We start from the raw sequence: 72,089 nt of genomic DNA, 5'->3' as shown, positions 1-72,089 counted from the left end.
AGTACCTCTTCACAAACTTGTACAAATGAGTGTCCCTCTTCACGTACTTGTCAAAGAAGCTATTAATGCTCTCTGACCGTTGTGTGGTCTTCATTCCTGCCCAAAACAGGTGTTTCATGTATGCTGGGATCCACATATGCCTCTCCTCATACAGACCTATCACAACAATACATCAAAAAAATCTCAACATCGGTGCCTATTCAAAGGGATGAAGAACATGACTGATGCAAATAGCCAAAATTGACTACCAGCATGATTGAAAGCAAAACATTGTTCAACTTGACTACCAACAGGAAGTTGCAAATTAATAGGAGCATGATTGAAACCAAAATTGACTACCAACAGGAAGTTGCAAATTAATAAGAGCATGAACTAATACAATATATTCAATATACTTATTCAACACAAAGCATTCATTCCATATCCACCCATCAAAAAGATATTCATTCAGCATCATCTGATAACAAAAATTCATTAATCCTAGAATCTAAGTCTGTTTATAGCCTCAATGTCTTACATCAACCAAAAACTTCAAGGTCAAACCACTAAGTGGTGGTCAGACCATTAAGTACAGGCCTAGAAGCTATAAGGGTCAATGTGATAAATAAGAAAAATAATTTGATATGCAATGTGATAACTTAAAGATTAACTCTTTATAAAAAAAAAAATTTAATTTGCTCTTCAATGTCCTAACTCTAAAATGCTAAAGAGTACAGATTTAATTGATGATTTGGTGTAAGTAAAAAAATAGAGGTGTGAAACAGAATTTAAGCTATGTTATCTATTCTTTTTATTTCTAACCTGAATAAAAGTTGACAATGAGAGAACTATTCTAGTAAAGGTGACTACTTTACAAAGTTTGTATACCTTTTATAACGGTTGGAGAGATTATTATCAAAAAAGGGAATGATTTATCTTTAAATCTTTAGTATATGACCATTGCTACTTTCTGTTTTCTGGATTATGTTATAAATTAAGGCTAAAAAATTTCAAAGGGATTATCAGGGAGAAATAAATATCACCTGAAATCCACTCATCCAATCCAAGCCCGTAAGCCTCCATTGCTAATGTCCAATTCAGCTCAAACTCATCCTCGCTTAAACTGTCGTAAATAACATTCAGCAAAACATCATGAAATTCCTGGTACTTTGCATAGCTTCCAAGCTTGGTACCAAACTTATTCACAATATGCCATAAACACCACCTATGCCTGGAATTCGGCATAACATTACTCAGAGCTTTCCTCATTGCAGCACATTGATCTGTCAAGAAACCAACAGGTTCTTTCCTACCCATGCAATCAAGCCAATTGCTAAATAACCACTCAAAAGTTTCTGTGTTCTCATGGGAAACTAGAGCACACCTAAAAGAATGGTCTGTCCGTGGTGGTTTACACCCACAAAGTTTGCAAACGGCAGTTCGTATTCATTGGTAACATATGTCGAGTCAAAGCACACGACATCCCCAAACTCTTCATAAGCTACCCTACTGCGCGCATCCACCCACATCACATCAGTTAGCCGCCCCTCTTCATCTAATCTGTACTTGTGAAAAAAATTCTGATTATCTGAACACATCTTGTCAAAATAGGCAAGCATGGCATTAGCATCACCACCCAACATCTTCAGCTTCTTCTCCCGAGCCAATACATTCCTCAAGTCCCTCTCTGTAAGGGCCATATTCTCAACCCCACCCCGCTCCTTTGCTAAACTACGATGCACTTGTGTTACCTGAGTACCAGCACTACAATCATTAAACAGCCTCCTCCTAACCGCATTTGTAATTTCTTCCTGCCGGTACATTGAAATATATCGAGACTTTCTGGGAGTTGGTTTATGATTTTCATGTTCTGTGATTGCCTTCTTCACTTCCCAACAACCATCAGGTTTACACACAGCCCTCATTTCCACAGGACACCCACACTTCTTTGTCTTCCTCCTACTTAAATCCAAAGATAAGACACCACCATACACCCTTTTCCCATTTACTCTTCTACACAAGTCTGGCTTACCAGCACATTCACAGCGCCAAATGTAGCTCCTCCTCTGACTCTTGTCTGTTATCCCATTCTCTGTCTTGAAATTATCAGCAGCTTTGTATACTCCAAATCCCCTTTGTTTGCCATATTTCCTAAAAAATTTATCAGCATCCTCCCAAGTACCAAACACCATACCCACTTGAGGATGTTCCAGCAACTCTTCATAAACCCCTTCATCACTCTCAACAACACACCGAACCAGTGTTGCTACATTTGGACCATCCACAAAAACATCACACCCCAACACATCATTCAATGGGGTGTCCATCACACCAACCTGTAACAAACATATATCACAGTTATAACTATGGTGTGTAGCAAGTTTAGTTATGTACACACCCTAAACCATGGTGTAGCAACTTTAGCTATGTCCACACCCTAAGCAACTTTAGCTATGTATTATATTCAAAACACTAATCTACAACTACTACTGTTATAACTAAACCATTCAAACACATCAACATTTCAAACAAATAAGACGATAATGCATGCTTTAAAAATATAGATTCACACACATCAAAAACTAAATCAGTGGTTTAACTAAATGAAACATTCAAACAATTATACCGGTGCTTAACACTCCAAAAAAATACAACAACAGTTACATGCTTTGACCATTAATTCATTACTTCATTACCTAATAAACAAATACGCTACTTCATTAGTTCATTAACTAAGTAATACAATTAATTAATACCTCAGCAACTTCCAGATCCAACACATCAATTTCATGGTCACCGACTTCCTCGCAACTTCCACCATTTCCTTCATTCACTTCCATTTACAATTCTTCCTGTATACAACAAAAATCCAACATTATAATTATTTCCCAAACCCTAACTTTCAACTTTTAAGAAAATTGCAAAGAAAACAGCTGAAACCGAGACCTGCTTTTTAGGGGCAATTCTTCCTGCTTTTCTCGACAAATTCGACACTAATTCACCACAAATGACGCAGCAAAACCAATTTCTCTCTCTTCCCGCCGGCGCCGGACCTTGATTTCGCGCGAAAATGAAGCAAAAAGGGGGGAAAGTAACTTCTCTCTCCTCACTCCTCTTTTTTTACCCAACTTCATTTTCATTTACCCTACCTTTTTTAATTCTCCCTTTTTTATTTTTCAAATAATATTATTTTATTTGGGTATTGGGCATGGGTGTCCTATACCTGGTAGTGGTCTATACTTCCCCAAGAGGGAGTACACCCCATTTAACTTTAAAAAAAATGCAATGATCTTATCTCAAGTAATACCATGCTTTATAATGCAAGAAAACAATTTTCTTATACTTTGGCATGAATATTTGATGGGAATGGGAAATGCCAAGTTAAGAGAACGATCATGTTAGATCACTTGTTGAACTCAAAAGAAAAAGAAAAAAAAAAGTTATTGAGTCCTATTATTAAAAAAATTAGTGTTAATATATCAAAATTTATTTATACAAAATATACTATTGAATAGTATGTATTCTAATGTGTAAGATACTACTAAAACTAGGTTAGATCCCGTGTCATGCACGAAAATTTTTAATAATTAATTTTAAAGTAAATTTACATATGTAAATATCATATTGGATTATAAAATAGCCTATTTGCCAAACAGATATTTTAAAATATGCATTTGACTATAAACTGTATTGTGGAATGATACATGCATACATCAAATATTTTATTTATGTAAATAAGAAATTTTGTTTTATATTTAAGTTTATAATTAGCAATAAATATAAAAACGCATCAAATATTTTATTTATGTATAAAATCTGTTTTTTTATATGGATTTTTTATTTTTTATTTTATTTTTAAATATGAGGGACACAACAGAGTAAATTTAAATGTGAACAATTTCTATAGTAGTATGAGATTGTTACAATATGCTCTATTCTCACCACTGATTCTTTTAAACGAATATATCAATTTTGATTACTACTCCGCTATACAATAGACTTGACATCTTATGATCATAATTTAGGTTAAATCTAATAAGCTATATGAGAATGTGTAATTAATTTTTCAAACTAGAATTATTATGACGCCCTTAACCTTATTAACCAAAAACATGTAAAACCCTCGAAATTCCCAACAAACACTTGTATGTTGCATACATAAAATGAGGTGCATAAACGCACTTTCTTAGAATTTTATCCATTGAAGCATATTTATGCTACTCAGTAACAATGCAAATAGGAATCAATATCTCTTGCATGCTTTCGAATTGCGAAGTATGTTTTACTTTTAAAAAATAGTTTTATTACAGAAATAATACTGCGCAAACAGAATTACTGGAAATAATACTATCTTTAGATTAAAATAAAAAGAAACTGAGAGCATAAAACATGCTACCCTTGAACCAAAAACATTGGACCAACCTAAAACTATACATTCCATTTTTAAACCATATAACAAATAATCCTAATTAACAGAATTATAAACTAATTTCCAACGCTAACATCACCTTCCCTAATCTCACTTAATTTTCTCTCTCCTCCTTCCTTAACCTTAAACCCTTTATTCCCAAACTCAACCTTCAAATCATCCAACGCCTTCCCTAACACCGCATTCTCAGAACGCAGCGTTTCAAGCTGCCGTTTCACAGTGAAGCAAGTCTCTGCCAGCTCAGCACCACCAACACCGCCACTATACGGGCCCAGGCCCACCACTTCATTAGGCCCCACCTTCTTATCCTCCTTTGCCACGTGTTCAATCCCAATCTTATTCAGCACCAATTGCGGGACCCCACTTGGCGACATCTTAGCCGTTGGATTCTTCATCAGAGATTTGAATCCTTCGGGAATCTTTACCCCCCACCGGAGCTTCAATACGGCGCCGTTTCTGATCGGAAGTACCGTTTTCGCCCCTAACTCCATCCCATCAACGGCTCTCTCAACCGACGATTTCAAGGGTAATGTGGTAATTTTACTCCCTGAATTTGGATTTTTCACCGAGAAATAATCCCCTGTTTCCGCATCTACAATCGGCTTCTCAACCATCTCCAATGAATTATCCTCCGCCTCAAAAACGGCGTCGTTTCGGTTGATCGAATTGAACGGAGATAACGACAACGAAGAAGAAGAATGTGATTTTTTGATCGAGAAATCGCCGAAATGAGGCTTAAAATGGAGGAAAAATCTAGGGTTTGACGCCGATGAATTAGCGAGAAAATTGAATTCGGCAGTCATAGTCATTGGAGCTTCAATTGGAGACCCAAAATGCCCAATTCCAGTTTTAACGAGGAGAGAGAAAGGGTTAAACGCATCGTTTGGACGATACGAGAGGCGAAACGATGGGCCGGAATCGAAGAAGGTTCCTAAACCTAATGAAAGCTCCTTTGAATCTCCAGCTGAAAGAGATGATTGAAAGGGTACTCCTAAAATGTTGAGGGGTATTTTTGCTTTGAAAAGGGGTTTTTGCTCTTCTCTGAATTTTAGTGAAGCCTTCATTTTTATTTTCTGGGTTTTTTATGAGAGAGGAAACGAGATGAAGGTGGGTTTTTCAGGGATTTTTTTGATTAATTTATATAATAAGAGAGATTTTTGAAATGAGTTAGGGAATTATTGATGCGTTATGTTGTTTATTGTAAGGTTAGCGGAGTTTCCGGGGTTTTAAAAATTGTCTGGATTTGGTTTGCGATGGTGAGGTGAGTGGGGACTGGGGACTGGGGAGTGTCTGTTTGTAATTCAAATTTTAAATATGAGTATTGAGTAAAATCAGAAGTGGATCCACGATTTTCAGATTTGTGTTTGAAATTTTTGTCATATGTGAGATGCTATATTTATTTTACATGATCTAATTTTTTAAAAAAAATTGATTTGGTTTGGTGATTTTGGTCTGTTTAGATTTTATAAAGTTGACTAAATTTAATCAAAGATCTTGATTAGTTCACCTTATTTTTACTTATTTCAGAAAAAATAAGTTCAGATCAGATCAGAAAAAATAAGTTCAGATTAAATCATCGTTTTATGTGCAATTTTTTTATCCTTATATATCTTTAATTTCATGATGACTTTTTTTTTCGAAAATCACATATTAATAAAATACACATTTTTATGAATCTAATAAGACCCCACTTGATATATTTTTTCAATATAGATTATCGTATATTTAAGGTCCACGTTTAGTCAAATATGACATTTAGATCAGACCTAATCAGATCAAACTAGATCAGATCAGATAAGGTCAGATAAGCAAAAATAAGGTGAATCAAACAAGCCCTAATTTGTACGCTAATTGTTAGCTAAAAAATTATTAAATGGGATGTCATTAGATACATTAATATGTTCTCCCTCCGCTCAGTTTTAGAAACATGAAGAATTTCAATAAGTCTTCTTGTTAAACAAGCATGGTGAATCAATAACTATATACGAAAAGATATACCACCTATATTTATTTTTTTTGAAAAAAAAAAAATCTATTTAAGAAACAAATATACATATAATAATAATAATAATAATAATAATAATAATAATAATAATAATAATAATAATGATTACTTATAGATAGAGTATAAGAGAAGATTTGATAATGTATCTTTCCCAAGTATTCTTAACATAATTTGTGCCATACGGAGTTCTTTTTAAGAAAGACACAAGATTATATACTTTTTTTTTTAACATGTAAACAATAAAATGCGAATTTTATTTTTTATATATATATTTTTTGAAGAAACATTAGGGTTTTGTAAAATCAAAGCAAATCGGTTTCCGCCAAAGTAACGGTACGAATATCAAATCAACAAATGATACTTTTGTTATTTCCTTGAATAATTTATGACTAGATGTAAGCCCGTGCGATGCATTGTTTTTTAAAATAAATTTCACCGAAGATAATGTTTTTATAAAATTTTGATTTAAATTATATGTAATTTGTAATGCGACTTTATTAAGATATTTTGTAAAAAAAATATTTAAATCTAGTTTTTTTTTTTTAAACCGTGGTACATAAAATTATCTCTCAAATCTCACGAAAAAAAGTGTTTTTTGTAAAAATACAAAGAAAATAAAATTTGGGAAACTATATGTAGATGTTTAACCAGACTTTTTTCAAATTGTGTACACAATAAAAATAAATCACCTGATTATGCTAGTTTATAATACAAAAGTTGCATAAACTCACACCCTAATCAACTTTTAGAACGTTTCTTTGTGTGGGATTGATATTAAATGGGTTTATATAGGATTGAAATCATATTGAATTTAAAGTGACGATAAAGTTTTATCATTAGATTTGATAAACAATGCGTAATAATTTTTTATAGACGAATAAATGATAAATGATGATCATTTTTTTTCATTCAAGATAAAGAAAAAAAGGATTTTTTTTTTCGAAGATTTTTCTTATTTTTGTATCTTACCCAAATTTAATTTTTTTTTTTTTTTTTAAACATAGTTTCCTTTTTTTTTAAGCTAATTTTTATATTTTTATTTTATTATAATTCCTTCTTAAATTTCATTATTTTCTTTATCTAATCCATTTTTTTAATCTATCAATTGAACATCATTCATTTTTTATGTTTAACATTATTTTTTTATTAAATATATGTTGTATGAATATTATTATAACCAATTTTCATATGTAATTATTTTTTTTTTCAATCTAATCCAAAATTGAACAATTTTTTAATTTTAATTATATTGAACGTGGTTCTCATAATTTTCAATTTTAATTTCATAAATATAATTCTTATGGTCTCTTAATCTCTTAAATTGTGTGCTTTAAAAGCTTCTGCAGCAACTGGGTTTAATTTTGTTAAAACCTCTAATGCTTCCTTTAGTCTGCTTGATTGTAAGACTTTGCACAGGTCTAGAACATCAGCTTGAACCCATCTCCCTTGTAGCTCTTATTCCAATTAGCATAAATGTGCCTAGCACAATGCTTATGCTCAGCCTTTGGTAACACCATTGACACACTCCTTAGAATGGACTGTACACGTAGTAGATACATACAGAGAAAGACTGAAATTAAAATTCATACAAAACAAAATAAATGTAGCACTAATTCATCACAGATGCATAACTTTTTGTCAAAAAAATGATGCATAAGGAAGGTATACCTGGTGTTCATCAGACAGAATAACCAATCCTGCACCATTATCAAGGGAGAGGCTTTTCTTCAAGTTGAGCATGAACCATTCCCATGAAGCATTGTTCTCACCTTCCACCACAGCCCGTGCGATGGGGTACATTTGGTCATTGCCATCTTTACCCACTACTGTAATCAACTTCCTCCCAAGAAATGTTTTCAGGAAACATGCATCAACACAAATTACCTTCCTACAACCTGCTTTCCAACCCTTCCTCAGACCATCAAAGCAAATGTAAAGTCTTTGAAAAGTTAGGGGCCTTTTGTTGTTTTGTTTGTATGTGACCAAATCCACATCAATGCTAGGACATGTAGCTTTAAGGGCTTCAATATACCTACCCAGCTTGTCATAGTTCTCTCTCATGGAACCATGCAACTTCTTGTGAGCATACCACTTCACTTTATATGCAAAATCCTTCTTCACTATCACCCTATAGGCTCTCCTCACAGTCTTAATTATTTCCTTAGCTAGTCAATGAGGTCTGGCCTTGAATACATCCAATAGTTTCTCACCTAACCAGGTAGATTTCAGCTAGATGTTCTTCTCCATGTTTCTAAGGCAAGTGTGCTCACCCTTCACTCTCTTAACTAAAAATGATCCTCTCCTGGAATCTCAGGATGAATACAACTAATAAGGACAACCCTGCCTACACTTTACACCTATTCTTTGCCCCCTCTTTTTATTTGCAGCCACTACACACAAGTTCCTGCCTTGATAAATAGAAAACTTAGCAACAGCTTGCTTAAAGTCTTCCCTAGAAGTAAATCTTTGTCCAATTTTCCACTCAAAGTTTAAAAAATCAGTGTCTCTCCTAACTAGCAACCCTCTTATGGTTTTTCTCTATTCTACAGTGTCCTCATCAAATGGTGGTGGTGTGTGTATCTCATAATCAGTGTCTTCATACTCTGAAACAATATGCCCTTCCCTCACAGCTGACCCCTCTTTTCTTTGGGCATTCAGATTACCCACAGCAGCCTCAACTTGCAATTTATGTGCTAGTTTAATAATCCTATAGTTAAATCCCTTAACTAGATCTCTAGCTACTCTTTGCTCATCATCACTTGTATCAACATCCAAGACCTCAGGTTCCCTCAAGTCATTCAGATCTTCTTCCTCAATAGCTTCACCATTAGGCCCAAAACTAGCTTCATATATCTGATAGTCAGCTAGTCAATCATCCTCTTGAGTTTCATACTCATTGTAGTCTATATCATGAGCTGCAACATAATCTGGGTCATTTTGTTCACCACTCAAATTGTGATTCTCATAATCCTAACTGTCCCACTCATCCCCACTCAAGTCTCCATCATACAGCAATTTGTTTAAGGGAATGGGGCTTTCAGGTCTAGGATCTTCCCAATTATGATCCTCAGGAACCCTATATCTAACATAGTTATCCTCAGGGTATAAAGTGGTTGCTGGTTCTGTTTGAGTAGTTTGTGTTTGAGTAGGGTCTTTTGGGATAAAAGGGTTGGAAGGGAGTAGTTTTTAAGCCTCAAAAGATGCTTTCTGTGGTTTTGAGGTTGCTGCTTTATTTATCTTTTTTGTGGGGACCACTGTGGGGTTTGAACTTTTTGTTTGTTGGGAAAGTGAAAGCATGTTGTCTGAAAACTCATTAGATTCCTTGGTCAACCTTGGAGACTTTCTTGGAGTGAGTTTTTTAGGTCTAGAGGCCTTAACTGGTTTACACATGGGCTGGATAATACTTTAACCCAGTTTGTGATATTTTAATAAGGGTCAAAAAGTCAGGATCTTTGTCATCATGGACAACATACAAATCAAGGCATCTACTTTGCAAATCTACTTCACCCATTACTCTGACCTCATTGTCATCATACACACTCCTCAGTCCAGTCTCCAAATCAAGCCCAGACATCAAATAATACAACTTCAGTTCACCAGTATAAACACCACATTTATCGACTAACTCTTTCAAGTAAAACCAACACAATTCATCAGGGTCCACAACAAATGTTCTATACAGCTCCCCATAATACACCCACAATCCATTTTTACCTTTCTTAAAGACACCACCATGATAGAATTTCAAACTTATACAATCCATATCAATCTGAAATAAAAAAAAGGGGGTTTTATTGCAATTTAGGGTTCATGACAAAATTTGAAATGTAAAATGCATAATTCATCAATTAATTCACTTCAATTACTCACACACAATCAGTTACACATGAACTAACAACAATTTAGTCACTTAATCGGCATTTACGCAAGTTAGGGTTCAAGCATTTACCTGGAAAACAAGAGCGCAGTAATTCTTTCCCCAAATCACAATTCCATTGCAACACCGTACACCGTCGTTCAAATGTAGCCTGATTTGTGTTGAAAAATTTAAAAGTTTAACACTACTATTTTTATTCAGTAGCCATGGAAATTGAAGAGCAATTCGTTAAGGAAGATGAGAAAGAAAGGGTTGGTTGACAAAGAAGGAGGGAATTGAAATTGGTTGACATGTTGTTTAGGTAGCCTGTAAAAATGCTTATTTTAAGAAGATGAGGGTATAAGGTGGGATTATTGTGGGAATTCGAAAAGGTAGGATTGTTTTGAGAAGAAAAGGAAAAGGTGAGATTATTAGTTTCTAATTTTCCATAAATTAATTAAATAAGTTGTTTCAAAAAATTAATTAAATCTATTTTCATCACCTACATCTAGTTATGTAACCGGTTGTAGAAAGATGAATAATTACAATGTTTTTAATTGCTTTGATTAATTTGTAACCGATATGTATTCCATAAATTCATCCTTATAAATCACACCAAGGAAATGATACACGAAACGGTCAAACCTCTTGGAGTCATTTTACTAGGTGAGATTAACTTATATTTTACATGTATAATAAATCACCCCAAATTAATTATGGCCTATATATGTTTTATCCTATTATTTTCATTTTGGTTCAATGATTGTATAATGTGTAGGATTTGCTATATTTCAATATGAGATTTCATTGGTTAGTTTGCTTCATAGTCAGGTTGATATATATAAATTTCACTCAAAGCTCTAGAGGTTAGTGTTTAATTTGGTTTGATGGTTCATTTGTGCATCCTAGCTATAATTTAGAACGGGTATTACATGTATGTTTTTGAAAAAAAAAAAGATATAATGCATGCTAATTAGTTTTCACGTAATTGAATATGAAGAATGCCATGAATGGTATGTTTAACACCATTTAAAGTAAGATCAATGATTTACAAGATCAATAAATTGACGCAAATTAAATAAGGAAGTAACATTACAACAAAAAAAAAAAAAAATCATAAATTCTTAATGTAATCTTTTTATAGAAAGTTTTCAGATCAATGATTAAATATTTTAGATGTGAAAAAGTATTATACCAACATAAATCTAAATAAAATGATTAAAAAAAGAACTATTTAAGTGATATCCACAATCTTCCATTCCAAATTTTTTTTATTTATTTTTTTTTTAAAAAAAAGAGGAGAAACAAACCCGGGGCATCGCTCGGGTCACTAACTAGTTAACTATGGATACTTCAACAATACTGCCAAGGACAACACATGTTGATTATTCTTAGAGTGTTTTTGCCATTTTTGTTGTGCTTTAGTGTTATGTTCGTGTCAGGTCATCTCAAGTATCGGGTCATGTTCGAGTTTGGGTCACGATCCTAAAGTTAACTTGGGTCTCAAGTTGGTTTCAGGTCAGGTCATATCGAATTCAGATCACCAATTTCTCGAGTTCAAAAATGTCCGGACATGAACGGGTTAGGGTAAATTTTTTGGGTCAGGTTAGCTGTTAACACTTGTCAGCTCTAGATATGAATACAACATAAATTATTTAAAATATTTAATAGTATTAATTTAAAAAAATACTTATTGAAAATTACCGTGACCTAACCTAGTATTGACAAATGAGAATTCCCTAATGTTTCAGGGATTTTTGTGATTCCTCAAGGGGGGTATGGATTCACTTGGGAGACGGATGCGGAATGCTTCACTCGTACGACCTGAACACTTGCAAAACAACAGATCTCCGATTAACTGGAGATCCGCCTCCGACGATCAAGTTAGTGACCGGAAACGGAATTTTAGAGAGAGAAAGTAGAGAGAAGTGAGAGCATATTTTTGGGCAGAGTGCCTTTTTGGTATTGTGTGTTCTCTTTTTCTCATCATGAAATGATGGGGTATTTATAGGAAAGTGGGAGATCATGCTCCTAGGGTTTCATAACCTAGGAAGATCGGCTGCCCTATACGTGGTTGACACATGTATTAGGGTTTCCTTTATGCTAAGCATGTTTCCTTAATGGGCTTTGAGCCCTTCATTTTCTGACATCTCTCTTTAAGCCACGTGTCGGCTTATAATTGGGCCACCTGTTGGCCTCTCATTTGTCTATAAAGGGGTTAAAAATACCCCTAAACATAAGCCCCTCGAGAGGGGTAATTTCTCTTCTCAAGAGGGATTATACCTCTCGAAAATAAATTTATAACTTCTTTTGATTCGGCATCATGTCTACTTCAATTAAAAAGGTTTGGTTAACTTGGAAAATTTTTATACCTTGGCCGGTATGGTATTTTCTAAGTTAATCAATAATAATAATGATTGCCCTTGAACAAGACAGATGTCGATCATTATACTTTTAAGCCCCTTATTAATTGTCTCACGATAAATGGGTTACTTAAAATACCTTCTTACAAGGTTTGATTGGCTATTAAGCCTTTTCAATTCCTCTTATTCATTTGAATGAGGTTTGCCTTATTTGGTCAATCCTTTTTAAGGATTATTTTGGACCTAGGCTTGTTAAAAGACATTGCCATTTAGAAAACTCTTTCTTTAATGGAAAATTAGGCTTAGATGCTTCTTTTGCACTCATTCAGCATTTTGTCTAGTCTAGAAGGTTTTGATTAACTTCGACTAGGCAATTACGGAGACACATTTAACATGTGCCGAGGGGCTTTGCCTCGTGTCTGTGCCGAATCAATTATAGCACTTGCCAAGATTTTTAGTCTCGTCTCTATGCCACGTGGGATGACTTTTCCGTTGTCTTTTCTAAGCGTCCAACGATTTTTTAGTCGTTTGGATTAACCTTTGAGAGGTTAATTGAAACTATCTTTTTGGCCCTCTCAATAACTTCAAGTTCTTATTAACGAGAATTTTCATCCTATGCCCTTGTCACTTATGACTCAATCGGGCTCGGACTTAGTTGGGGCGAAAGATGACCATCTGTCACTTCTTGCCCTGCCTTCGGAATTCTATTTGGCGCATAGGCTTAGAATTCCTGCACTTTGGAGTACCTTTGAGATTTCTATTTGACATTTATGCCACCTAAAATCCTTGTACTTTAGGAGTTTTAAGCTATACATTGTGTTTTTCCAAGTAAATCTTCGGGATTATACTCGGTGTTTTACCATCGTATTAGAAATTATACTTATTAATGTTGTCTTATGTATCTTCCATCTTGGCTTATCATAGGAGCTCGGCACATGTGCTGTTTTACTCTTTTTTATGACAAGTCTTACTCGGACTTGGAAGGGTGATGTATGAACAACTTAACCTATTCTAGAGTTTCTTGTACTTGTTCGGATGAAGGAGCCATTCAATATACGCTTGGACCATATGAGATTTGTATATTGCCCTGTTAAGGGAGGCTTATCCGAAGGTATTAATACCTTTTAAATTTATTGGGCCGTAGCCTTGTACTAAGGGACTTTTGTCCTTAATTTTATGAAGTAGCTGCTAAATAAGGAACGTATGGACCTTAGTCTTTCCTTATTGCCCAAATGGATTGGCTTGTCTTTTTAAAGACTTGAATAAAATGTGACGGCTAGCATTTGGTTTAGTGATCTGGCCATTCAATTACTAGAAGTTGCCGCTTGCGGTCTTTAGTAATTAGTCGAGGCCTAATGGTCCTCGTCCACTTGGCTCTTCACAAGTGCCACTTATTTTCCTAAATAAAGGTTGTTTTCTCATTAGCTGGTCGGCACTTTGACTCTTCCAACTTGTCTTTTAAAAGGAGGATTATTGTTTGCTCAAGCTAGGCCTTTTGGCTCATGCATCGGCCGACCAACTCGATTAGTTGCTTTGTTGTGCGCTAAGCTTTTCTATCTTTTGTGTACTAGACCCTATTAGGACTTTACGCTTGGTTGGCTTCATGGCCATTTGATTGTTTTCGGAGTGCTCGGTTTCACTTTGTTGCTGGACGACCCTTAAGAGGCCCAATCTTCAAATATTGCATGTCGTCATACGGCTGATTGCATGATTTGGCTAGGGCCTTAAATCCTTGCCATTGATGATGCTAGATACTCAGTACTGATGCCATTCGGCTGGAGCATACTAAGTCTGAACGACTCTTTTGCTGCCCTTTGCCCTTTGTACAAGCCTTAGGACTCTACATTTTGCAGCTCAGCATGTGTGCCGCTTAGCCCCTGCCTATTCTTCAACAATCAGCTGCCTGTAACTTGGTTGGCTACTGGCCGCTTAGTCTTTTGAAGAGGGTCATCCATTAGTAGTTTTGCTCTTGGCTTAAAGTTATCTTGCATACCCATCTTCAAAAAACGACATGCAACGTCTGCTTGGACAAGATGTTGGTCGGCCTTAGCTCTTGCCTACTGGGCAATGGTTGTGCCATATGCTTGGCAATATCATTCATGTCGCCTATTTTCTCAAAGCTAGCTTCATATTATGGCCAGCTCGGCTTCATATCCATATTCGGCGAGGGAACCAGTAGCTAGCTGTTTTACCTTGGTGCTAAACTGTTTGTGCTAATGAAATGAGAGGATGGTCCTTTGCTTAATAGAAACTCGACCCCCTAGCTTGGCAAGACAATGTCCGCCTAGAAATGAGAGGGTGGTCCTTTGCTAAGTAACAGCTTGGCCACTACCACCTAACTTCATTTGGCACATTAGCCAATTCATTCCATGTACGCCTCAAAGTGGTTAGGATGTCCTTTGCTCAATAGCAGCTCGGACACCCATTCATTCGGCACATAGCCGACTCAATACTTGTTCGCCTGAAATTGGTTAGGAGGTGCCTTTCTTAATAGCAGCTCGGACATCCTTTCAGCTAAAATGCTCGGCCACGTTGCTAGCCGTCTGATAATAGGAACTTGTACTCTTGCTCTATAGCAGGTCGGACACTAAGCCAATAAAGCTGGATCCTTTTTGGTCAGGCTGCTTGTTCATACTATTGCTCGGCCAGGGTACTCGGGTAGGCCTCAACTCAGCTATCATTCAATTCATTAGTGATTTTGTTTAATGCCATCTAAAATCACGACGATGGTCCATCAATAAATGGCAGGTCGGACTCTAGCAAATTCGTACTCAGCCATGTTATTGCCGTTTTGAAGTTAAGAACTGGACCTTTGCAAAATGGAAGCCCGACCAACTTGCTTGGTTAAATTGCTCAGTCGACTAATTATTCCGTCATAAGCATTATGCACTCAAGAGAAGAGGTGGTGCTGGCCTAAAGTGCACTTCAGACTACACCCCAGTTTTTGCCCATTTATCTCGTTATTATTTAACTCGTCCTTTGTTTCCTTAGCTCGAACATGCTGCCAGACCAGCTCGGTCAGACGACAAGGCCAGGTTGATGTCCGCATGGAAGTAAAGACATGGGGAGTTGCTTGAAGGGAACTCGGCCAGATTGCAACTCGGCAAAGTAGTTGGCTGAGTGAAAGTAGGAACGTTGTGCTTTGCGTGAGGGCAGCTCAGCCTTCGGCTAATGCCGACATGCTATGATTGTGATGCCCATCATCACGTGTCTACTCGGCTAGAGGCTATGCTTGACTCAGCAAGAAATTATGGCCACACAAAATTGGAAATTTAATGCTTCTCTAATGTGCAACTCGGCCTGTTTGTTGGGTTATTGCTGCCGAGTGTTTGCTCGACCAACTATTCAGTCAGGCGTCCAGCCTGTTATGTTGTGCTGTCAAGCTTTCTATGCAGCAGCTGGCCGCATGAAAATGAGTACATAGGGGGCAGCTTGAGGGCAATTCGGCCAAGCTGCAACTCGGCCAAGTTGTTGGCCATATGAAAGCAGGAACTTGGTGCTTAGAGAGATGGCAGCTCGGTCGGGCCAAGGGCTGGTCGGCCAGGCCAAGGGCTGCTTGGGCAAGGTATTGCTGCTATTGGCCGACTTGCTATACAGAGGAGGGCATACTATGCCTTTTTACTCGGCCTCCATTCGGTTTTTTCATCTTTTTTGTCTAGAAAAAAATATTTGAAGGCCATTTTTGGGCTCTAAACGAACTCGGACAACTGTGTGTTGGACTCGTTGGCCTGTTTTCATTTCCGAAAAGGTATTTTATGAAGCATTCGGACACCGTGAGCTCGACTAGTAGAAATCATTTCCCTTATTTTTGACGATTTTCTTCGTCGTCAAGTAGATGAAGGGAGAACTTATATTTTAGTTGTCTGCTTGAAACTCATTAGATAATCCTTTGCTCAAAGGCAGGTCGGACACCCAACTCGGCTTTTGTCCGACCATCTATTCTCGCGAGGACTATCTTCAAGTTTTTACTCGGCGTCTTGGGCAGCTCGGACAGGCTGCTTGGCAAGGTTGTTGGCCGCCTATTTTTAAGAACATGGTGGTTCTTTGAATGGCAATTCGGCCATGCTGCTTGCTACTCGGCCAGACTGTAGGCAGCTCGGCCAGACTGTCTAACACCCTGCTACTATGCTCGGCCAACTATGGAAGGGCTCGGCCAGGCTGCTGTTATGCTTGGCCGAGTTGCTATGCTTACAAGGGTGTGGTCTCCAATTTCATTCGTCCAGCTCAATTTGGCTGCCCTTGGGTGCCTTGGTCGACTAATGGAACTTAGAGCTTTGCATGATGGCAACTCGAACACCTAGCTTTGGTTGGCCGACCATCTATGCTTTCAAGGGCATACATTGCGATTTTATTCGGCCATGGGTGGCCGCACAAAAATGATAACATGATGCTTCAAAGAGGGGCAGCTCGGCCAAGCACATGGCCATGCTACTCGGACTAGCTGCTTAATTGCCGATCTGCTATGTTCATAAAGGCGTGCTTCGTATTTTCATTCGGCCAGCATGCCCAGGTTGCCGAGTACCTACTCAAGCTTGCTCTCCAATGGTTTGACCGAGTGACCTTGAGTGCCGCTTGACTTGAGCTCACGGAAGAGGAAATTTATGTAGTAATTAATGCGGCTTCCGCATTTCCACTAATGATTGTAGCAAAGTGTACTTTTTTCTTCACTCTGCTTCTTCACATCAGGCATATAAAAATGGTTACATAAATCATGACAAAATATTATCATATTATTATGCTTGGACAGCTTGCCACTATTAATAATTTTTGATTAAAAATTGTTATACTTTCAATAGACCATCATTTCATCATGATAAGGATATAATCATGAATTCATGATAGCTTTTATTAGCTGATTTCATGCAATATCCTTGCCGAGCTGCTACTCTCATAAGAGTCACCTGGATAGTTTTACTCGGCAACAGGTGGCCACCTGCTTTTTAGTGATGGCTTCCTTCTTATATGACAAGCTCGGCCATTAGCTCTGCAGCCTCATATTTTTAATTGACCAACCATGCCGACAACTGGCCGACTGCTACGCTTTGGAGGGCATGCTTTGCATTTCTACTTGGCCAACAATATTACTCAACTCTCATGCCGAGTTGCTACACTCTGAACCACCAAGGTTTTCATCTTCATCCGGCTATTGAATTGTACTTGGCTTTGCATCATTTCCTTCACAAGAGTTTCTCATTACCGTTTGTAACAAGCCGATCATAGTAGAGCTTTATATTGTTGCTTACATGCTGCCACCTACAAGCAAAGCAGTGGGCTTTTTCCCAAGTGCTGCTCGGCCAACCCGTCGGGCGGCTTTGCTGCTTCTTTCGCTTAAGAGAAGCTCGACCACCAAATGCCGACCATCAATGCTTGTGGGGGGGGGGGGGGGGGGGGAGCTTTCCCTTATCACTCGACATTTGTCTTCACCTTGAGTAGCTTTGCTTGCCCTCAAATGGGGCTTGGCAACAATGTTGTATGCCCATTTCATGCCGTATGCTTTGTAATTAACACATTGGACACGACATAACACACAGCATCGGTGGCTCCTCATATTAGGGGCTTCACCCTCCTCTTATTGAGCTCGACACTTGCCGTTTAGAGTTCATAACCCATATCAACCTCGGCACTTAGTCGTTCATCAGGTTGACATTTCCAAGTGTTCCTCATGCAAAGAAAATATAAATAATGCCATACAGCTCACAAAAATATAATTATGACGATGGTGATTCATGCATGGCAAGTGCCTAATTATTCATTTTGTATGCATGGAATCTTTTCATGCTCGGCATTATTCCAAGCCATTTGGCTTTATAACATTTTTTGAAAAAATATATATGTATACATGTAAGCAATTTACTAATGCTTGCAAATTTTTTTTTTCGATAATGATTAATCAATCATAATAATGATCAATCACCATTAGTACAGCTCTTCTAGTTGCCACCTTCTTCCTAGATGTGACACCCATGCTTGAGCCTTGGCCATTCGGCTAAATCTTTTTTTTTTTTTTGCTCTGGTCAACCATCCATGCTTGGAACGGCATGCTTCGCCTTTTTGCTCGGGCAGCTGTTAAGCTACTCGGCCAATTAGCTCAATCAATTTATTTTTTTTGGCCGAGTACGCCTTTTATTTCTGTACGGACAGGTTGCTTGGTTGTCCTGTACGAGTAGCTATGCTTGTGTAAGAAAGCTTTTCAACTTTGCTCGGACAAGCTGTTTGGTTGTCCTATACGAGTAGTTATGCTTGTGTAAGTAAGCTTTTCAACTTTGCTCGGACAAGCTGTTTGGCTGTCCTATATGAGTAGCTATGCTTGGGAGGGCATGATTATTATTTTGGCGTTTAGTGCTGCCAAAATCTTGTCTTCATACCAGAGTTCGTCTCATTCTCTTAAGAATGATGACGATCCTGACGATGTGGAAGAATTACACCTTTGCCCTCACATTGGGTTACATTTGTAACAAAGAGCTCTACCTCGTGATTTGGGGTTCGGATATGGCTAAGTGCCATTCTAGATGTGTCTCCCCACAGACGGCGCCAAATGTTTCAAGGATTTTTTATGATTTTCTGAAGGGGGTATGGATTCCCCCATGAGACAGGTCCAGAACGCTTCACTCGTGCGGCCTAAACGCCTTCAAAATAATAAATCTCCGATTAACCGTAGATCCGCCTCCGACGATCAAGTTAGTGACCAGAAACGGAATTTTAGAGAGGGAAAGTAGAGAGAAGTGAGAGCATATTTTTGGGCAGAGTGCCTTTTTGGTATTTTGTGTTCTCTTTTTCTCATCATGAAATGATGGGGTATTTATAGGGAAGTGGGAGATCATGCTCCTAGGGTTTCATAACCTAGGAAAATCGGCTGCCCTGTACGTGGTTGACACGTGTATTAGGGTTTCCTTCATGCTAGGCATGTTTCCTTAATGGGTTTTAAGCTCTTCATTTTCTGATATCTCTCTTTAATTCATGTGTCATGCTCTAATTGGCCCTTTTTAGCTGTGTAGAATGCCACATGTCGGCTTATAATTGGGCCACCTGTTGGCCTCTCATTTGTCTATAAAAGGGGGTAAAAATAACACTAAACACCTAATGGTGAGGGTTCTTAAAGGGATGTATTTTCCTATTTAAATTTATTTGATGTTGTGCCCAAATTCAAGTTATACTTGGAGATCTATCTTAGGGGCTCGTGATTTGCTTCCGATAGAATGAAAATCAGTGGAAAATGGTTCAACCATTCACATTTGGAATGGCCAAAGGGTTCCCAACGTAACCTCCCTGCATTTAAAGTGTCATCGAGACAAAGTTTTGATGATGGGGCACCAACTCTTGTTCGTGATCTCTGGTTGGACAACTCTTGGAATACCCTAGTTCTTGCTGCAACATTCTCTTCGGTTGAGATTAATGAAATCTGCAAAAAAAATTATCCCTATATTTAATAACATGTGGAATTACACTAAGGATGGACGATACTTGGTGAGAAGTGCAATCTAATCACTATGGAGCAGAAAAATAACAAGCCTACTACTTTTAAACCAAATTGTAGTCCTGATTGGAAAGTAGTATGGGATGTGAATGTGCCTCCTAATATCAAACATTTTTACGTGGCATGCGTTAAAGGAGTTGTAGCAGCTCGTCAGTCTTTGGTCCAAAGAGGTATAAACACTAATCCTATTTGTCCTATGTGTGGTGATGAAATTGAAAGTGTTAATTTGCATATGTTGTTCTTTTGTATGAATGCAAAGCTATTGTGGTATCTTTCTCCATTTAGGCTGGAGGTGGAGAGATATGAGGGGGGTTCTTTTGGGGAGTAGTGTGTTGTTGTTCGGAAGTGTCATAAGGATCAGACTTGGTGGATTGTGTTCAGGAGCTTAATGTGGGGGATTTTTCTTTGTAGAAATGTCTTTCGAGGGGTGGAAGAAGGATGTTAATGAGGTTATCCACAAGGCTGTGGGACTTGTTAGGGACTACGCACAGGCTCCAGAATCTTCCTGCTCGCTTACTACTTGACCTCAGCTGAATTGTTGTTGGAGTTTATCTTCTCAATATGTGATAAAAATCAATACTAGCTAATGCTACCATATTCAGGCAGAATGGCGTGGGGTCGGGGGGTGTTATGTGTGATGATGTAGGTGATGTTGTTCCCTTAACTTGTCTACCTTCACCTGATGGGTAAGTTTGATGCCGACATTACCAAAACTCTTACTATGAGGCACGCTTTGCTTATTGTAGCGGAGTCGGGATTTAGAAGAGATTGTGTGGAAATTGGATTGCCTCAAGTTGCACAACCATGTTTCAAAAGGGAACGCTCCTTCTACGTGATATTCTCCAGCTTGCTAAGGGCTGCCAGATTTGTTCTTTTCTCCTTTGTTAAAAGGAGTGGTAACTATGTTGCTCATGAACTTGCTAAACTTTGTTCCTCTTTTGATAGTCTTAGAGTTTGGATGGAAGAGGTACCTTTTGGTATTTCGAACACTGTAATGGCTGATTTGAGCCCCTTGGTTGATTCATAAAGTGTTGTGTTTGCTTGCTCGTCAAAAAAAAAAAAATATGTATTACATCCATTTTTGTAAAAGTGCTTCATTTCGACTTGCAAATCTGGGAGAGCATTACTTGACCAATAATATCTTTAATTAACGATAATTATAAATTACCAAAATTTTATATTTGGAATCTATACATTAAGATAAATCGAACAATTACACACATGACAATATATGATCTTATGTATAAAGCATAAACATTGGTAAAAGTGGTGTACATGAATAATGTAAAAGTAAAAATGAAGCACTTAAGAAAAAAAAATACAAACTCTTAAATAAATTGTTTCACACTAATCTATTGTGCACCACTAATATTAGAGTCACTATATTTAAATGTTGTTATTTTAACCTAAAGGGTTTTATATCAATTATAAAAATGTCACTATTTTAAAATAAAGGTGATTAAGTTAAATAAAAGTCAATGTGTTACAAAGCTCATAAGAGATTAATATATATTCTAATGAAATTTTTTTATAATGGTCAATATGAATGTTAAAGGTCACTATATTAAAGTTAGAGTTACTATGTTCAAATTAATGTCAGTGGCACATTCGAACCTCAAACCAGGATCGCACAAATTTTAATTAAGGTCACTATGTTAAAATTGGGATCACTATGTTAAAAATGGGTCATTATATTCAACATAATGTCAGTTGTTATTGTGTACGAACCTCAGGTCCACAATAATATTATTGTGAACCAGGTCCACATAAGAGTTTTCATATAAAAAACGAAGGAAGTACTAAGAGCATCTACAATGATTGTAGCTAGAGACTTGCTTGCAATTTAGAAAATTCCCTAACTACTATCTTAATCATTTGAGCTAATAAATGAAATTAAATTGGTCAAGCAAATTAGCTAGTAACAAACCATTGGGGCACAAAACTAGCTACAAAAGAGATTAACTTAAAATCTTATGTGGCATAAGAGCATCCACAAGGGATTAAAGGTGTCAAAACTTACCAGACCGGCCTAATCCGAAACCAACGCAAAAAATATCAAATTATACACTGTATTGTATACCTGAATCAGACCAAACATGGACTGATTGATTCAAGTCAGGTGTTCGATCCAAGAAAATTTAAGATTCCAGGTTTTCATTCTGGTCTAAAGCCAAAATAATCCGGTTTGGACCTGAAACTCGGATTTTATTCATAACTTGGTGAACTTTTACAATTTGTTAAATACTTAAATAGTTAAATGTATTAAATTTATTGTAAACTTGTAGTTCTTAACTCCTTATACACATTGTTGACTTGTAATTTTTAACTTAATTAACCTTTTTACGACGCTTATATATTTGTTACTTATAATATGTTATCTAATCATGTTTTCAAGGGGAATAAAAGAAAAAATTGCTGAAACAAGTTTAAAATCGGACCGAACCTAACCTTATAACCTTTAGACCCTTTGCCAAACAAGATAGTATATAACCTTGTTTTATTTTTCGCTATTTACCTAAAAACAGAAAAGAACTTCAACAAATAGAACACTCTTAATGCCTAATCTATTCAGCTTAATTTCAATTCAATTCGGTTCCTAATTTTCTTCTCTCATAAAAAGTTGAAAAAATTGACGGGAATAATCTCAAATTTGCTCGATTCTCTCAAAATAATCCCAACTATCGATATTTTTAAATAATCCCAACATTATACCCCGCTCTTTTTAAACAGTCCCGAGTGACTTAAAACCGGCTAAAACGGTGAAGTCTTCAAGTTGACTGTTGGACTCTAATTTCCCTCCTAATTAATGACACATCATCTCTTTCTCCCTCCCAACTACCCTCATTACTCCTCTAAGATTACCTCATCAAAAATTCTCACGAAATGCAAAATAAAAAAATTTGGCAGCCATAATTTTCTTCAACCATAATTGTACTTTCTCATTACATCACAAGGTCTAATTACTTCATTACGGTGGTGTGGGAGGCAAAAGTTGTCAACTTTTGAGTGGAAATTACTTCTTTAGGTAAGTAGTACGAACCCTAATTACTCAAAATTGTTGAATTTTGCTTCTTTTTTGGAATAAATTCATGTTTTTTTTAATGATTATGTTTTGTATATTGTGTATGTATGATAATAATGAATTACTTATGCAAATGAATATGAATTAGTAGTACTCTTTCTATCGCTGTGTATTGAAAAATTGAATGTGGTGTCGAATAATTAGTTCAATAATTTTGGTTAATATGTGGTATTGATTGCAATAATTTGATTGTTAGGTTTTGGGATGGGTGATGTTTTTGACTCTATTACTCTGAAAATTTGGCATGGAGGGGTGTTTAAAAATGTCGAGAATGGTGAGTTGGTTTAAGAGGGAGGGAAAGGTCAAACCTTTAACATGGACCCTGATGAAATTTGTTTGCCTTGGCTCATGGATTTGACTAAGAAATGTGGGAATTATAATGCAATTGAGGGTTTTTATTACTTGATTCCTAGACAGAACTTGGTAAATGGTTTAAGGAAGGTGGACAACGATGATATTGTAAGGGAGATGATTGAAGCTGTGAAGAAGTATAGGTGTTTAGAAGAATATGTGTTCCATGGTTTAAATATTCCTGCAGTAGTACCCACTGAAGTCCCTGTCAAAAAAAATGGTTTCAACCACTGTCAACTACACTTAATACTCATCCCTCATCAAGTAGGCTTAAACTTCCAATACACAGAGGCCTACCAGTTAGATCTAGTCCAAGAAAAGTGTGCCCCACCAAACTAATTAATGAGGTCAACACCTAACATATTGCTAAAAAATATTCTTCCCGAAAAGCCCCTACCAGCTTAATAAAGCAAAAAAAAGATGCTCACACATCAGTTGCTGCCACTAACCCTTCCTTATCAAACCATTCTTCATAGCTTATTCATTCAAGCCCTAAAACCTCATCCAAAGAAACACAGGCCACATCTTCTTCTCTTCCTCAGCCATCAAACACAAATAATGACACACTACAAAGTTATGATTGGATAGATCTAAGACCTAATAGCCCTATCCTTTTGAATGATCTGTTACCTAATCCTAGTGATGAGAGTGATAGCTCTAACCCAAATACATCCCAGAATCTAAAAAACCAGTGGAAGTGAATCCCTTTTTTGGAAATGTGTTGACAGATGAGGATAGTGGTGATGGTGGTGAGTATGAAGATGAAGGTGATGCGTTTTATGAAGAGATCAATGAATCTGAACTGGAGGATTTAGATGAGCAAGAAGAGCAATTTGAAAAGGAAAATGAGGAGATCTTGGATGATGATTTACATTACCAGACAGATAGTGGAGAAAAGGAGTACACACTAGCTAGGCAAAGTGTTAAGGATACCACTGTCAAGCTACTTGACATTGCTAAATAAATACAAAAACAGGCAGCTAAGGGTCAACAGATAGCAAAAAAGGTGAAACTGGAGAAGTTGGGCAGCAATCATGTTATGAAGATGGTCCTCATAGTGAATATGAGGATAGTGGAGATGAAATACATACACCTCCTGGAAGTGGAGATGAGACAATAGATGTTACAAGAAAGAGGAGGTTTGTTCTATAAGTGTCAAAGAATACAGACTTTGCTAGCTTTACTTGGAAAGTTAGGCAAAAATTTGCAACAAGGGGTGATTTTAAGAATGCAGTTGCTAAATGTGGGGTGTTACAAGGGAGAGATGTGCATTTCACAGTGAGCAACAAGAAAAGGCAACAAAGGCTAGGTGTTAAATGCATTGAGAAATGTCCATTCTATGTGTATGCTTCATGGAATAGTAGGAGGGCATCTGTAGTAGTTAAGAGTATGAAAGAAGAGCATAATTGCCAGAGAAACATGAAGAGGAATAGACAACTCAAGTCCACTTGGGTTGCACAACAATTTCTTGAAGTGTTTAAGAGTAGACCTCATTGGTTGGCAAAAGAAATTCAAGAGTGTGTACGAAAGGCTTTTAAGATGCTTGTAAGCAAAGACTTCGAGTATAAAGTAAAATATGCTGCTCATAAGATGTTGTACGGGTCTATGCATGACCACTACAACAAGTTGGGTGGTTATATGGTAGCTCTGAAAGCAAGCATTCTTGGTACATGCTTAGAATTAGTGAGTAACACTGAAAAGGGCCAATTTCCACCAATTTTCCAAAGGCTATTTGTATCCTTTGATGGACTGAAAGAAGGGTGGAAGCATGGATACAGAAGGATTCTGGCAGTGGATGCATGTTTCATCAAAACCTTCTTAGGTGGCCAACTGTTGTCTGTAGTTGGCAGAGACGGTAATGACCAAATGTTCCCTGTATGTTGGGCTGTAGTTGAAGGAGAAAACAACTCCTCGTGGGAGTGGTTTTTTTAGGAATCTTCAAGTGTGCCTCGATCTTGGTCAAGGGGATGGGATGTCAATAATTTTTGACAAGCACCAGGTATTATGTAACATAAAGTATTGAATTTCGGATGTATGTTTAGATTAAGTAATTGAACTTATATGATATGGTGTGTTAAATGCATGGTATTTTACATGGTGTGTCAACTGTGTTGCCTAGTGCAGAGCACAGACATTGTGCGCGGCACATTTTTGCACACTGGCACAAAAAACACAGAGGTGATGGGCTAAAGCTTCAATTTTGGAAAGTAGCAAAGGCCTATAATATGGCAGGCTACAATGAGGCCCTTAATGAGATGAAGGTGATTAATGTTGAAATTGCTAGTGACTTTGAAAGCCATAACCCAAAGGTATTTTGTAGGGCATTTTTAAACCCCTCCATCAAGACAGATGCTATAACTTCTAACATCGCAGAAATGTTCAACGACTATTTTATACAAGCTAGAACCAAGCACCTATGTACATGTTGGAAGATATAAGATCAGCCCTAATGTAACGACTAGTTGTCAAAAGGCAGCAGATGATGAAGGCCACAACTATGCTTTGTCCAAAGATACAAGCCAAATTGGAAATGGAGAAAACAAAGGCTGCTGAATGTGGAGTAATGCCCTCATCCGAGCATCTGTTCAATGTAACCTACATCCTAGATCAACTTGTTGTTAACTTGGTAACAAGGAGTTGTACATGTCGAAAATGGGACATGCTTGGCATCCCATGTTTCCATGCCGTGGGTTCAATTTATTTCTTAGGAGAGGAACCCGAACATTATGTCAATGAATGCTATTACAGGGACACTTATCTCTCAGCTTATGCAGGTAACTTTCCTTGTTTTTTTTTTTGTGTATTCTAATGTATTAGCTAGTTACACTTGTAGCTTATCTCATGTTGTAATTCAGTTTCTGTAATTTTATTTTATAAAGGGTCAATCCCACCTTGTGAAGGTGAACGACACTGGCCTAAGGTTGATTGTCCTATTGCTCCACCTCCTATTAAAATAGGCCCCGGGAGACCTAGAAAAAATAGGATTAAGGATCCATTTGAGAACCCGAAGAAAAAAGGAACCATGACAAAGAACGAGGTTGAAATGACATGTTCTCTTTGTCACACAAAAGGGCACAACAAGAGAAAATATCCTAACAAGGACACTATCTAACCAACTGAACCGACTCCCAAAAACCTAGGGGTAGACCTAAGAAGGATGCTCAACACCTTAGTTAATCCACTAATGCATCTACTTCTACTGCTGTGCTTCATCCTAGCCCACAACCAAACACAGCCCACCACTCATTAACTGCTCAACCTACCCAACTAGGAAAAAGGTGGAAGGATGATTACGGGGGTTAGGGGTTCAAGGGATGGTAGGGGAAAAGGACAAGCTACTGCAACCAAAAGAGGGGGAGGAAATAACAACAACGCTGGTTCAGGCAGAGGTGAAGGAAGTGGAAGTACAAGGGGCAGAGGAAGAACTAGGGGTAGAGGAAGAGGACATAATCAGGTATTTGGCTAACATTTGTTGAAAAATCTAGTAATTTTTTGGTAAGTTGCTCATTTCTTGTTAATTATTATATGCAGCAAATCCCTGTGCGTGTAGGAGTATTCATTGCATCAGATGGGTCAACACTAACAAATGTAAATGTTAAATTTGGTAAAACTAATATCATGTTACTTAGTGAAACTAATTTAGACTATTGTTAACTCTTATATGCAGCAAACTAGTCATGTTGGTCATTGAGGAGCTGCTGAAAGATTTCAACTCAGTCAGTCAAGCCAAACCTCAACTTTACGCAGACAAACTCATTGACGAACCTGCTTTAATGTTTAAGCTTAGAATAAGAAATGTTGTTGTAATCACATAATTTAGACTGTCATATGTGGTTATGTTAGACTTAATCAGTTAGAAGTAATCTTTTGGATGTTTGGTTGTAAGCTAACTGTTTTGGACAAACCTGTAAAGAACAAGCTTTTGGTTGCATTTTATTTTTGCATGGAGTTGCAGCTAAGTATTTTAATTTAACAGCTTATATATGTCAAATCAGATTTTTATTCATTTAAGTTCAAAATACAACAGAATTTAGATGTACAAAACAGGATTTCCATTCAGATTGGGTAAAAATTATGCCAACATTTGACAAAAATACATTTGAATTCATCTACACTTCATTACCAATTGTCATACCCTATCATACTCACAAACAAACTGCTTCATGCCTTCAAATACACTAACAGAAGGGCAAAGAAAACCCATGACAGAAACAAAGCTAGGGAGAAATTATTTTCATTTATTGCAGCTTTCATCAGTTCAATTCGAGTGTACGAAAGCTCCATTTTTGTATCTTTCAGCTCTTCATCCTTGCACTCCAACTTCAGTTTAACTTTCTTCAATGTCTCTTTAATTTTATGAAATTAATCTCAATTTCCTTTTCACCAATTAAAGTATCTTTTTCAAACACTTGGAACCGTAGGTCATCTACATCTTTGTTAACATTCGGATTATTCACATTAAACCACTGAAAAAATTTGCAATTAATCTCCTGCATATTAAAAGCCCCAAATCAATTGCAAACATAAACCCTAGTTTTAACCCAATTCAATTTTTTTCGCTCAAATAATTAGTTAATTAATTCAATTTAACTATAATTAAGAACAAAAAACACACTTACCGGCCATTTAGGACACCCGTAGAACTTCATTCCAATATTTACACCATTTTTCACAGTTCGAACTACAGCGTCATGCCCACAATTGCACTTCAAATTTGGTGAAAACCCCCCAACAAATCTTGAAGAAGAAGAGCCACTGGAACATGAATGCCTCGTACTACCCATTATAATTGATTAGGAAAACAAAAAAAAAGGAAAAGAAAAGGTGAAGCAGAGCAAAGATACGAAAGGAATGGAGAAATGAAAAGGTCAGAGCAAATAAAACAATAGGGGAGGTTGTTTTTTCCCAACTAATGTTTAATTAAAGGGTAATTAATCTAAATTCAACTTATTATAATCGTTGGATGCCACGTTAGCTACAAACCGGCTACAATAGGTGTATTAACTTGTTGGGACCATTTAAAAGGAGCGGGGTATAAAGTTGAGATTATTTAAAAATAATCGGTACTTGGAATTATTTTGAACGAATCGGGCAAAATTGGGATTATTCTCATCAATTTTTCCTAAATAGTTTAGTTTAATTGAATAAATCTGAACAAACTGGTATATTCCTTGAAATCTTACCGAATGCCTTAAACCTATCGTCCTATCCCTTTCATCAAAACCACGAGTAAACAAATTTTTCACAATTGAGGTAAAAGACAGAGAGAGTGCGGGAAAAACCTCCAACTCTTCGAAATTTCGAACCCCAAACCCCGCTCACTTCTCATTAAATTATTCCACCTTTTCATTATTTCTACACTTGTAATTTTATTTTAATTTTTCTATTTTTCATTCTCCTTTTTCTTCAATTCATCTTCTTTAATTAATTCCCCCAATTTCCAGATTTTCTCGATTTTAGGGTTCCATCTTCTTCAATCTCGATCAAATTTTTGGTAAAGTACCTTAATTTCAAATTCTGAATTCTAGGGTTTTAGCAACAATGGTGAAAGTAAAGAAAGAGAAAGGAAGTACTAGTAAGAATGCTGCTGCTCCTGCTACTGTTGTTGATCGAGAATTGAGGAGTCGGAAAAATAGCGCCAGTGATTCCGCCGCCGCGGAGCAAAAGCCACGGTCGCCGTCGCAGCGTGGAAGTGTGGAAGGAGAAGAGGAGGAAGAAGATGAAGTTGTTGTTAGGAGAAATCTTCGGTCCAGATATCTCGCCGTCAAGAATTTACTATCTGGTTTTTCTCTCTTTCTTTCTCACTTTGAATTTTGGTGTTTTGTTGGTGTTTGTGTTGTGATTATTGAGCTAATGAGGTTAATTGAATTGGTAGGTGGAGCGGATGATTTGTCGCGGCCGGATTCCGATAGGTTCAAGACTATGATTGATGAAGTTGAGAGTTTGCATAAGAAAGGTGTTCATTGATTTCAACTTTTAACATCCTTTTATGTTTTTGTCAATTGTAATGTAGTTTTATATAATCATGCTTTTGGCTTTTATATGGTATTCAATTATGTGAAGTACATTGCTGATTAATGTCTTTATTTTTGAACGCTGTGACATTTTTAGAACATGCATTTAAATCATTGTAACCTATTGAGTGTATGGGGTCTGCTTGCTTAACAAATGAAATACTGGTAATAGGCCAAAGAGGGTTATTACTTTGATTAAGTACTGTTGTTATCAGGTTCAACATTAAAAGATTTCGTGGGGAAAATATTAACATTGGCAATTTAGCCAATTTGATTGATGTTTGGTTCTACCTGGTTAGGGCTTAGGGCACTCGTAAGTCGCAAGTATTGTGAAATTGTAGGTTTGATCAAGGGCCTTGAGTGACTAGTGTAACCTATATACTCATTATTTTGCTAGAGTTATATTTGATGTTTGATAGAATTGGCTTGGATGTATCATGCATGTAAAGATGTTGTGGGATAGTGTTTTAGAGAGTCCATTAAGTTCATGGTGGAACTCTTTGACTGCGATTTTTGGGCATATTTTAGAGCAGCAAATTATGCACTTTGTATGTGCTGTGCTTGCTTTTATAAAGAACTTATGAGGCGTTTGTTTGATCGATGGGTAAACACATAATAGAAAGCTAAGCTGACGAAGTGCTGTAATTATCTGGATTTTAGTTACATTTATAATAGCAATATAGGAGTAACTTTCGAAAGCTCAGGACATAGACAAATGAAAGCATGAAAGTCCTGGGTAGAGGCAGAGAATTAACATAGATTGGGAGGGGATTTGATTGCTAGATAATGCTCTCTCTTCCACTCTCTCTCAGTGGCATTATCTGCTGATAACTTCAAATTCTTAATTGTAGTATAACTCCAATGAGGTCTCAATGCTCAAATATTCATACCAAGTTAATTAATCAAGACAAAGGACAAATTATGCATTAATCTAGGTTTACATTTTGTATTCTCTATGTATTGGTTTCAGTTCGGAAGCCTCGGGAGCAAGTGGCTGATGCAGAGGCTTTATATGACATTACAAGCAGTTTTGTGAAAACTGTTAGGGCTCAAAAAAATGAAGGCGTGACTCCATCAGATTTTGTGTCTTGCCTGCTTAGGGATTTTGGTTGTCAAGGTGGTGGTGCTACGGGCAGTGTAGATGGTTCCGGGAACACGATATTTTGGAAAGACATTGGGCTTGCAGTTTCTCAAATTTTCAGAAAAGGCACTGGATGTTGTACCATGTTAGTTACTTTCTGCAAACCTTTTCATTGATCCAAAAGTTCTCTACTATTTTATTTATCTAGATTTCACATCTGCCTTTGTTAACTTTCCAGGCTAGGGCCTATGTCTTCTGAACTAAAGAGAAGGAAGACTGTAGTTCGGAAAAAACATGTCAAGCCAACTGATACTTTGCGGCCCGAAGAGGTAGGGACTGTAGAGCTGCCTAGTTTGTTAATTGACCTTTTTAATTCTTGATTGTTACGGAGAGACAGGTTGATAGGTATATTCTTAGTTGATAGATATTATTGCAATGCGTTTTGCATATTATTCACTAGATGCCTGTTTGGTTTTATTGCAGCTTGATAGCACTGTGGAAGAGAAAACTGATACAGACAAGAATATGTCAATAATGTTTGGCATTTTGGGGAAATATCGAAGGGTTCGCCTTGAAAATTTAATCCTGAACAGAACGTCTTTTGCACAGACAGTGGAAAACTTATTTGCTTTGTCATTTTTAGTGAAAGATGGAAGAGCTAAAATCACTGCAGATGCGGATGGCCATTTTGTTTGTAAGAGCTGCTGCTGATCAACTGATTTATATTTATGCACAAACTATCTCTATGATGCACTCATCGCCTCGTCGGCTAATGTATTTTTTTTTTTTTTTTTTGACAGCAATGCTAATTTATTGTTTCTTTCCCTTTGGCAGGCCCTAAGAATGCTCCATCTGCTGAGGATATCACATCAGGCAAAGTTGCGTACAGTCACTTTATCTTTAGATACGACTTCAAGGACTGGAAGGTAAATATGCAGTTTGAACCCCATCCAGCTGCTTTATTGTATTTCCCATCTTTAACCCTGCGTGAATTTCGTTGTATGAATTCCTATTTCAAGGACTGGAAAGTAGTGATTCTGCTTATTTTCTTACAGAAGCTGAGTTCCATTGAATATTAGCCAGTTTGCCTAAGCTATGTCGATTAGGCCCTAATAGCACCACTCACCCAAGTTTGCTGTTTGATAGTTTCATCTAGTTTAACAGACCTGCTGCTCGATCTTTTAGAAGTAGGCTTAGCATGTAGCTCAACCTTTTTCCAGCTAAAGTAATTGCCAACACAGGCGATTTGTGCTTCTCTCATTATTTTGAAGCTTGGGTTGGAATAATCTGAGGCATAGTTGGCTGGAAAACCAAGCGTTCAAGTTCATGAGATTCATGAACCTTTATGAACAAATATTCACTATATCACTACGTATCTCTGAAATTCTGAGTAAGGTGTTAAAGTTGGTGAATTTGTCAAGAACAACAAACATATTTTGTAGTATTGCAGTGTGCTTGTTACGGAGTACAATTTTAATGGTTGCTGTATACCAGTAACTTAGCTGATTCAAGGATGTGCTATAACATATCACTTGTTTGATTTAACAGTTGATGATGGATTCTGTTGGAGAAGGCGAGGAGCTGATGCCACACAGGGTTCCAGCAGATACATCTGCTGATTCAGAGCTACCAACTGTATCAGAAAATGTAGTTCCTGAAAAAGCTGCTACAACGACCCCAATTAGAAAATTATCAAGAAATCGTGGTCGTGTTCTACAAGAACAGATTGTTGAAGACTCACCGGAGAGTGACGAAAATAGATTAAGAGCTGATTATATCAGAAAGGGAAAGCGCAGATTAATATGAGGCTTGGATGAATTGTACAGCATCTTGATCTTAGGCACCTTCATATATTAAATTTTAGATTGTCTATAATCATTTTTAGTTTCATCTAATGCTTCAGGTTTTGGACAAGTTTAACTAATGTAACCTAATTATTTCTGAAGTGGCTGTCTTCTTTACAGCCTACATGACTCTATTTAGTCTCATTTGTTTGCCTTTATGAGATTTGTTCCATGTTCTCTAACTTCAGCTAATATTAAGTTGATATTTTCTAAATTACTTGATACGTTTCTTTTATTAAGTTTGACTATGAATAAATTTAGCTTAAGCAATTCTAATTATCAATAAGTAAAAATTATAAAAAGTTAATACTTTGAAAAATAAAAATACACATTGAGAGGAAATATAAGATCTTACATGATAATATTTTTCTTACTCGTATAATTTACCAAAGCTAGTGAAAAGGATTGTTCTGATTTAATGAACTGAGTTAATTGAATTGAATTGATTGCAGCTGAACTGAAATGAATTGTTTATAAGAGAAGAAAATTAGGAACTAAACTGATTGGAGCTAAACTGAACAGAAATTAAGCTGAAGAGAACAGGCCCAAAGTGGCGAAGATAAAACATGTTCCCTAATTAATTTGGAATGGAAGAAGTATAAGCTATTAAGCAATATGTTCATAATACTTCACATTGATCACTAATCTAATGTTTTAGAGCAGTGTTTTCAATTCAACTTTTCGATTCATTTTTTGTTTGAGTAACTTAAATGTATTAATCATAAACTTATAATGGTTTTGAATTAAACTTAATAAAGCTCATTTCAACTTAACTAGTCTGGTCTAATTTAAATCCAAACCAAATGATTTAAGTTATGCTTAAATGTTAAAACTAGAAACTATAATATACTTAAGTCAATCTAACTTTAATTTATGGGTTATATATTACCCTAAACTTTTGTATCCTCCATACATTATTACTTCGTACTATATTTATTTTCTTCCTCTTATATCATTCGGATTTATAACTCTTAGCATCAACCAAATATTTTATCTGCTTACTATATTTTGATTCATACTTGTATTAAGCTCATTCATTCTATCTTTACAGGAAAAAATAATCTTACATTTTGATTGATCAATTAGAATCAATAAAGTAATTATAATGTTGTCTAGAATTTTCTTGCAAAAATATAAAAATTAATTTTTTTTGGCTCAACCAACCAAATCACCGAAACATAACAAGTAGTAGTGCCCTTTATACGGGCTTGGGTAGATACAACCCGCCCAATAACATCACGCCCAAATCATCAATACAGCCATTGGATTCTTGATATGCTAAATCAAGATAGCACGTGACCTCCCTTTCACTTTGATTTTTTTTTTTTTTTTAAACAAACCGACTTTAATTTCCCTTTTTCTTATTTTATTTATAGAATTTTTTTTTGAAGAAATTTTATAAATTTATTTTTGAAAAAAAAACCATAAAACTTCCATGTGCATTTCCTCTCCACCTCCTCACCTCAAATATTTTCATTTTTTTTCAAAAAACTCTTAAAGAATTAGAAAAAAAAAAAAAAAATCCATTATTTTTTGTAAAATCAACCTCAAGCGCTCAATATTCTGTCTCCTAGTTTCTCTCTCTTCGAGGCGTTTCTTCCTCAACCTTTCTTTCTCTCTCCTCCCCAAACCTCTAAACCCTAGTTCTGCTAGGGTTTTCAGTTTCTTTCTTCACTCAATTTTTCTCTATTTTTTTCAATTTTATCTTGGGTTTTGTCGAATTTGGTATTCAAATTTGTAATTTTTGTTTAAATTTTGTTGGGTTTAAACTTCGAAAAATTCAACTTCAAATGGACGGCCGAAAGAGAGGAAGAAACAACGATTCTGGTGCTGTTCATTCTAATGGCGGATTTAAGAAGCACAAGCAAGGTTTGTTCATTTCTAGAAACTTCTCAAGTGTTTGAATTAATTTCTAGAAACTTCTTTTTTGCTTTTCTGTGTTTCTGGACTTGGATCTGAACTTAGAAGCAAGAAGTAGGAGGTTAACTTTTTCTTGTAATTTAATAGGTCGAATTATTGAAAGAAATGAATAGATTTTTTACCTTAATAATTTTGATTTTATATTAGTTTTTTCATTTCTGTGAGAAGTACTAGATTAGAAAAATCTCTGATTTGGGATTTTGTACAATTGATTTTCTTTGTATAGAAAGAATTATGAATGGGGTTTTACCCAACTGATGTCACTATTGTGATTTGTACCTAATTTGGGAAAAGGTTTAGTAGTAGCCCATGTGGATGCAATTTCGAATTTTTTTCGATGTAGGAGTATTTTCTCCGTCCCCCTTTGTAGTTTTGAATTATTCAGTACTTTTTCCATCGCTCTTTAGTAGTCCACATTTTTATTTTGGGACGTCCCAGAATAATTGGTCACTCTATTTATATTAGTGAATTATGTGATAAAATTGTGACCGAGGGAATATTATTTTGCTGATTTCAGTGTTATTACTCGTAGTATTTGTTAAAAGTGTGATGCAAGTGATAGTGGGCAACTCCTTTTAATGTCCTGTTTGTGGCTTGTGTGAAATATTTGTTTGATGAATTGGGTGTAACCTTAAAGGATAGATTGCTTGCAGTTTATCTTGCGTGCATCTGCTGCGTTTACCTTGGATTATAAGATCGTTATCTGTTTGTTTCGAGATAAATGAAGTAGGCAAATCCAATTTTTAAATGTAACACTTTAGAGCCATTGCAGGGGATTGTAATTCAAAAGGCTAATACTTATAAGTATAAAGTCAAGCTGTCATAGGTCCATAGTACATATTATCTAGCCAGAGCATATAACTTGTGTTAAATTTATTAAAAGACTGACATGAATGTAGACATTTCTGTAATGATGTATGCAGTAAATTGTGTCATGTGATGAAGCTTTGGTTTAGTAGTGTGTTATTATTTTCTATTAATTACATGTAAAGTCACTTCAATTAAGTATTTGATTATTTTCAACTTCTTTAACACAACGAAGGCAAGGAAAACTCACAAAAAATAATTAATGTTTTGTAACAGAAACGGATGGTATAGGAAGCAAATCAAAGCCTTGCACCAAGTTCTTCAGGTTCATATCTTTATCTATTTAATAAATATCAGCATTATAGCGTATCGTTTCTAAAATGTTTTGGTTATTAACTTGTCCAATCGAACGGATTTTACGGTCCATAAATATATAAATTACTTAGCATGCAAGTTATGTAAATTATTACATATTCCATTAATCTCTCATTCTCTCTGCTATTGTCAATGCTTTTAAATTTCTTGTTGTCTTTCATGTAGCATCTTCATTCTTCTACATTTCTTTTATCTTGTTATTTTTAAAGTTAAGATGCAATGCACATTAACTTTCTGCCTCTATGATTGGGGTTTTTTATTTTTTATTTTTTATTTTTTTATAATCTATAGTATTTAACCAACTAATTTTGCTTCTATTATTAGAAGAATATTTGACTAGATTAGCTTCATTTTCATTTTGCTGATTTCCAGAGACCTTTATACGCCTGTTCCAGTTGCATTATGAGTTTACTGTTTCTGCTTATTTGGCTATCATTTCTGTAACATGAGCCTGGGTCTTTCTTTGTGAGAATTTAGCTAATTTTAATGGAAAGTAGTTTATAGTGCATTGGTTCTGAGACTAATGAGTATGTTTGTTGCTCATGATGTTGAAGATTTTGATTGGAAAATTTTGAGTACATATTTATGTTTCTTAATTTCACCAAGTTTATAGCTCTCATTATGTAGTCTTCAATTCAAACATATTACTGCAGGCTTTAGAGATAATAAAAATGGATATAATTTCATAATAAAAATGAGTGTGATCTATTCAGGTGGTGCAAGAAGTAGCCTGTCCTTGATTTCTTGTTCAGGTTCAGTCATTCAGCCTTTCAGGGATAACGTTTTGGATTATGTATTGATGTCATTCTCACTTAGCTATGTGATATGAATATACTTTGCCTTGTGATACTTATACTAGCTTTGCTCTTGTTTCCACCACCTTGACAGTAAGGAAAATGTATAATTTCATTTTGTGATTGAAAGTATGCTTTTAGTTGTAAAAAAGAATTATGTAATATGATAGAGAAAAGAAAATGAATTGAATGAACTATGTGGCTTCCTTGTAAGAAGACCATGTTGTTATGAAGTGGAAGTTACTTGAAGGTAAATTAAACTTTGTATCTCAAGGAATTAGGTTCGAAATTGAAATCTTTAGGTCATATCTGGAATATTGAATTTGTTTTGTAGCTTTACTGATCCAAAGTTGCTTGATGTCTATAGTGATGTACTTGATTGGGGAAAGTAACCAGTATGCTTGACAATATTACTTGTCAGCTTTAGTTTATCTGATCACAGTTGATCTTTAGAAGCAATTTTCTTATGTTAGTAGTCTCACTGGATTTTAGCTTATTTTGGTTGATTAATGTGGGTTCAATCAAGTTATGTTTTTGGTTAACCATGTTGAAGTAGATGTTTTGTCTGGCTGTATTCTTCTGAAATGAATTTTCAGTTCAATTGTGTGGATTCAATTTTACTTTTTTTGTAATAGTCTCTCCATTTGTTCTATCAAGATGTGCTATATTATTTTCTAGCACCTTGTTGGTATCCTTGTCCCCCTGGAAGAAGTGCTTGTACTTGATTCTGTAGAGGGTGTGAAAACTTTGGTCTGAATCAGTTGGTATTGGTTCCTGCACTTTCATGCTAGCTTAATAGTTGTTTGTGCTGTTGCTGTAGGGAAAGGATCCCCACTCTATTTACAGGAGACTGCTTTTAGACGAGGACTACTTTGTTTTATGTGGTCCTCCAACTTATATCTTATGGAACTTTAATTTAGCTACTGAATCTTATTGTGTTGCAGTACATCTGGATGCCCATTTGGAGAAAATTGCCACTTTCTACACCATGTCTCTGGTGGCTACAATGCTGTTGCTCAGTTGATGAACCTTCCGTCCATGTCAAGAAATGCTCCACCACCACCACAACCCCCTCCACAGTCACACAACGGCTCTGCTCCTGGCGCTAAAACCCGCCTGTGCAACAAATTCAACTCTGCTGAAGGGTGCAAATATGGCGATAAATGCCATTTTGCCCATGGTGAGTGGGAACTTAATAAACCTGTTGCTCCACCATCCTTTGATGATCCTCGTGCTAGGGGGGGTCATCCGATGCATGGACGCTTTTCTGGGCGACATGAGCCACCTGTTCCCGCTGGTCTTGGTGCCTTTGGCGAATCAGCAACTGCTAAGATTAGTGTTGATGCCTCCTTAGCTGGGGCCATCATTGGTAAGAGCGGTGTGAACTCGAAACAGATTTGCCGTCAAACAGGTGTGAAGCTTTCGATTCGGGATCATGATTCTGATTCAAACAAGAGGAACATTGAACTTGAAGGAACCTTTGATCAGATCAAGTTGGCGAGTGAAATGGTACATGATCTTGTAGCAAGTGTCAGTGCAAATGCTCCCTTTAACAAGGCTCCTGGAGGACCTGCACCTCATGGACCTTTCTCAACTAATTACAGGACCAAGCTTTGTGAGAACTTTACAAAAGGTTCATGTACTTTTGGAGATAAGTGCCACTTTGCTCATGGGGCTGCCGAGCTACGGAAGTCTGGAGTATGAGTCTTTGCGGATCCCAATTTTGTTTGTTGGGTTTTCAGTCTTCATGATGATGGGTTTGTGAAGCTCTTAATCTTGAATATGGCTAATCCAATCTAGACTCTTTTTAGTAAAATGAGGTTCAATGATTTCTAGAGATGGCTTATTCACTGCTTGTCATTACTAGTTTGTTTGTTTTCCTTAGGTTTTGTGGTTGGACGATACTTGTTTGCTTTTGCCACCTCTAATAGATAGAATTCTGCTAAACATGAGGGGTAATGGATGGTCATTACATTCAACTAATTGCTGTCAAGAGAAGATAGAAAGAAGATAAATTGCTGCATGGTGTTGTCATCAGAGTAATCAGACACAGGCTGTATTTGCACTGTTTTTGGAATAGCTATGTCATGACCATAGACCGTCGACTCCTTTCATTGGCCTAGTGTATGTTTAGAATATATTTAGCTGCTAAATCTCCATTTTCATGTTCGTACTTGATCTACTTGCACATTCATTAGCACGTTGTGGATGCAAGGAAAGTTAATTTATTTAAATTAATTATGTGGAATCCATGTTCATGGCTTATATGTGAGCAGCTTTTGCAGTTGCGAAGATTTGGAAAAGCTTGTGTTTTTAGGACTAATCAATGTGTTGTGTTTGCTGCACTAACCGCTTAGGTTTTTGTTAACAAAATGTAGAGAGAGCATGTTTGCTTCTGATGTGCTGTTTGAAAGTTTATGTTAATATGCTGTTTGAAAAATTACTGGTTCTCAATACACCTGCTAACTGAACACACGGATAGACATGACTCTATGTTTAAATGTTAAGTGCTTAAATTACAGAGTCAAAATACTCTACTCAAATCTGAACATTTATTTACTTGATCTAAACTTACCCGACTTGATCTTTCAAAAAAAAAAAAAAAAAAGTTACCTGACTTGAAAAGTAAAAGAATTGATACTTCATATTATTGGTACCAATAAATTGGACCTTGATGTACGTTCTATGTTAACGGTTGTCGTAAGATCAAAATTACTAAGTATAAACATTGTTGAGCATGTACTCACAAACATTATTAGTTTGACTTCAGGTTGTACTACTAGTTTTGTTAAATGAACTTTTTGTAAAAGATAAAAGAAAAAATATGTTAACGTTTTTACAAGGACATTAATATACAATCCCTAGCATCAACTTGCCATATTCATTTAAGGGGTTCTCTTTCTTGAACTCTAAATGTCAATTATATTGATTGTTTTTACGCAAATGATGGGATGGCCATTTGACATACGATATACGATGGAAGAGTGTTAGCGTGTAGTGTAGGAAGAACATTTTACAACCAAACAATCAAAGATGCAAAGAAACAAAACAAACGAATCAATACTATCTTTCTAAACCAAACAATCAAAGATGCAAAGAAACAATTTTACAAATTATCTAGGCCACGATTGATTGAAAGGTGAGATATCCTATGTTTCGGTATTTCCTATATAGTTCCCCTATTATTTGGGCATACTTAGCCCAATATGAACTATTTGACTGGTACTCTACAAACTTGACTCCAACAAGGGCTAATTAATCATCATGATTCATGAAGCCAAGCCAACCTTATTCCTTTTATTGTGCATTACATTACAAATCAAAGTAGCAAATTAAAGCAATTAGAACAATCAAGTGGAGTGAAATGACTCTAAATTTCAAAACTAACATAGGTGGTGATGAACTAATGAATTACAAGCCAAAGGAAACCTTTTTTTTTTTTTTTTCTCTATTTTATTTCATACCAAAAACAACAAAACAAAACATAATACTCAGTATTATGCTAGATAAACATCAAAATACATACCTAAATACACCAAACATTAACTAAAAAGCATGAAAACGTGACACACCTTTTCTAAAAATACAAGAAAATGTCACTCACAGCACACCACACCAATCTATGAAAAACAACTACCTAACTAATCAAACATTATATCCCGGTTCCGGTGTTAGCCCCTCCACCAGTTTGCCGATTCGTGGCCGCGGTCCTAGCCCCCCTACCAATAGGGTGAGCCCCAACAGCATTAGTCCCTTGCTCAACAAACCCACCGGCAGGCTCACCAGTTCCATGTCCGGGCATAGCGGACATCTGGTGAGTCCCGGTGGGGAGACCAGTAGTTCCAGTGGTGGAGTGAGTGTGAGACCCAGTAGTAGTGGTGGTAGTATGAGTACCACCACTACTACCAAATAAACCGGTTCCAGTATTTCCTGCAGCAGCAGTCTTGGCATTCTTCTCCGCAGCATTATGGCTCATAGCCTGCTGCTTCTGAAGCTCGGCCTCGGTCAAACGCTCCTGCTTCCTCTCGGTGGCCAAGGCCTTGTCATACTCATCATTGGCTTTCATTTTGTCGACCTTCTCTTGCACCGTCGCCTTTGTCTTGTCCATTCCTGATTTCGCCGACGCCGCGATGTTCGCGGTCGTCTCCTTGACGGACTCCACTGCTTTCTTCCCTGTCTGCATCTTGGAATTGGATCAAACTAACTGCCTGAAAATTATTGCACTCCTTGATATCTTTTTTTGCGGGGTTATAATAAGATGTTTAATGTTATGAGCTTTGTTTTTATGGTTGTGAAATTGGTATTGTTATGACTAAATAAGGTAAGATGGTTGTCCTTATATAATGGGGTGTTTTTAGGAAGTGTGAAAGGGACACGTGTTGGGTTACATGAAGGTTAGAACTAGAGAGCTCCACGTGTATAAGTACGTGTTGAGCTAAGGAAGTTGTTTTGCACTTGTTAGATTTCTATTCCTCTTTTAGAGCTTTAATGGATATGTATGTATATCAGTATATGTATTTAACGTGGGCAACTTGGCTTAGGAGTTTGGGTTTTTATTGTGTTTTTGCTTCAAACTACACCGTGCATGGGTTGGATCGGAGCATGGAATGGAAGTGGACATTTATTTGTCTTCTGTTTGTAGTGATGTGCTTATACGAATAACAGCTTCAATTAGATAATTGTTAGAGATTCAGAGTAGTCTTTGTAATAGGCGTGTCACTTAAGTTAGTCCTATATTAACACATAATACCAAAATAAAAGCTTTTTAGCAACTAAGTTTGGCAATAAAATTTTCAAACCTTGCTAAATAGCAACGAAAATAATTTTTTTCATTGCCTAATTAAAAGCGACATTTTATGCTTTACTTTTTAATAATTAATTACTACGTGTTTTTTATTTGTTGCTGTTTAAAACAATTTGTCTTACTAGTTGTTACTAGATGACATCATATTTTTGTCTTGTTGCCATATAGCAACAAACTATGACAACTGATATTTTATTTGTATTGATTTAGAAACAAACAAAGACAATGAATTTTTTAATTGTTGCCATTAGAAACAAGTCGTCTAAACTATTGTTGCTAGATGATAACGTATTTTTTACTTGTTGCCATTTACCAATGCCAGTTAATGACAACAAAATTTTATTTGTTGCCATGGGAGATACTCTTCTTATTATTTGTTTCTATAATGACATCAAATTCTAGTTTATTACCATTGAAAACAAGTTGTGTTACAATTTATTATCGATCTATATGTAGGCCACTTTTATATTTGTTGCCATTACATATACTCTTCTTATGATTTGTTGCTATAATAACATTAAATAGAGACGGATTTCAATTCCGTCTCTAATTTAGAGATGGATTTTTTATTTTTCCATAATTTAGAGACAAAATTTTCAATTCTGTCTCTAATCTTTCGTTCACTTATTATCAATTATGTGCATAGAAGTAAACAAATATTACTTGGTATAGTTGGTAAGAGTTTCACCATGTGACTTTGAGGTCATAGGTTCGACTCCTACCAACTGTGATTCTTAAGACTGGAGATTCAAAGAACCTTACATGCAAAGTCTTGCGAGTTGACCCGAGTGAGGTTTCGGATTGGTAAACAGATCGGGTTGAACCAAATAGCTAATAAAGATCAGGTTTATCTCTCGTAGTGTTGATATCAGCCAATATTAATGATTTGTTGCTACTTTTAGGAACCAACATTAATAATTTGTTGTTATTTTTAGGAACCAACATGAATAATTTGTTGCTACTTTTAGTAACAACCAATGTTAATCTGTTGTCAAAGTTGGCAACGAATGCACCAAGAACAGCAACCATCATGGAAACTATATTTAAATGCATGCAATATTGCAACAAAATTGTTTTGCAACTGGTAGCCAAAATCTCATGGCAACAAGCCTTTTAGCAACAACAAATTTTTGTTTCCAATTCGTTGCTAACTAGAGTTAGCAACGGTTTTTTGGTGAATTACAACAAATTTTAGTTGTTGCTATATTGACTTAATTTTGTAGTGGGTATTATCTGTGAGATATAAAATATTTCAAAGTTGCACATAATATTTAACAGAGGTAGTATGAAGCTAGCTTGATTTATATATATAGATTGGTCTATATAGCTTGATGTTGGGAAGGAAGTATCACATTGGTAGAATAGAAAATACTACATAATTTTTCGGCCATAATTATTTACTAAATAACAATAATACATCATTGAAAACTGTTATCTTATCCACAAACTAGATTTAGGGCCCGTTCTCTTCAGCTATTTTCAGTTCAGTTCAGTTCAGTTCAGCTCCAATAAATTTTGTTTAGTTTAGTTCAGTTCTTAATTTCCTTCTCTCATAAATATTCAGTTCAGTTCAGCTCTAATAAGTTCAATTCAGTTCAACTCAATTCAGTAAATCAAAACAGGTCCTTAGCGCATCTATCTATAGACCCTGATGACCTTGTGGTGAGTAATATAATCTTTTTAGATACATAGATTCTAGACATATTTTAACATAAAGTAATATTATAAATTTATAATAGATAGGTTTTTTAATTTATTTTTTAAGTTAGATACAGGAAAAAACTAGATTAGAAATGTCTTCTTATTTCTCACAAAATTGTGCCCTAGCCTATTTTATAGTAAAAAAAAATATGAAAACTTATTATCCAACAATAGATCAGTATCTTAATAGATCGGAGTAGATATCCTAATGAGTTGGAGTAAAGTAATCCAGAGACGCAATATAATTTGTTGATATGTTTCCTTTTAAGAAAGATGTGTTGATTTAAAGGTCAAGAAGGAATCCAAGATGATATTGATAGATAGATTGTGAATAATACTCAGATACTTAAAGTGAGATGATAACAAATATGTAAAATACAGTCGAGTGATGATAAACTCTAACTTTACCAAGACAATCTTAAGGGACGACAAGGTTAAAGTCTTAGCCGAAATACGGTTGTAAAAGTTAGAAACACATTTGTTAATATTTTAAAGGATTGTGAAGGATATCGATCCGATTTCGTTATTACGTGTAGAATTTTAATCAAGACGTGGCGCACGCAGCTGATTAACTGGTCCTTTACTTTGGTATCAGAAAATATTATCATGGCTATGTATGTCAGGTTTTGTATCTTGGAGTTTGCAGCCGTACATATCTATCTATTTATGGCATTTTTCCCTTCAATTGCATGGCTGGCCCAATTGGGATTTTACACGATCTTATGTGCCAAATCGATGAATATTTTAAGTTGTTGATCCTTGCGTCTATACTTTATAATCTCTTCAAATGTAGGGTTATTTGAAACAAGTACTCCCTCCGTCCCATAATATAGTTTTTGTTTGTGTTTTTTAACGATATTTAAGAAATATGAGGAAAAAATAGATAAAGTATATTAATAAAAGTGAAAAGTACAGTTATAGCCAAAAGTTAGAGAAAAAGCGGAAAAAAGTACAAGTCATGTGTAAAATTTAAGAGTAAATTAAGAAGTACAATGAATAAAGTTAAAAAAGTGAGAGTATAACAGTTTTTACATATTGTCCAAAAATAAAAATAGGAAAAATATTTTGAATCTCCAAAATAAGAAAACATAAACTATATTATGGGAAGGGGAGAGTATTTGAAACAAGTAGAATAAAGTTCATGATAATGTCTAATGAAAATTAGGGTTGATCTAACTTAGTGGTTGGAGGCCGTCCTTCCATCTTTATAAGATCATTTAATTTGTTACAAGTTTTTACTGCAATGCATAACAATCCATAATTGTTGTTCTTAGAATGCACCAAAAAAAAAAAAAAAAAAAAAAAAAACATGTTATCCTTAGACATTGGTGTGTTTTGCTCACTTAAAAAATAAGTTAAATTTAGGACAAATCAGGTTTAAATATTTAATTGTCCTGTTAAATATATTAACTTATAACATGAAAATTAGGAAAATCAAGTTCAATGCTTGGAAAAAAAATATCCTTATCCGCATTACATTAAGCATTAAATTTGACAATGCAAACCTTTAGTCTAGCATAACACTTTTGAAATGTTACATTCGACTTATTTTGTATTCGTGATGTAGGCTTCAAGAATAATTCGATCACCAAAGATCCATCGTTCTTATAGGGAGTAATCATAAAAACACCATCGCCGCCATGGACCATTGGAGGTCCCATGTAGGTTTCCACACCCCATCCAAAATCAACTCCGGAACATCCGAGGTGCAACCAACTTATAACTTGTACATCACTATGTTGGTTGCCACAAGGAGGGCCATATTGTTTTCCTCGATCTTCAAAATATTGATAATTTATTAAATTTTCTTGGCTTTTTAAGAACTGGATTGATTCAAACACACTCTTGTTATTCACCTTGGTTGTTGCTTCCCTTATCTTTCTACAAGCATAGCTTAGAGGTTTTGACATGAGCTTCCCCACACAACTTGATGTATAAACGTCGATAGTGGCATTGCCAAAAAAGCTGCATGATTTAAAAAACAAAAGAATATGTTTGCTGTGAAGAATGAATTGAATTTACGATTTTATAAATAATATTAATGGAGTATGTAGTAAAAAATATCTAGAATTATTCTTTTTTTTTTTTTTTTTTTTTTTTTTTTTTTTTTCTTCTAGAAATCAATGTATGTCTATAGGTATTCATACCTTGAGTCATGTTCTCCTTACCTTAGTAACCTCTCTCCTCTACTCTCTCTAAAAACACCATAGCGTCTATTGTTAATTGTAATTTAAAAGGATTTTTATCCAGTTTTACCAGTAGAAAGCCCCAACTTTTGTCTTCCTCGAAAGAAAGAGTTTTCGATCTCCTTTCAAAAAATGGGTTTTCTATCTCCTTTGAAAAACAAGGTTTTTTTCGATATCCTTTGAAAGACAAGATTTTTCGACCTCCTTCAAAAGGCAAGGTTTTTTTCTCCTCTTTTCAAGTAGATTGAAATTTCTTTTGCTTTAAATCTGAGATAATAGATATGATGAATTGCTATGTTTTGTTGTTGAAAAATTATGAGGGGTCACAAAAATTATCTATTTTTCAAATACGATTAGATGAATCCGATAAAAATCATCCTCACGACTATAAGGGTCCTTAGATTGTCACGACTACAAAATGATAAATAAGGTCAGGGCAGGCCTAAACTTGCAAAGTAATTTTGGGTTTATTGGGCTTAAGTGGGCCTTTTGAGCTTTTTCGTACAGATTTTTCCCCAGACTCTAGTGTATGCAGCTTCCCGTACACCCCTTTTATACTACGTCATTTCATCATCTAGTGACACCTTTTGCATGAGTTTTTTTTTTCCCTTTTTTTTTTCCTCTTTCATTACTTTCCAATCAAGCAAGTATGTAAATATTTTTATATACCCAAATTGCTTCATTTTCTCTCTCCTCTTTTTCACCAATTTCATTTTCTCTCTCCTTGTTTTCACTAATTTCATCTTCTCTCTCCATTTTTTTTTCAATTTTCTCTCTCTTTTTCCATGGAGATTTCTAGCTCAATTCCATTGAGTGAGTTTTATAGATTTATTTGCTCCATTTTCTTATTACTCTACTCCGTATTTTTATCTAGTTTTAATTTACGTTTTGATTGCAATTTCTTCTATCCAATTGATTTATGTATATGTGTTTTTTGATTTGATTGTAATTTTTTCGCTTTTATTGATTTGAATTTAGTTGTATTTTTCCTATTCAATTATATTTGTTATCGCTGTCGTTATTGGCAATGTAGGATGTTAATTTTGCATTATTTGTTGTTTTTTTACTTTAAATGATTGTTATTAGGTACAATTTGGTAATAATTGATTATTATTGATTTTTGCAGCAGTCATGTATTAGTGATTTACGAAAATTGAATAGGAAAAATTATTGAAAAACTTTTATACACCATGATTGAAATGTACTATTTTATAAATGAACAATATTTTTTAATGATTGTAAATAAAAATTTAATTATTTATAATTGAACATCTAATTATGGAACATTAAAATTCACCTATTATGGTTAATTTATCATTTGAAAATTTATTAGTGATTAATAAAAACAAACAACCTTCAAAAGTTATTATTGAACAAATAACTCTTTATCTAAAAATTAATAACATACAAGTAATAAGATATGTTATAGACTATTCATTCATATGAAAATGAACATATATATGCATGAATATGTACTATTTTAATGTTCATTTATATATGCGTAAATGTTTACTAATATTACTATTACATACTAGAATAAATTTTATAAAAAAAAATTAACAAGTTCATGACATAATAGATGTTTTAGTATCAAAATGAACATTTAATTATATGTATATTTTTATTTAAAATAAATGCATTACTTGTTAAAAATAAAATGATAATGAATCATAATGAAAATGTGCATTTATCAATATAAAAATGAACATTTTTTATATAATAAATTTTTGTTTGAACAGCTAGTAGCTTTATAATTACATGCATCTAATGCATGTATATTTTAGGAGGGACACTATTTCATTGGTATAACTGAGTAGTTTAATTGAGTGTCTTTTAGTCTTCTTTATAAAAATAAAAAACACTTGTATTAAATTGAAAATGAACATATATACATTAATATGTGAATAACCATGTGTATTAATGTTGTACTTTGTAATAAATATCTATCAAAATGAAAATAGATGTTTATAAATATGAACATATAATTATTTAAAAGTGAACATATGTGTCTTACAAAATGAACAACTTTATGTATGACAATGAATAAATATTCAAAATTAATTGTACATTTTTCAATATATAATAAAATATATTAAAACTTTAATAAACATCTTTTAATTTGAGCGTGAACAAGTATTTAAATAAATGAACATCTTATGTCATTAATATTGCAATTTACATCTATCTATTAAAATGAAATGATCAGAATGAAAATGGATATATATTAATATGAAAATACATATTAAAATATACAATACAACTCCACACATATTATCAAATACAATAAACTTTTCTATCCGAATTCGGAAATCCCAAGTTCATGTTGCTTGACGAATCCATGCCTTTATGATCTCCTTATTTTTTATTTCTTCCTTTTTCTTCCTTGTTATTGTGTGATCTAACCCACTATATCCACAATTCTTTGTTTAACTAATAGAAAAAAACATAAAAATTACTGTATTAGATTTGAGCAATATTAGAATAAGTGTTAAATTGAACCAATATTTGTATGAATACGAAAATGAGTGAATATAACAATTGACATGATCGATATGGAAATGAAAATCTATCAATATTTAAATGAACATATATGAAAATATATATATTAGTATGGAAATGACCATATATCGATATAAAAATGAACAAATGTTAACACATAAATGAACATATTTACGTAATTCAATATGAAAATGAACAACTATTTCTTTATAAATGAGCATATATTAGTTTGAAAATGATCATGCATGAAAGATAACAATTGATGAACATGAAATATATACGTGAATGAATTCTTGAAGTTATCAATATGTGATTGCTGAGAAAAAGCATATATTGAAACAATTTAAAATTGAAATGTACAAGAAACATTTGAAGTAGATAACAAAAGAATATGAACATTTATCAAAATTCTAATAATCATATGTTAATATGTGAAATTGTGAATGACCATGTACTATTATGTGATTGAAAATTTACCAAAATAAAAATGAACATTCGTCAAAATAATTTTTCACTTTAGATTATGAAAAAAATGAACATTATTACACGAATGACTATGAATTATTAAATAAATAAGCATTTATATTAACTATATATATATATATATATATATATATATATATATATATATATATATATATATATATATATATATAAATGATAGTTTTTTTTTATAAAAAAAATACAAAAAAACATGTAAATAATAGTATACTAATGTATAAATGAGCATTTATCAAATGGAAATGAACATTCATCAAAAGAAAAATTCACTACGAATTAATTTTATTAATACTTAAATTTTTCTAGAATATTTGTTTTCCTTCTCTAAAACTGTTTTCTTCGCTGTACAAAAAAAAAAAAATGAAGAATCAGGTTATTTGATTTACTAGTTTTTGAACAAAAATTTACTAAAACTAAAGTAAATACTGACGTTGACGGATTTTCCAATGTTGATGTTTCGATTATTGCTCTATAATACAACAACAACAAAAAAAATAGTAAAACCTACGGTTCATACTCGTTTTTTAACCATATAAGAACAAAATCACTTATTCTTTTGAATTTAGACCTTGTTTTGTTGAATTCTGTAATGATTGAACAATTTTTATTGATAATTTGTCACTAATTCGTAGAAATTTTTTATTAGAAAAAGTAGATCAATGGGTTTGGAGAGAGAAAATGCAGGAAATGGGAGTAGAGAGAGAAAATGGAGAAAAATGGGTAAGGAGAGAGAAAATCAAATGAAATGGATTTATGGTTTTTTTTTTTTTTTTTTTTTTTTTACAAAAAATTTATAAGGAGGTAAAAAGTGTGGTTACTGTACGATTACTACACAATTGTAGAAAGTGGGTTATTGGGGTTGTTTAGGTGTCATTTAGGAAGGGGGTGTAGGAATAGATAGCTACACTAGACTACTAGAGTCTAGGAGTATATAATTTGTGATAAACTCGAATTTTGAGCAAAAAAAAAAAAAAAAAAAAAAAAAAATCCTTTTTAGACTTGTTTGAACCCACACCTTTTCTGGATCAGGCCATACCATATTAAGGGAAGGTCTTGAATTGGTTTCTCACGATAATCTATTTCAGGCAATAGATAATAAAACTTTTCACTTGATGAGTGCCGTCTCAGACATTTTTGGGCCCCGGAGCAAAAACTTAAATAGGGGCCTCGACTCTAAACTACAAAGTGTATTTTATACGTAATTCAGCAATAAAATATTTTACCCCTTATTATTGGATAATTAAATAAAAAATTTTGATGGGCATCACAAAATTTGAAACTAGAGAGAGAAGAGAGCAATAACATACTCCTTTTATTTCATAATAATCACAACACTAACACACATGTTAATGCACAAATTTGACTATATATATATTTATTAATCCAAAATTATTTTACATGCCAACATATGTTTTTTTATATATTGGTAAAAGTATTCTCAAAGTAATATAAGCATATGAATATTGAATAGCGTATAAGTCAAGCAATATATTACAATTATCACTTAACGGACTTACGAACGTAGTAAAAGATTATTAGCATGGTTATGGATATAATTAGTGATAATAAATAAACCAAATATTCCTCATATATATATCTAGTATTTAAAAATTCATTTTATTTTGTAAAAAAGAAAAAAAATCTAAGATGTCAGGGCCCCATGAATAAAGGGGTCCCTGAGCCGTTGCTCAAGGTGCTCCCCCTAATAGACGACCCCACACTTGATGGGTAGAAATCACCAAAATCCGCTATTTTCATGGTAGACTCTACTTCAATGAGCTCCGCACCCTGGCATTACACCTCCTATCCATTTCAATTGGCCAGCTAGAGGATAAAATGTGACCAAGGCCCGACTCATGGAGTTTTTAAGTATTGATGACTTTGTTGGTTGATGGATCACGCCAATGTTGTTGAATTGGTCTATTATAGAGGTATATATGGTATGCATGTGTAACGACCGAGACATGATCAAGTTCTGCCAAGGGGAAATGGCCATCGAACGTTGGTTCAGCTGGTTTAACTATGTGTTTAGAGATGATTTTTAGTCCCATTTTGGCTATTGGACTTTACTTTATTTGGGAAGGGTTGTATCTTTATTTTTTACTCTTCTTTTAGCATGATTGGTCTCATCGTTTATTTCTTATTTATAGTGTGATCGGCTGCATGCCCATCAAAGGCTCCATTCTTCGAATTGCTACTACTTTTTAATATACAATGCTGCATTTCTTTTTAGGTTTGTCAAAACTCCCTCTGTATTTGATTAAGTGAAATGTTGTGACTTTTTGCACTATTCATCTTATTTAATTTGACTAATGTTTGTGATTTGATTTATGCATAATGGTAGAATATAAAACATATTTCTAGGCTTTAACCATCAGCTTAAGCTTTTGGTTGAGTTGGTCCTCTAAGTATAAAACATATTTCCGGGCCTTAACCGTCAGCTTAAACTTTTGGCTGAGATGGTCCGTTAACTGGTATCGGAGCCAGCGTGACATAAAGGTCACGGTTCGAATCTCATCCACCCCCACTTTCAAGTGGAATATTAAGCGTTGGGTATGAGGAGGGCCCATGTTGCATCCACATTTCTAGCCCAAACGGGCTTTCGTGTGAGGGGGCGTGATAGAGTATAAAACATATTTCTAGGCCTTAACCATCAGCTTAACCTTTTGGTTGAGTTGGTCCTCTAACACATAATAATAAATAGAAAAATTCTCTTTGGTAACACCATATTTTTTAATTTTCTCAATGGTAAACAATGAAAATTTTTATTATCTGTGGTAAACTCTAAGGAAATTTTGCAAAATAACACCATAAAAAAGACACAGTTTTGATAATAACTCCACCAAAAAAAAAAAAAGAAAAAAAAAACTTTTATTAAAACACCAAAAAAAAAAACCAAAAATTTGATTTCACCACCACTTAACGGATTCTTGGATGAAATCCGTTAGTGGGGCCCTTAAAGACAAGTGTCAAGTGTCTATTGGTTAAATGAATAATTTAATAAAAAAAAAGAAAAAAAAATTAAAAAAAAAAAGAAAAAAAAAAACCTAACCCCTAACCCAGCCAGCCTCACCGCCGACACCACCTGCCCCAGCCACCGGAACCTCCTGCCCCCACTAAAGCAAAGAACCTGTCCAACTTCCACCCTATAACCGCCGACTCCACCACTTCTCCCCTTCCCCCTCCCCGAAAACCACCCCAGGCCCATCAAATCACCGCAAAACCAACTTGGCCGTCGTGCAAACCCCCCTTCCTCAGCCTTGAAATGGCCAAATCGGCCATGGAAATAGACCATTGTGGGTTTCCATGGTCGATTTCGGCCGTTAGAGGGTGAAGGGTTCCCATGGTCCGTTTTCTTGGCCGGCTTCTATGGGTTATAGCGTCGGTTTTGCGGTGGTGGCTGGGGCTAGGGTGTTTCAGGGTGTTACGGTGGATCGGCGACGGTTCGAAGGGTCGGAGGGTCAGGGGCTGTGCATGGGTGATGCTGATGGGCGATGGTTTCGGAGGCACGACGATTTAGGGGCTAGTAAGGGTTATGGTAGATCGGCAGAGGCTCAGCGGTTCTAGGGTTCGGCGGTGGTGACCGGCGCCGGTGTGGAGGTGGTGGCTGGGTTAGCATTTTAGAGATTTTCTTTTTTTTTTTAAATTTTTCTATCCAATAGATGATTGACACGTGTACCGTGTGGACCCACTTAACGGTTTTTATGGATGGAAAAGTTAAGTGGTGAAGAAACCAATTTTTTGGTTTTTTTTGTGGTGTTATAATTAATTTTTTATCTTTTTATTTTTTTATTTTGTAGTGTTATAATCAAAATTTGAGTTATTTTGTGGTGTTATTTTCTAAAAAATCCTAAACTATAATTTGTTATACTAATCCAATGGTGACATTAATGATGATTAATATGCAATTATGAGTCTAACTATACTTAAATTCTTTAACCATGATTAGTTTTTTACTTTTTAATAATTAAATTATTTTAAAAAATATTTTTTTAATGTTTCAATTTTTTTTTTTTTTAAAAAATACACCAACCAGCTCAAATCCCACGGCAGCCCCCTCCTCTCCCCTACCGGCGCCAGCCCGTACTACCGGCCATCCTCCAAACCTTGCGTTGGTAGCCTAAAGGCCACCTCACTCCCCCCACCTCGATTCTCAAGTCTCAACCCCTCCCATGCTTATTCACAATTATTTGAACAAGAATTAAACACCTCCCTCACCTTGATGAGTCTATTTTATATATTTTTTTATTCCCCGTCCCACCGTCATATTTGTGTTTATTTGAGCTCCGCAGAGCTACTTTTATTACTAAATATACGTTTTCTAGTGTTTTTGTAGAGTTGATATTGTTTTGTAGGAATTTGCAGATTTATGACGATTCCCGAACTTATTGAGCCACTACAAAAACATTAGAGCCGGATCGTATTTTATGACCGTGTATTTAAAGTCCAAGACTGAGTTGAAGGGATTTGGTTCGGTGATTAAGGACTCGATTAAATAAGTAGACTATGAAGAAATTACAGCATGGACCAAATAATGAGTAGAGGAGATTGGGCCAATTTGTATGAAGCCCAAAGTTACAATTCAATAACATAATGCTATCAGCTGCCCAGCTGACCGGGCTCGATCGACGACCTTGTTCACGCGCTCTACTGTTTTGCTTCATCAATGGGCTAGTTGTTTAGGCCCACTTAGTTTTGTTATGTCGGTGGACTTGTTTTTATTTAGTTATTAATACCTACACTAGGTATTAGTACCTACATCCCCCTCCCCACATACACTATACAACCTATAAACCATAAAAATTTGTTTTTCATTTTTTCTCTCTCCTCTTATAAATCAATTTCTCTATAATTTTACCAACATTTTAAATTTCTCTCTCTCATAATTTTATCCCTTTCTCAAAATCTTCCAAATTTGTCATACAAAAAAAAATTCAAACACTCTTAGATGTCTACCAAAATATTGTACGTAAGAGAAAAAAATTGCAGAAAATTTCTACAAAAGAACGACTAACAATCAAATTGTAAGTTGATTTTGTTTATTTTTGATAAAAAAAAAAAAGTATAAACCCTAACTTTTTATTTGCCTTATTCTTCAATTACTTTCTCTAGATATATGAAATTCCAGTATAACTTCATGATTTCTTATAATTTTTATCATAACAATGATTTCTTATAATTTTTGTCATAACAATGATTTCTTATAATTATAGTAGAATGATGTTTGTTATAAGTTGAATTAATTTGTGGTGTATTATTAGCTTATAAATTTACTGAAAAAAGAGTTTAATTTCCCTAATTTTCTGGATTTGATCTATTTCGTATGATTATAGAAATATAAATTTAGCTCGTATATGAATGTTCATTTTCATTTTGATAAATGTTCATATATATATACTAGTATATGTTCATGCACATATTAATATAAGCTCATTAGAATTACGATAAAAGTCCTTATCTCAATTCCTATATTTTCTATTGATCTAATAAGGAATATCAATCTATTGTAAATTTTCATTTTAGGTGGAACATTGATCATTTTAGATGGATTTCATGTTCATTTATATTCAATTAATTTTGATACATGTTTATTCTCTTTACATTATATGTTCATTCTTACATTGAAAGATGTTCATTTGCAATCTAATTCAATATTTATTCTCATATAGTTCATTTAGATTTATACTTATTCATTCATTCTCACATTAAAAAACATTTGTTTCAATTTTAATACTTGTTTCTTACTCCGTATCATATTGAAAAATGTTCAATTAAATTTTAATATTTGCTCATTCTCATATTGAAAAATGTTTATTTAGATTTTGATATTACTTGTTCATTTTCATATTGAACTATGTTCATTATTTTCTGGCAATATGTTAAAATTTTGTATTTTTAAATGTTTCTGTTTTGTTTGTAGTACGTGTGTTTTGATTGTTACTAACATTTTACTTTAAAATATTTTGATCTCTTATCACACAAGACAATCAATGAAATAAAAAAAGTTGAAGACGATAATGTATGTATTGATGAAAAGATATGTACCAAGGAAAACACACAAACATCATAAGAGTACGTAGAAGGGTATCTATTACAAGGATGATGATTCTACAAACTTTTTATGTATACCAAATGTATTAAATTAGAGGCGATATGATGTTCAATTCATTCTGTAAGACACATATATACTAAGTATATGATATGTACATTTTTGAAGTTTAAGATTTTCCACTTTTGATTTTTTTTTTTTTTTTTTTTTTTTTTATAAAAGTTTTTACTTTTAATTAATAAATTGAGCTTGTGTACATATATACATTTGAAAAGATAAAAAATTTATGCTTAATAAACAATAAGTATATAGCATTTCCGTATTAACAATATTGAACATTTAATAATACAAAACTGAACATTATATTTACAAAAATGAACATTTTATATATGATTCGAAATCGAAAAATTATAAGATGACGTCATTACGATGAAGAGAGGGTGCCGGTAGTGCTACCTACATAGGGGTGTAGGGAAAAATTTGTAGTTTTTATTTGCTTGGTATATAAGGAGGGAATAGCACGTAATTAGGGAGGTTAGTTAGATTAATTTTTCAGTGCTTAGTTTTGTTTTCCCGTTAGCTTTCGATGAGATCTTTTCGTTACTAGCTTCTAATCTTGTTAAGCTTTTGTTAATCTTTGGTAGTATTAGTTTTGTTCAAATTTTCTATTCTTAAGTTTAATTTTCGATGAGATCTTTTCGTTACTAGCTTCTAATCTTGTTAAGCTTTTGTTAGTCTTTGGTAGTATTAGTTTTGTACTTTTGTTCAAATTTTCTATTCTTAAGTTTAATTAGCTTAGTTTTCATTAGCTTTAATTGGATTTCGTTGCTATTCCTTATTACACCTTTTTATTATTATTTCCTCTTGTTACGTTTTTTACGATTATATAATTATGCATATTATTGTTGCTTTGATTTAGCTTTGATTATCATTGTTCTATCCTAGCCTTTATTATTGTTGTTTTTAATTAGGTTTAATTTAATTGCTTTATTTAGTTTAGTTTAGTTTTGATTATGCACGAGTAGTTTAATTCTATAATTCTTGCGGATCCATAAATATTATGAAGGGATGATTATTATTATTGATTGTTAATGTTTTGGGTTAATTTCCTATTGATTGTTATAATGCTATGCAATTAGATTTGCGCAGGTTTAATTGTATGAGTTATGCAATATTAATTCGAGAATCGAGAGATGAGAGTTGATATTAAGGCTTATTTTCAATAAGCATATTAATTAAAAAATGGTTAAATCAAGATTCGAGAGATGCGATTTAATACTGATAGGTTAATTATATGATTATAATACGTAGCGAAAGCCCTTTATAATCTGGTTAATTTATGCATTGATAATTGATTGTTGTCTTTTAGGGCTTTTATTATTGCTTATTCCCTTGATTTGATTATTGTCATAGTATAATTCTCACAATTCTTCCTCGTTTTTTGATAATTTAGATTATAATAATTTATTAGGAATAAAAGAACATTGTTTCCCTGTGGATTCGACCCTACTTCCCTATCTACTTTAGTTAGAGGACTTAGGTAATACTTTTGATTAGGTGATATGACTTTAGCCTGTCACACCCCGATTCACATCAAGTTCGTGAAACCTCTTGAAGAAATTGAATCGGCCGGAAGTTGAACGCGAAGAAATTGATAAGGTTTTAGCAAATGATGTAGAAATCTTGTTAAGGAGTTGAATTGATCCAAAGCATTTCATGCTGAAAAACCCTAATTTCGTTGATTAAAGCTTTACAATTAGGTTATGGCGACCTCGAATTTCTGTAACAATGGCGGACGATTAAATCTTGAAACTTTGCGGGGCTGACTTATGGGCGAGTTGCATCAAATTTGGGTGTTTTGCTGGCGGCGGATTTGAGGGGAGAAATGGGTAGGGCGTTGGGTGTTTTTCGATTTTGAGCGTTGGGTGGGGTGTCGGGATGAGGGTTGGGTTGTCGGCGGGGATAGGGGAACTTGGCGTCGCTGGCAGAGTGGTGGAGGCTGGGCGCTGTTTAGGGGAGGGGTTGGGCTGGTGGCTGGGTGGGGGAGGAGTTGGAGTTTTTATTTTATAAAAAATATTTTATATGATAATTTATTAAACAATTAAATAATTAACCAAAAACCTCTAACTATAGTTAAAATTAATCATTAATGTAATTTATTAATCATTAATGTTATAAATGACTTAATACAAAAATATAGTGTTACCAATGATAATTAGAATTTTCTTTGTTTACCACTGAGAAAATTAAAAAAATATGGTGTTATCAAAGAGAATTTCCCTAATAAGTATAGTCTTTTTAGTACTTGTTGGAATAGTCTCAATGAATATTTTATTATTCTTCAATTGTTATAATCTTTTAACTTTTATTATTGTAGCTAGCTTGGGAAACGAAATTTACGGTGTGTTATAATGTAAGAAATGTTACTTTCCGTCCTCAAATAATTATCTTCCATACTAGTATTTAACTTTGGTTGGTTCCAAAATAATTGGCCAATTGACAAGATTGATAAATAAAAAAGACCCTTAGTGACAATTTGGTAAAAAAAAATAATTTCGGCGATAATTTGGTAAAAAAAACCTAATGGTAAATAAAATTATCTCTAAATAACCCAAAAAATACAAAAATTTCCGACAAATTACTCGCGAATGATTAATTTAGTTCGTTTTTTGTGATTTTTTTTTTTGCCAACCCTTTTATTGGAATTAACAATTTCAAGAAAAAAAAAATGTTGAGGCATCAATTTTCATTTAAGTTTCATACCCCTTATAAACAAATTTTTTTTTTTTTTTTTAAAAAGGGGTTGGAAATAAAGTTGGTATTGGGATTTAGCAAAATAAAAAGGGATGTCATATTAATTCAAAATCTTAAATGGAAAAAATAAATTTAAAAACACAAATACAAATTAAATTAAGATTTTAAGAGTTTGTCGACAAAAATAAGATTTTTTGGGCTAAATGTCAGTGGAGTTTATTGTTTTTACCAAATTGTCGCCGAAGTAAGTATATTTTACCAATTTGTCACTAAGGGTCTTTTTTATTTATCAATCTGGTCCATAGGCCCAAAATGATTATGCTATTACCTTAAACATAACATTTTCTTCATCCAAATCATGTGATATAAGCGTACCACTAAAGGCACTAACTACCTCATTTCCCACTCTCCCCCCCCCCCCCCTTTTTGTAGCTAATATAGCACACCGTAAATTTCTTTATTACCTAAGCTAGCTACAATGATAAAAATTTACGGTGTGTTTGCATAAAGAAATAATGGAAAAGAAAAAATGGGGAGGGAAGAGAAGAGAAGAGAAAGGATGGGGAGGGAAAAAAAGATGAGTTTTCCTTTCAATTCTCTCTATTATTCGAAAGATCACTTTCTTAAAATTTAATCCCTTCATTTTCTCCTCTACAATTCCCTTCCTTCCTCTTTTACTATACAAATGAATAGGGGTGAAAATGTTTCTGATTAAAACCAAACTAAACCGAATGGAAAACAAAACCGAATTAGTAATTCAGTTTGAATACAGTTTTGGCTATAATCCAAACCGCAAACCAAACTTTCACTCATATAAATGAAAGATATCCATCCCTCCCATTCCCTTCCATTCTTTTTCATCCATTTCCTTCAATCCAAACAAAGTAAAAAGCTAAGTATTTCTATTGACAAATGTATCGTCGAAAAAAATGGGTAAGATATATCCAGAGTTGGAAGGAGTAATTAAGTTCAATTCTAAATAACTAATTTCTTTCTCGTGTCTTAAAAGTGGCAAACTTGGCCGCTAATGCTATTGATCATATACATTTGTGTGTTTTTTTTCAAGGAAGTTCTAAGTACACTAATTTTCATTGATTAAAGTCATACGATACCTACAATTGATGATTAACGATAATGAAATAGATTAACAAAATCAAACAAGAAATAAATGGGGAAGGACTAATAAAATCCAAATACATAGGTATTACACAATTTGACATATTCGCAATTCGTTGTCCATACAACTTTATGAGTGGATCCGTCATCGCTTCGTAATTTTTAATAGAAGAAAATTCTTGTGACAATTTTGTATCCCGAATCAGAGTAATCAATATTAATCATGGCCTGTACAACATGATACTATTTCAAGCGCAGAGAACACCTTGTCTTTTGAAAGAGTTCGAAAAACAAAATTGAAAAAACCCTGTCTTTCGAAGTATACTTGTCTATTAATTTAAAGTATATTCCTTTTAGGAAATTTTGTCAACAACTGCTATTTATTACCTTTTAATTTTTATTTATTTTTGTTTGAAAAAACTACCACTAAAACACTAAAATTTTGAGTAGCATTACCCCATTTAATATTTAGGCAAGAATCTCATGTTGAAGGAGCCTATTTTATAAAATTTCAATTAATTGCGATAGCGAAAATATGGGAATTCGGTAGCCAAATACAATTATAGGTGAATTGTCTTTAATATCTCATTGTAGTTGATTTAATTTCTCAACTGAATCTCAAAATTAGGGTTCTTGATAAAAAAAAATGAATTTAGGGTTTTACGAAATTGGGGAATTTTGGGCAATTGAAGTGTATTATCTTCTTTTTTTAAAAAAAAAGGTGTGTTATCTAATTTAGGGTTAATGTGGATCAATGTTGTTATTTAATATAGATTTTTTTTGGAGGGAAATTTCACAAAATAGGCCCCCAGAACGGCGATTTTTGCCAGAAAACTAAATGTGGTAGTACTACGCAAAGTTTTTAAAAGTTAGTTGTTTTCAGAAGTGTTCATTTAAATGGTAGTTGCTAACAAAATTTCCTTTTTTATTTATTATTTAATTCAAATTATACGAAAATGTCAGAATATATAAGAATTTTTAAAGGCAAAGAAAGAACATTATTAACACAGGTCTAGGTCGCACCCGCAAATCAAGAGAGAGAGAGTCCACTTCACAAGTCCAATGGAGGTTTCATCCCAAAAACCATATGACAATAGGAGGAGTAGCCCCTTAGCCTTATAAAGTGATTAACTCTCTTTTTTTCAATCAATGTGGGACACTTACATGTGGTGATAATTGGGAGGTCTATTATTCTTCAACAAACATTTTGACAATGTTTATATGAGTTTTTTTTTTTTTTTGTGCAAGTAATATTTAAATGTTGCTTATGGAGTTGTGTTTGTAGAAGAGGAAATATGACCACTCAATTATTGATCCATTTTCCTCCATGTGATTATAATATTACATTTGAGAAATTGAGTGTGGAGAAAGTTAAGGACATTGTATTAGTTAATATTTGGGTTTAAAAAAGTCTATTGACTTTTTTAGGAGGAAGATCATTTATTTTTATTTTTTTTTCCCAAAAAAAGGGTTATCAAATAAAAGGAAAAACACCAAAAACAACTGTCAATCCAAAAAAACTAGAAGTAAAACAGAATATACACATGAAGGTTGTGTTTGACAAATGACAACACATTATCATCTGTAATAGTTAGTATTGTTTTAGATTCACATTAAGTAAATTAAAAGTGATAAATTAAAAAAGACTTTTGACTTCTAACAAACACTTGATACGCGCAATCAATTATGTATATAATTTTTCAAGTCCTATTAGTTTTAGCTATTTAGTGCTACCTTATCACATTCCGTTAACTTATTCCATCTATTTTATCTCCTTTGACTTTGGTATATGATAGAGACATAGAGTATATAAATCAATCAATGACTAATAAGCAGTAAGTATTTACGGTGTGTTTGGATTGGAGGAAATGGAGGGAAAGGAAGAGAAGAGAAATGGAAAGATGAGATATCTTTCACTTGGATAACAAATGAGGAAGGAATGGAATTGAAAGTGAGAGAAATGGAGGGATTAAATCGTAGGAAATTGATCCCTCCATCAATGGAGAGATTTGGAAGGAAAACTCATCATTTCTCCCTCCCTCCTCCCTCCCCTTCTTTTCCTTCCCCTTTCTTTATCCAAACACACTATTAAGCAAGCAAGCAATCTATGTTAACAACTAAGCAATCTATTTAAGTCTTCAACAAGTATTCAGATCAGTTACAAAGTCACCGGAAACTAGTAATAACTTAAATTAACTCGAGTCAGTACTCAATATCGCATTACTTACGCAGTACTTTAGTACGCAAGCACTAATCGGATTCACGGAAGTAATAATCAATTAAGTTTTGGATTAAAGATTGCTAGCGGATTAATTTTTTTTGAGATCACTCCTTTAAATTTGGGTTTAGACAATTATACCATTTTAAATGTTTAATTACATATTTACCTTATTTAATGTAATTTTTTGACGAGACAGACACATTAATGTTATATCAATTGCCTTTTATTTTTATTTTTTATTTTTTTTAATTAATTTATTTAATATTAAAAATAGTGTGCAGACATTTATACCCATTAAAAAATTTGGTTAGTTATAGTGATCGCATCATGTGCATTAGTCGCGCTAGTTTTCCAAGAAAAACATCCTCTGTTTTTAATATTTACAAGACTTGCAGCACTTTCCTAAAATGGAAAAGCCATAATACTTTCAACACAATAATTGCAAAAATTTCATCGTACGGAGTAAAAGTTACGATATTAGTCTATTTCCCTTATTTAAAACCCATTACGTACCTGCAACAAAAAAAAAAAAAAAAAAAAATAATAAAGAACCTCCTAACAACCTTTTAACCTTGTTTAGAGTGTGTTAAATAACGTGAGATCCACTTTTTTTATACGCCCTTAATTCCTAAATAATTTGATGGAGGGAGTATACAGTAAAAAAAAAAAGGGTGTTCGACACGTTACACAAAATACATTTTTTATACGGTAAGCTTTTTTTGGGCCCCATTCAAAGGCTCCCATCGTAGGACATGCACCTGACGATGCCTGGGGACTTGGGGATGGAGTAAGGGGACGAAGGGGATTTATTCACGGTGAGGCTCGAACCTCGCACCCTGAGGATGCGAGGCTAACCCTAGGCTATTGCACCAGGAGGTCTTCCTCTGTCACACCCAATACATGCATGTTCTTGATTATTATTATATTATGAGCAGTAAGATCATCAATTAGGTTTTTTTTTTTTTTTTTTTTTTTTTTTTTTTTTTTTTTTTTGGTCTTGTTATGCAAGCTTGTTCATTAATTCAAAACCTATTAGATACTCTGAATTCAAGTCGGGGTTTGCATCAATACATCATCAATTGGGGAAAATCCCTCCCAACAAGAGTCATTGCAGCATTCTCAAATCTCACTTTTTGTTCTAAGCACTTGTTAAAAACAATAATAATAGCATTTTGAAAACATAATGAAAGACGATATGGTACATAATATTGGGGTTTGAGATTTTAAATTATACTGGTATATTATACTTTCTTCGTTCTAATTTTTATTTAATTACTAGATTAGTCCCGTGTGATACACGGTTTTAACAAATAAAATTGTAGTGTTGAACTCGCATATAATCTACAAATAATTTTTGAATTAGAAAAATAATAAACATAATACTTAAAATAGTACTCCGTATTAAGTTTGTAATGCATGACAAAATCACACATCAATTGGGTAATTAAGTTAATTCTACTTTAATATTTCCACATTTTTGCCATAGATAAAATCATAAGCCTATGTTGTTAGGTGATATTTTTTTATTACTAAATACTAATAATACAATCAACGCTTTCAATATAATTGACTTGCAGTGGCCAACTTAAAATTAAATGAAACAACACCCAAATTATCAAATATAGATAAATATTATAAAGTTCAATTTATCAATCTTTGAAAGAAAAAAAAAGTATCATCAACAACATGTTCAATAGTATGTGAAATTTTTAAGGTTGATTTTTTTTTAAAAAAAAAAACACACACACAAACAAAATTTTTGTATTAAGAAAATATTCTGATTTGAAAAAAAAAAAAAAAAAAAAAAAATTCAAAATTCTTGTTTTAAGAAGCAACCCAAGAAATATGATTAATCATTATTTAAAAGCAAACCAATCATTAATATGAATTCGAAGTAGAAAAACAACTATCTGTCAATATCCCTATCTTTTAGGAAAATAGTAGTCAGTTTATTTTTATTACTCCCTCTGTCTCCAAAACTTCGACCCCTTTTAGCCTAATTTTAGTCCTAAAATGATCGATCCATTTGTATTAAAATACCCACCAATTTACAATAATATTTGTGCAAAATTAGCTTCCCATATAAAAAATTTTGTTTTTTCATGTATTTTTAATACTTTATCTCTCTACATTTTTTACAAACCCCATGTAAATTTATCTTCCCAATATGTTTTTATTTCTTTTTATTTAAATTTCTTAATAACCGCGAAATCAACTCAAAAGGGTCGAAGTTTTGGGGACGGATGGAGTAATTTAAATTATTGATTTATGTAAAATCTATAGTAACTTGAGATAAATTCAAATCCCATTATTTTAGGAAATAATAGTTTACTGCTGTAACTTTGAGTTAAGTATAAAACAGGAGACTCAATTGTTGCAAAATATGGGGAAAGGGGACTCAATTTATTTTATAGAGGAAAAGGGGACTGGGGTTAAATTTCCGATTAAAGGGGGTGTTTTCTGGTGACTTAACTCACCTTTAACTCAAGAAGAATTAAGTCCCCTCATTATTGCCTTGATTAAACCAAATGAATTTAATCCCTTCATTAATTATTCTTGCTGATTGTCTCAAAAGTATAATTGTTTGAAATTAAGAGAGTGCAACAACAAAACAACAAAAGCTTTGGTTTTTTTTTTTTTTTTTTTTTTAATATTTGTTATCCAAAAAAATAATTCTTTCAATAATAATTAAAAAGAAAAAAAAAAAAAAAGCAAAGCATGTTCTTCATCTTCATGTTCTTCATCCTTGATTATGCTTCCAATCACCACCATAGTGAACTACAATTGTCATAGGGATGACTTCCATTATCTATAAGATCAGACAAGAAAAATACAATCAATAATAAAACACATCCAACTCAACACAAATTTCCAATGAATATCATTAAGTCATTCCATTAATAATCAATAAATAATTACATTATATTGGCATGTCAAAGCAATGGCAGAGTGTTACAAATACTTCAAAACCACTTTGTCATTATAAACATTGACATTATAAGTACAAAATAAGTTGATACATACAGCAGCAAACATTAGCATATTAGCCCATTATAGCAACAAAAAAAAAAAAAAATCATGGGCATCCTACTTGCATCCATTTCCATCCCCAAACATTATCACTCAATGATTCTGCTTATTTTTTTTTCGGAACGATAATCAATGTTTCTGATAACAATGATAAAAAATAAAATTAAAAAATTTAAAACTCCAAAACAAGCAAAAGATATATCACCAAATCGTACACAACAAGAATTACAAAACAAAAACCATAATTCATCACCATTTAAGGCATAATCAAAGTTTTAAAGAGTACTAATGCATGAATTTCACTAAGTACATAAACCCTACCAATTATGCTGGCAAACGAACAACCTAAAAATATATCTCTATTATGTAAATCCAAACAAATAAAACAATTAATTAGAAGAAATACGTACCTCTTGATGCTCTTTGCCGCAATTTCGTTGCAATTCCAAATTTGGCTTTCATCCAAACCATTAAGGACAAAAGGAGAGCAATGAAAGTGACGATGCTCTGCTTTTGTTCCCAAAAAGAGGCAGGGACTCAATTCTTTGCAAAGTAAAATATTATTAAAAAAAAGTAAAAGTATACTTTTTTTTTTTGAAACAAAAATATACTTTTTTATTATTGGTTAACTAAGGGGACTCAATTATTTAACCAAGGGGACTCAATTCTTTCCCTTAATTAATTAAAACCCACCGATAGCTCAAGCCCGTTCTAGCCCAGTCCCTTTTTCCTCTATAAAATAAATTGAGTCCCCTTTCCCCATATTTTGCAACATTTGAATCCCTTGTTTTATACTTAACTCCTGTAACTTTAAATGATTTATTTAGGTACAATGTATCGAAATTATCACATGATAATTTTTTTTTTTCTAAAATAAGCCATACGCTTTTGGGCGGGTAAATTTTTCATAATAAGTCGACACGTGTACAGGTTAACGGGAGAGATGACGTCAGCGGTTGCTTTTAGTATATTTATAGATTTGTTATATTTATTACACACTTAGCTTGTCAATGATGCATAAATCTAGACATTATAATAATATTTAAATTTATAATAATATATAAAAATAAAAGACTTACGTTTTCTTATGTTTGAATCATGGAAGATGGACAAAGATGTGTATAATTAATGTAAAAGTCAAACTAGTAAAAGAGAACGGGCGAAAGTTTCAAAGTAGAATAGTTGACTTAGATCTTGATGAGGATTTGCACATTCTTTAACTTAGATACAAAGCTTCAACTTGTGTACAAAACTCATTTGCAGCTTCCTTTATTTGTAAGATTATTTAGCCTTAGGAGAAAGGAATCACGGTTATATAATGCAACGAAACTCTATCGCCATTGTCAACATATACCCATTTTATTTAATTATTAGATGGCAGCCTCAGAGACCCCAAACACCTATACCCAAGAGAATTTGGAAGACGAAATCAAAGAGTTACAACTCTCCCTCCCAAAAGAAAGTTGGTTTGTATGGCCAATGTACCTCTATCAAGATTTATGGTGCCTAAGTCATATTTTTGAGGGTGTAATCGCATTCAAAACCCACTTTAAAGCTCGTGACACTGATATCATCTTAGCTAGCCTACCAAAAACTGGTACAACATGGCTGAAATCTCTCCTATTTACCATTGTAAATCGACAAACATTGTCCAACAATCTTTCTCAACACCCTTTCAACACAAAAAACCCACATGACCTCATAATCAACTTAGAGATGCAAATAACTGAACATCTACCAAACTTAGCTAAAATACCCGCACCTCGAATATTATCTACCCACATGCCATATTTGTCACTCCCAGACTCAATCAAGACTTCAAAATGTCGAATTGTTTATATTTGTCGAAACCCTTTTGACACCTTTGTTTCACTCTTGCATTTTTACCTACAATTTGAAGCATGTAAGGGCATTACACCAAATATGGAATTGATGGAACAATATGTTCACAAGTTTTGTTCAGGTGTCATCCCATGGGGACCCTATGAAGATCACATATTGAGTTATTGGAAAGAAAGCAAGAAAAACCCACAAAAGTGTTGTTTTTGGAATATGAAGGGTTAAAGAAAGAACCAAAAGAACACTTGACAAGGTTAGCTAAGTTTGTGGGTTACCCGTTTTCGGAGGAGGAGGAGAAAGAAAATGTTATAGATGAGATAATAGAGCTTTGTAGCCTTAAGAGCTTGAAAGATATGGATGTCAATAAGAGTACAATGTTTTATCCTTGGTTTGAGTATAAGGCTTTCTTTAGGAAAGGGGAGGTTGGAGATTGGACCAATTACTTGACTCCTTCAATGGCTAAGCGTATTGATGAAATTCAAGAAAAACTTGAGAAGGCTGGTTTTTCATCTTCATATTATCAAACTAATGTGATGTGATTAAGTCTTGTTGAAGTATATCCTACCAAATTAAATAACACATGTAAGTGTTGTTGGATAATTATGTTGTAAATATTTTTGTATTAATGAAGAATTATGTAGAATAGTGTCGTATGACAATTTGTATGACTATTGGATTGTATTTTTGGATAATTGTAACTCTTCATTGGTAATTGTTAATGTGGATAATTGTATTATTTCATTATTAACTATTCATTAGTTATAATGTATAATTATATCTTTTCATTACTTGCATCTTTTCATTCATGTTTCTTTGTCTATAAATAGTTATTAGCTGTTCTGATTTATGAATATAGAATATTAGATTTATTTACTCTCTCAAGATATACATGCATACAGTTGCGGTTACTTTAATCTAGTTTGTTCCCTGATTTCTTATAATTACAATACCATTTTATAAGAAACGAAACCCGTTCTATCCTGGGAGACAATTGCTTAATAACCTTGGGTATCGCAGAGGGAGCAAAATTGTCTTAAGAACACAATGTGATTTGTTGGGCTCGGGTCATAATATTTTACATTTTGAATCAAGTATAAAGGTATGTATTATGTTTTATTTGTTTTATATATTAGATATATAACTATTTAATTCTTAATACTAGTTTTCGAGTATTAATAACAAGTGTCCCACATTGAGAATAGAAGATAGAGTTAAATACTTTATAAGGCTAAGAAGCTACTCCTCCTATTGCCAAACAGTTTTGGGATGAAACCTCCTTTAAACTTGCAAAGTGGACTCTCTTTCTTGATTTCAGCCCAGACTCGTATTTAACAAGTCTTAATTGTTTTCCTACAATATAGACCTTAATGCTATGTTATACAACCTATTAATGTTTTCTAATAAACATTATACATACATAGATTTGATATATTACTCATATCAACAGGATGCATCTTCCTTTTAGGAAACTCATATGCTAAGATACATCTCAATTAAGAGTGCTTACTAGGGAGTAGTATTAGGATGGGTGACCTCCTAGGAAGTTTTTCAAAGTGAGCATGAGCGAGGTCAAAATGCGCCGGAAAGACTTGTGTTGGTCTGTGAGGGCATTTGTTGGCCCTTAATGCGCATTTTGTGACAATATGCCCCTTCCTAATTTGTTTGGGGTCGGGGTGTTACAAATAGTATTAGAACAACTAGGGCTGCAAACGATACGAGCTGAGTCGAGTTTTTACTTGTTCGAGCTAAGCTTGATAAAGATTTCAAGTGTTCGAACATGCTCGAGCTTGAACGAGCTTCATAATTTTGTGTTCGAGCTTTGTTCATTAAGGTTTTTCCTTGTTCGAGCTCGGCTTGAGCTCGTTCGTTTGTGATTCGAGCTCGAGCTTGAACAAGCTCTAATGTGAACGAGCTCAAACGTGAACGAGCTCGATCAAGCTAATATTAATCAACTTTGAAAAACTATAAGTATACTCTAATCAGAAAAGTCGTTTGATGATATTCATCATAACAACAAGATAGGCAGTAATTGAGTATTTGATATTACAAATAAAAAATTTGAGCAAATATACTATTCACTTTCTTAAATATAATACTCCATATATTTTAATTTTATATGATATTATTAACATGGCTAATTTGATTATATACGATAATTGATTATAATTGATTTGGTTTCATATTAAAATTGAACTATTTTACGAATAATTAAAATAGTGAAATTAATTGTTTTGAGCTTGAACGAGTTATAAATGAGCATATGAATGATCGTATGTACGAGTTATGAACGAGTGTTTGTGAACATTAACGAGCCGAGTACAAAGGTGTTCGAGGTAAACGAGCCTCAAATTTTTGTTCGGACTCGTTCAATACTTAATAAACAAGCTTTGACCGAGCTTGTTCGCGAGTTGTTCACAAACGTATCGGCTCATTTGCAGCCCTAAAAACAACCCTGCAACCGCAAGCTGATTGTGGATAATTAATCATATATCAGCCCCTCAGCGGGGGAGAATTTTGGGGCTATTTGGCCATATCTTGACTGGATGCAATAATTTAGCTACCCAGTTGTCATTAGGCGTAATACTAGAGTCCCTAGCTTCCTTTTAGGAAGCTCATATGTTAAGATACTTTTCAATTAAGCGTGCTTGGTTGGGAGTAGTCTTGGGATGGGTGACCTCTTGGGTAGTTTTCCAAAATGCGCATGAGTGAGGTCAGAATGCGCCGGAAGGACTTGTGTTGGTCTGTGAGGACAGTTGTTGTCCCTTGATGTGTATTTCGTCACAATAGATCCCTCTCTAATTTGTTTAGGATTGGGGTGTTACAGTAAGGGTTTGAATGTTTGATAACCATGATAGGTGTAGCATCTATAAGGTTCGGCAGGAACGAGTAGAAAAGATGTAAATCCCTCAATCACGGTTAAATAGTTTTTTATTTTAATCATACAAGCTAATATGTATACACTACGTGTGTACAATATAACTAATTAGAAGGAAAAAAAAAAAATTAACCGCCATCAACCTAGAATCACCAGCCATGTGTATTAGGAGCATGTTGTGAAACTGAGAATATAGATGAAATATTTACTAAAAGCATGAGAAAGAAAGGAGAAAGAAAGATGAAAAAAAACTAGAAATGGGCAAATTTAGGAGGAGTTTTTTTTCCAAATAATAAAAAACCAACCGTTTCAATTTTTATAGATAGAGAACAGTTGAAAATGTAAATTTATGTGAAAGAATGAAAGCAGTTATTAAAGGATAGCTATAATTAAACAATTTTGTTAAAACATAATTCTTCATTTTTAATTATAATTGTAAATAAAAAAAGGTAATTTTTTAACTTGAGAAGGGTAATTTGGAGATATATCACCCAAACGGCGTTATCACTTTATATATAGGATAAGATTGTTTAGTATTCGGTAATCTTCCCCAACAATAAATTAGTCATTGTTGCTGAAGTTTATAAACAACCTTTTTTTTTTTCTTTGGGTTGTGTTTCACTCGCTTCATCCTTTAGGCTGATCCGGATTCAGGGTGGTTAGGTTTTAATCCCCTCCCAATTGTCGTTGTGGGGGTTCGAACACGGGTACGCCCTATCAAATGTAGTCCCAATCACCACTACACCAATAATCAATTAGTCTGTGAACAACTGGTTTAATTATATTCATTAAGGGCCTGTTCACTTTAGCTTATTTTCAGTTCAGTTTAGTTCAATTTAGTTCAGCTCCAATCAGTTCAGTTCAGTTCAGCTCCTAATTTCCTTCTCTCATAAAATATTCACTTCTTCTTTATTCAATTCAGTTCAATTCAGCTCCAATCAGTTCAGTTTAGTTCAGTTCAGTTCAATTTAATTCAATTCAGCTCCAATAAATTTAATTCAACTCCAATAAGTTCAGTTCAGCTCCAATTAGTTCAGTTCAGTAAATGTGAACAGGCCCTAAATGATCACTCTAAAAGGTTATAAACCTATTAATAAAATAAATATAAAATAAAAAATTAAACAAACGTGGCATAAATTAACAAAATGCGTTTGATCTGTTCATAAAAATATGTAACGAGTAGTAAAATAAATGAACGTAATTAAACAAGTTCTTCAAAAACTTAAATCACAAGGATTATTGTATTGGAGAAGATATCAATTAATGGAGTAAATTGATATATTTTCCTTAGTTATCTTTTACGTATAATAATATCTTTGACTTTATCATTGTAATCTTCCTAATTAGTTAGGCATATATTCCTTGCTAGCTGTAAATAATAACCCCTCATAAGGATATTATTATTTTCCTTAGTTAGTTTATTCCTTTCACATATTTAGACTATAGCTTGTAATATATATAGTTGACGTTACTTTTGAATATAATTATCATTCATTTCTTCTTACATGGTATTAGAGCAGGAAGATTCAAACTATTGATTTTTTTTTCCTCCACACTTCCATGTCTTCCAATACAATCCCAAATGAGGTTGAACCATCATCTCCTCTCATTATTGTTAACCTTACCAATGTTCTCAAACTCACAAATGTAAACTATCTTTCCTGGAAACTTCAAATAGAAGCCATCCTTGTTGGTCATGGGCTCTTCAAATTTCTTGACGGTTTCCACCCGGCACCCCCACCAACAATTACCAAAGATCTTGTATCTTCTCCAAACCTAGCCCATGCTACATGGATTAGACAAGACAAATTGTTGTTCGGTGCCTTTCTCGGCACTCTTGAATCTAATATTTCTCCTCTCGTCTCCAGAGCCACAACAACTAAGGAGGCATGGGACATTCTAGCACACACTTTTGCTCGCCATACTAGAGGCCATTTCAAGCTACTCAAAGCAAAACTGAAATCCATTACAAAAGGAACACAAAGCATTACGGAGTACATGAATGGTATACGTGTTTGTGCCGACCAACTTGCTGTACTAGGTGAGTCTTATAAGCCGGATGATTTGATTGAACGGGTGCTCGAGGGCCTTCAAGATTCCAACTATCAATCAGTAATAGATGCAACAAATAATCGTGATACCTTGATTTCTTTTGATGAGCTACATGAAAAACTGCTTATCAAAGAGGTTTGTTTACGTACAAATACAACCCTCACCCCGCTACCCGCTTCAGCTCATGCTACCACTACTCGTCACTTTACCTCACATTCCTCACATCCACCATCAAATGATACTCTCAATCATCCCACTTATCATCAAACAAGTCTGGACAAAACTATAAGAAAACCCATACCAATGACAAGCCTAATGGATAAGGGTATAAAGGGAGTTGCCAATGGTGTCATGCTCATGGACATTTACTATACCGCTGTCATAGTTTCCAACAAAAATTCCCACCTGACAAACCTACTCTCCCACCCAATTTTAACCCTCCACCTCTTCTCAAGCCCATGTCGCCACGGGTACTAATAATGGTATACCATCCTCTTGGCTCTTGGACACGGGTGCTACTCATTATGTCACACATGACATGTCCAATCTTTCTCTTCATCACCCATATGATGGCAATGAGGAGATTGTCATAGGCAATGGAACTGGAGTGCCTATCACTCATATAGGTTCTCTTTCTCTTCCCACTAACTCTTCTAAAACTACCCATCTTTCTAATGTTCTATGTGCTCCGAATATGACCCGCAATATCATTTCAATTTTCCAATTGTGTTTAGACAATAATCTTCTCATAGGATTCTCATCCAATTATTTTCTTTTGAAGGACCGACTCACGGGGGCACCTCTTATGAAGGGTCCAACTAAACAAGGAGTTTATGAGTGGTCATCTCCATCAACTATTTTAGCACTCTCTACTATCAAAACTCCGGCAATAAATTGGCATCATAGACTTGGCCATCCATCTTTATCTATATTTAAGCACATTATTTCAGATTTTAATCTTAATGTCTCTAGTTCTTTATCCTTTAATTGTAATGCTTGCCAATGCAATAAAAGTCATAAACTTCCTTTTGCTTAATCTACTTTAGTTTTTCACTCTCCTCTTGACATTGTCTACACTGATTTATGGACCTCTCCGGTTCACTCGCTTGATGGATTCAAATACTATGTCATTTTCATTGATCATTATACCAAGTATATATGGTTTTATCCCCTCAATAATAAGTCCGACACTAAACCAGTTTTTATTCGTTTCAAAGCCTTGGTTGAGAAATATTTTGATAAATCAATTAAGGTTTTATATTTGGACAATGGGGGGGGGGGGAATATGAAGCTCTAAAATCCTTCTTAAGTATTGATGGAGTATCCCATCTCACATCACCCCCACACACTCCCGAACACAATGGCTTTGCCGAACGACGTCATCGTCACATAGTTGAAACGGGACTATCTATCTTATCTCATGCACACTTACCACTCTCATTTTGATCCTATGCTTTTTCAACTGCTTCTTACTTAATAAATAGGCTACCAACTCCAACCCTTTCAAATAAATCCCCGTATCATTGTTTGTTCGGGTCTCCACCCAATTATCTCAAGTTGCGTAGTTTTGGTTGTTTATGTTATCCATGGTTAAAACCATACACATCTCATAAATTAAATCTAAAATCAAGACATTGTATATTTATTGGGTACTCAAAAACACAGAGTGCATATCATTGTTTAGATCCTATTACTAATCGTGTTTTTACATCCCGCCATGTTCGATTTATTGAGAATGAGTTTCCCCACTCTCAGCTTATGAAAATGCCCTCACCTACTACCACTCCAAGTCCAGACTCTTGGTGTTCAATCTCGTTGCCTATTTTACAAAATCCCATTCATATGCCAATGCATGATCATCAAGATTCTTCTGGCCTAAGTCCACTTACACTAACTCCATCTAATTCCACTCATACCAACTCCAATATTACACATGTCTCTAGCCCACTTGATACTACCCAACACTCATCCATTACCCCACTTCCCAACACTACTCCAAATAGCCCCACCTCTTCTACCCACTCTATAACTCAAGCCCAACCCATTCCCCCACTACCCACACCGCACTTACCATCTAATCCTACACCC

General features: G+C 34.2%; 4 protein-coding genes and 2 pseudogenes across 4 annotated transcripts; 3 read left to right on the top strand and 3 right to left on the bottom strand.

Annotated features, from left to right (window-relative positions):
- Positions 1-2,819, bottom strand: part of LOC145581262 (protein FAR1-RELATED SEQUENCE 6-like) — a 4,702-nt pseudogene extending 1,883 nt beyond the window's left edge.
- Positions 2,820-4,230: 1,411 nt separating this feature from the next.
- Positions 4,231-5,665, bottom strand: LOC145582321 (uncharacterized). The gene has a single exon (XM_081639326.1). It carries the CDS (start codon positions 5,470-5,472, stop codon positions 4,465-4,467), a length of 1,008 nt encoding a protein of 335 aa, XP_081495452.1. The 5' UTR covers positions 5,473-5,665; the 3' UTR covers positions 4,231-4,464.
- Positions 5,666-28,821: 23,156 nt separating this feature from the next.
- Positions 28,822-32,610, top strand: LOC145582320 (non-structural maintenance of chromosomes element 4 homolog A-like). Its single transcript, XM_081639325.1, has 7 exons — positions 28,822-29,321; positions 29,415-29,495; positions 30,524-30,779; positions 30,873-30,963; positions 31,118-31,328; positions 31,469-31,560; positions 32,183-32,610. The coding sequence occupies exons 1-7, from the start codon at positions 29,081-29,083 to the stop codon at positions 32,438-32,440; spliced, it is 1,230 nt and encodes a 409-aa protein (XP_081495451.1). The 5' UTR covers positions 28,822-29,080; the 3' UTR covers positions 32,441-32,610.
- Positions 32,611-33,944: 1,334 nt separating this feature from the next.
- LOC145583187 (zinc finger CCCH domain-containing protein 14-like) lies at positions 33,945-38,639 on the top strand. Its single transcript, XM_081640363.1, has 3 exons — positions 33,945-34,347; positions 35,482-35,530; positions 37,319-38,639. Exons 1-3 carry the CDS (start codon positions 34,269-34,271, stop codon positions 38,076-38,078), a joined length of 888 nt encoding a protein of 295 aa, XP_081496489.1. The 5' UTR covers positions 33,945-34,268; the 3' UTR covers positions 38,079-38,639.
- Positions 38,640-39,785: 1,146 nt separating this feature from the next.
- Positions 39,786-40,620, bottom strand: LOC145582319 (18 kDa seed maturation protein-like). Its single transcript, XM_081639324.1, has one exon. The coding sequence runs from the start codon at positions 40,555-40,557 to the stop codon at positions 40,027-40,029; it is 531 nt and encodes a 176-aa protein (XP_081495450.1). The 5' UTR covers positions 40,558-40,620; the 3' UTR covers positions 39,786-40,026.
- Positions 40,621-64,609: 23,989 nt separating this feature from the next.
- Positions 64,610-65,613, top strand: LOC145581261 (cytosolic sulfotransferase 13 pseudogene; annotated as a pseudogene).
- Positions 65,614-72,089: the final 6,476 nt, after the last annotated feature.

This window comes from Chenopodium album, chromosome 15 (genome assembly GCF_948465745.1).
Source record: "Chenopodium album chromosome 15, dcCheAlbu1.1, whole genome shotgun sequence".
NCBI classification, from domain to species: domain Eukaryota; kingdom Viridiplantae; phylum Streptophyta; class Magnoliopsida; order Caryophyllales; family Amaranthaceae; genus Chenopodium; species Chenopodium album.
Note: the sequence above shows the minus strand (reverse complement) of the source record. Positions and strands in the feature narration are given on the sequence as shown.

Excerpts from the sequence above, each read along its gene's own strand:
- LOC145582321 (XM_081639326.1), bottom strand. The coding sequence starts at position 5,472 with ATGAAGGCTTCACTAAAATTCAGAGAAGAGCAAAAACCCCTTTTCAAA.
- LOC145582320 (XM_081639325.1), top strand. The coding sequence starts at position 29,081 with ATGGTGAAAGTAAAGAAAGAGAAAGGAAGTACTAGTAAGAATGCTGCT. Across the intron at positions 29,322-29,414 it reads CGTCAAGAATTTACTATCTG|GTGGAGCGGATGATTTGTCG; the intron begins GTTTTTCTCTCT and ends TTGAATTGGTAG. Across the intron at positions 30,780-30,872 it reads GGCACTGGATGTTGTACCAT|GCTAGGGCCTATGTCTTCTG; the intron begins GTTAGTTACTTT and ends TTAACTTTCCAG.
- LOC145583187 (XM_081640363.1), top strand. The coding sequence starts at position 34,269 with ATGGACGGCCGAAAGAGAGGAAGAAACAACGATTCTGGTGCTGTTCAT. Across the intron at positions 34,348-35,481 it reads ATTTAAGAAGCACAAGCAAG|AAACGGATGGTATAGGAAGC; the intron begins GTTTGTTCATTT and ends GTTTTGTAACAG. Across the intron at positions 35,531-37,318 it reads CCTTGCACCAAGTTCTTCAG|TACATCTGGATGCCCATTTG; the intron begins GTTCATATCTTT and ends ATTGTGTTGCAG.
- LOC145582319 (XM_081639324.1), bottom strand. The coding sequence starts at position 40,557 with ATGCAGACAGGGAAGAAAGCAGTGGAGTCCGTCAAGGAGACGACCGCG.